At 51.7% G+C, this 70,207-nt stretch overlaps 3 protein-coding genes across 8 annotated transcripts in view; 2 read left to right on the forward strand and 1 right to left on the reverse strand.

Moving 5' to 3' along the window:
* Positions 1–9,624, reverse strand: part of kiaa2013 (KIAA2013 ortholog) — a 9,665-nt gene extending 41 nt beyond the window's left edge. Inside the window, exons 1-4 of one of the 2 annotated variants that reach the window (XM_085967147.1) lie at positions 9,546–9,624; positions 7,341–8,401; positions 4,724–5,577; positions 1–564 (exon numbers count right to left, since the gene is read on the reverse strand). The exon at positions 1–564 is cut by the window's left edge and continues 41 nt beyond it. In XM_085967147.1, coding sequence (XP_085823273.1) covers positions 547–564; positions 4,724–5,577; positions 7,341–8,310 — 1,842 coding nt within the window. In that variant the 5' untranslated portion in view covers positions 8,311–8,401; positions 9,546–9,624 and the 3' untranslated portion in view covers positions 1–546. The other variant, XM_085967146.1, reaches the window with a different exon arrangement.
* A 6,422-nt stretch (positions 9,625–16,046) lies between these two features.
* plod1a (procollagen-lysine, 2-oxoglutarate 5-dioxygenase 1a) lies at positions 16,047–59,414 on the forward strand. Of its 2 annotated transcripts, XM_085967148.1 has the most exons (20): positions 16,047–16,362; positions 28,994–29,085; positions 29,933–30,069; positions 31,226–31,389; positions 31,831–31,943; positions 32,090–32,153; positions 32,961–33,058; positions 34,742–34,843; positions 35,507–35,638; positions 35,965–36,086; positions 37,268–37,372; positions 39,568–39,693; positions 41,485–41,626; positions 41,891–42,004; positions 43,168–43,233; positions 43,933–44,037; positions 44,150–44,296; positions 51,394–51,519; positions 51,773–51,898; positions 56,722–59,414. In XM_085967148.1, the coding sequence occupies exons 2-20, from the start codon at positions 29,050–29,052 to the stop codon at positions 56,875–56,877; spliced, it is 2,181 nt and encodes a 726-aa protein (XP_085823274.1). In that variant the 5' UTR covers positions 16,047–16,362; positions 28,994–29,049; the 3' UTR covers positions 56,878–59,414. The 2 variants fall into 2 exon arrangements, with proteins under 2 accessions (XP_085823274.1, XP_085823275.1); XM_085967149.1 differs by lacking the exon at positions 51,773–51,898 and having other exon boundaries at positions 16,054–16,362.
* Positions 59,415–67,578: 8,164 nt separating this feature from the next.
* mfn2 (mitofusin 2) overlaps positions 67,579–70,207 on the forward strand; it is a 23,007-nt gene continuing 20,378 nt past the window's right edge. For 3 of the 4 annotated variants that reach the window (XR_015073532.1, XM_085967151.1, XM_085967153.1), the window contains exons 1-2: positions 67,920–68,029; positions 69,277–69,455. Coding sequence is in view for 3 of the 4 variants with exons in the window: in XM_085967151.1 (XP_085823277.1) it covers positions 67,923–68,029; positions 69,277–69,455 (286 nt within the window). In the remaining variant the exon portion in view is untranslated. Of the gene's footprint in view, positions 67,600–67,919; positions 68,030–69,276; positions 69,456–70,207 lie in introns of those variants that run through there. The other variant, XM_085967152.1, reaches the window with a different exon arrangement.

The following is a 70,207-nucleotide window of genomic DNA, read 5'->3' on the forward strand; positions in this document are numbered from 1 at the left end:
TTATTAGAAAAATCACCCAGAAATTTCACCCCAAACAACATTCGCATTGGATCAGAAACTATTTCCCACAGTTCGCTCCCTAAATGACAATTTTGAATCTAGCAATGAAAAACGTCAACACGGCCGATTTAGAAAAGGATTCTTTCACCCAGCGCAAGGAACTACACAGCCTGTATCATGCTGGAAAATGTGAGGTGACTTTCACTGGAGGTAACGATGAAGCCGTGGTCTTTCAGGTGGATTTCGGTCTGGAATCCCAGGTCAAGCTCTGCTGCAATGATCAGTTAAAGCCACACGACGGCTACAAGCGAGAGCTTCGCTGCAGTTCTCTAACATCCAGTGTCTATAATTCAATTTCACATTTTTTCAGCAAATAAATTAAAGCAGTGCTCTTCATTTATTAAAAAGGGAGAGGAAGGATTGCTTTGTAGACGCACTCTCGCCCGATGCCGATGGCCGCGTCACCGTCTAATCCTCTAAACCTACAGATGTCAACAGCCACATGGACACAGGAGGTGATGATGAAAGGGGACAAGAATCATTTCATCAAATTCTTACGATATCCTGTTTAATTGACAAAGAGAAAACTGTAACCAACAGACATGGAAACGTGTAAAACTATCAGACAGCAAAAAAGCAACGCAACCAAAATCAGAAGCCGGTGTCCAGCAGGAAAACAGATCAGACCAGACAGGGGAACGTCTAGCACCCTGACTGTAGCCCTCAGTAAAAGTGATAAGGGCAGTACTAAAACAGGGCAGTAACAACAGATGGTACTTGCAATTGGAACAGTAACAATGGATGGCATTATCAGGGTAGTAATAATGGATAGTACTAACACTTAGGGTAGTAACAGTGGATGGTACTAACATTCAGGGAAATTACAATGAAAGGTATTAATAATCAGGGGCGTAACACTGGGTGGTACTAATTATTTTCGGTCTGGTTTTAGTACACTAATTGGAAAAGATATTTTCCACCATACACCATTCCACAGCCAGGAGCTGTCTGAGCCAAGCTGGTCCCAGGCTCCGCGGATGCTGCTTTGTAAACTGGCACAAGTGAGCACAGCGAGGGAAGGCGAGTGAGAAACTGTCCACCCGATTGTCCCTCTAGATGGGGACATGCTTTATTTGCACTTGGCAGCTGCCTAAAGAGCAGGCCGAAGGACTGGAGAGAGCGGGCCCGAGACCGGAGAGAGCGGGCCCGAGACCGGAGAGAGCGGGCCCGAGACCGGAGAGAGCGGGCCGGGCTCTGGGAGTGGACAATGTCAGGGACCAAGGGTCACACACTGCTGGGCAGAATGAAGACCGTGCACCATCCGTGTCAGTAAACAATCCTCGGGCACTAAAGTGGAAGACAATAAAAGTGAATAACATCCCTCCTGTAAATGGAACTCAGGGCTGGATTTATGGTCAGTTTGTTTCCATCTACTCACCAACTGCTGCTAATGGACAGGTCAGTAACATGAAACATTCTGTTTAAACGAGTCTGATCTGAAGTGTGAGTATTAAGTCTCTATTTCACAGAGCTCAGGGTGTCTCTCCAATAACACAGGGCACTTCCCCACGTACCTGCTGGACAGAAACCATTGGCTGCTCTTGGGCAGACACACTGCCTTTCACTCCATGGTTAACAGAGGTTGTTTATGAAGCCACGTGGGCAGGGCGTGGCTCCATTTACATTCGAGAATAACAGCAACTTCCGAGCAGGGATTACTAGTGCAGTAATGGAGAGTTTCGGATATAGCGTTTCTCGGTCTGATCATTTACAGCTGATTGGGTTGTGTTTGTAGGACACTCAGGAAGCCTCTGTGAAATACAGTGAACACGACACACGGAACATTCACACACAAGCACAGTTCAATAAATAAAATCAGCAAAAGCTCACACACAGTCGACTACAGCAGGTATAAACCATTCACCTCCGCCCCACGAGCCCCCAATAAACCCTGACCCAAGGTTAGCGAAAGGGGCAGTGACTCCCCAATATGGGTGGAGCTGGGGAGGGGGGCGGGGTGTCACTGCGCTGAAAAAAGTCATCGTCACATCACAGTTACTACTGTCACCCCTCCCCCGCCAAACTACAGATAGGGCACAGGGACTCCACTCCACACCCTCAGACCCAGAGACTCCGCATCCTCAGACCCAGAGACTCCGCACCCTCAGACCCAGAGACTCCGCACCCTCAGACCCAGAGACTCCGCACCCTCAGACCCAGAGACTCCGCACCCTCAGACCCAGAGACTCCGCACCCTCAGACCCAGAGACTCCGCACCCTCAGACCCAGAGACTCCAGCTCCGCACCCTCAGACCCAGAGACTCCTCACCCTCAGACCGAGAGACTCCACACCCTCAGACCCAGAGACTCCGCTCCACACCCTCAGACCCAGAGACTCCTCACCCTCAGACCCAGAGACTCCTCACCCTCAGACCCAGAGACTCCACACCCTCAGACCCAGAGACTCCGCTCCACACCCTCAGACCCAGAGACTCCGCTCCACACCCTCAGACCCAGAGACTCCTCACCCTCAGACCCAGAGACTCCTCACCCTCAGACCCAGAGACTCCACACCCTCAGACCCAGAGACTCCTCACCCTCAGACCCAGAGACTCCTCACCCTCAGACCCAGAGACTCCTCACCCTCACCCTCAGACCCAGAGACTCCTCACCCTCAGACCCAGAGACTCCTCACCCTCAGACCCAGAGACTCCACACCCTCAGACCCAGAGACTCCACACCCTCAGACCCAGAGACTCCACACCCTCAGACCCAGAGACTCCACACCCTCAGACCCAGAGACTCCTCACCCTCAGACCCAGAGACTCCACACCCTCAGACCCAGAGACTCCACACCCTCAGACCCAGAGACTCCACACCCTCAGGCCCAGAGACTCCACACCCTCAGGCCCAGAGACTCCACACCCTCAGGCCCAGAGACTCCTCACCCTCAGACCCAGAGACTCCACACCCTCAGGCCCAGAGACTCCACACCCTCAGACCCAGAGACTCCACACCCTCAGACTCAGAGACTCCTCACCCTCAGACCCAGAGACTCCACACCCTCAGACCCAGAGACTCCACACCCTCAGACCCAGAGACTCCACACCCTCAGGCCCAGAGACTCCTCACCCTCAGACCCAGAGACTCCACACCCTCAGGCCCAGAGACTCCACACCCTCAGACCCAGAGACTCCACACCCTCAGACCCAGAGACTCCACACCCTCAGGCCCAGAGACTCCACACCCTCAGGCCCAGAGACTCCACACCCTCAGGCCCAGAGACTCCACACCCTCAGACCCAGAGACTCCACACCCTCAGACCCAGAGACTCCACACCCTCAGACCCAGAGACTCCACACCCTCAGGCCCAGAGACTCCACACCCTCAGGCCCAGAGACTCCACACCCTCAGGCCCAGAGACTCCACACCCTCAGGCCCAGAGACTCCACACCCTCAGACCCAGAGACTCCACACCCTCAGACCCAGAGACTCCACACCTTCAGGCCCAGAGACTCCACACCCTCAGGCCCAGAGACTCCACACCCTCAGGCCCAGAGACTCTGCCCCACACCCTCAGACCCAGAGACTCCTCACCCTCAGACCCAGAGACTTCACACCCTCAGGCCCAGAGACTCTGCCCCACACCCTCAGACCCAGAGACTCCACACCCTCAGACCCAGAGACTCCACACCCTCAGGCCCAGAGACTCCACACCCTCAGGCCCAGAGACTCCACACCTTCAGGCCCAGAGACTCCACACCCTCAGGCCCAGAGACTCCACACCCTCAGGCCCAGAGACTCCACACCCTCAGACCCAGAGACTCCACACCCTCAGACCCAGAGACTCCACACCTTCAGGCCCAGAGACTCCACACCCTCAGGCCCAGAGACTCCACACCCTCAGGCCCAGAGACTCCACACCCTCAGGCCCAGAGACTCCACACCCTCAGACCCAGAGACTCCACACCCTCAGACCCAGAGACTCCACACCCTCAGACCCAGAGACTCCACACCTTCAGGCCCAGAGACTCCACACCCTCAGGCCCAGAGACTCCACACCCTCAGACCCAGAGACTCCACACCTTCAGGCCCAGAGACTCCACACCCTCAGGCCCAGAGACTCTGCCCCACACCCTCAGGCCCAGAGACTCCACACCCTCAGGCCCAGAGACTCTGCCCCACACCCTCAGGCCCAGTGAGCCAGGCTGGTGTCACAGGGCAGCTCTTCAATTTGGGCACGGCTTCAAATCAGTCGGAAATGATATATCTCGCTCTGCCTCCCCGTTACATTACATCAATCCCCAAAGTGTAATCTCCATGAAGTAGAAAGTGTCCCCATCACCTGCACTCTGTGCATACACCACAAACACCGAGAATGAGCTGGAATAAAGCTACTGTTGGTTCATTTTCCAGTGGGTTTTACTTGAACCAGGCACACTCACTCACACAAACACAAGCTCCGATTTTACTTAAATCTAAAGTTTGTAGTGCAAACTAGAAAATTGATCTACGTCACTCAGGAAGAGCGCTGTTCAACTTTGAATCAGGGAATCTGTGCTGGTGAAAGGGTTTTAAGGTCTCACCAGAAAAGAAAACCAAATCCCTCTTAGCACCACAAACTCAAAGTGTCCCCATCTCAGCGAAAGATTGCAAGAGTCAGAATGTAGCATCGTTCCCAGCTAGCAAGCAGAGACGGGGGGGTCCCGCGGAAGATTTATACCTTACTCCGGAATATGGGCTTGGCACCTGGGCCGCAGTATTCGTTGTAGATGAGCTTGAAAAGGAAGAGGTGGAACAGGGTGATGAGCGACGCCACGCTGAACCAGAAGAGGAAGGGGAGGCCGGGATACTGTTCCGCCATGTGATCCTCGTGAGCGAGGATAGCCTTCAGGTGGAGCGTGTGCCTCAGTGCCTGCAGGTGAGTCAGGTCGGTCGAGATGTACAGCAAGGGGGTGATGGGCCGCGTTACCATGACGGGAAATATGTGACCTTTAAGTTCGGAGGTCAGCTCCACCGGGTCGTTCATGCAGCCCGCCTCGCAGCCGTAGAGCCTGACCGGCTTGTCCTGAGGTTTGACAGAGACGTGGAGGAAAGGCTTGCCCTCTCCGTCCAGCAAGACAGCCAGGTTGATCAGGTCCTTGTTGTAATGAATCCCTCGCAGCAAGTAGCTGTTGTGCAGAACGGAGGGATCGGCCTGGAACTGGAGGTGGTTCTCGGTGAACTGGAGGCCCCCGAAGCTCATCACCATGCCCTGGATCATGCCGTGCGAGCCGGCAGCCACCAGGCTTTTGCAGCCCCGCTTCTGCAGCGTGAGTCTCCACAAGTTGGAGAGCTGCAGCAGGTGAGCAACGTCGGAGATCTGCTTGGGCCACAGGTTCTCCGCGTGCATGGTGGCGTGCCCGCTGAAACAGTGGTCCGCATAATTCAGGCTGGCCTCCAGCTTCTCCCGCTCTTCCGCCCCGCTCCGCAGGTCCAGGAGAGGAGCCGCTGATGTGGAAAGAACGTAGAAGAGCGTCCTGTTCACCGTCACGCTGGAAGGGGTGTGCGCATCGGTGATCTTCTTCATCTCCACACCTGGAACAGAAAGAGGCAGCTCACAGCGGGCACCGAGGGTAAACTTCACCCACATCCCACCAGCCCCGGGTCACATGAAGAACTGACACACTGACACCCACCCGAGAAGCTAGTGCCCCCGGCCAGCATGACCCAGACTGGGGGGGGGGGGGGGGGGGGGGGGAGGTGCCCCGATCCCGAGTTCTACCACCGCATGGCATCGAGCAGCTCTTCGGGTTTCGTGTCAGTTCCCGTTTTGTTCCCCCCCCTCCCCCTCCGTGCTCGAGTGCCGAGGGCTATTTAACTACAGAAGGCGTCACAGTGATACTGACTGCATACTCAGAGGAGGGGAACTAGCCCAACACCCTATATGGCAGTCAGGAGCCTGGAGACACCGAGCCCAAACGTCAACCCAGCTGAAAGCAGCCGGCATCAGCCCAGAGCAGGAGGTGAATCTCCGAGCAGCCCCGGCCGGTGAACCTGTCACACCGCGAGTGAGATTTACTCCCCGGGGAAAGACTGAGCCCCTCACCAAATGTCCATGGGTCAAAGAGGGGCACAATTATAAACAACACGTCTGCACCTCAGGGAAGGGACAGGCTGGGAGATGGGTGGGCTGGGGGGAGGGGTGGACATGGGCTGGGGGGAGGGGTGGGCGGATACGGGCTGGGGGAGGGGCGGACACAGGCTGGGGGGAGGGGTGGGCGGACACGGGCTGGGGGGAGGGGGGGTGGGGACACAGGCTGGGGGGAGGGGTGGGGCCTAACTCCTGTTTGCAGAGTCCTAGAAGCAAGTTCACTGACCAGCCCGAGCACCAGGCAGTGGGCACCGAGCACTGGGTCTCTGCACCAACCGTGCCCTCGGCTGATTTAACAGTTCCCAGCTCAGGCCCCGTGTGTCGGTTACACCATGAAATGTCACAGCACTGAATTTTGCATCATTGCTTCCCACGTGACGAAGAGCTGATCGCACCATCGAGAGTTTGCCTCTCTGGATCAGCGTCATTAGATCACGCCAAGCTGTGGCTGAAGGACAGGGTCAACATTCAGCAGAACCGAGCAAAACCCAACTTGCCTTTACCAGAAACAAACAAGCAGGGCTGAAACCGATCAATAGCTAAATGAACCCTGTTATTGCAGAAAAGAAATATAAATCAGATTATGGGAGGGGGGAGAGCTGGCGTCACACATTGGCGTATGGGGTCGCGGTCTCGCTGTGCAGGTTAATACAGAGGCTCCTGGCCCTTTTCTCACGTGCATTGTCCCTCTTCTCCAGGGGCACAATGGCTGTTCTACACAAAACTGTCTTCTTCGACAACACCTCCAAAAACCCATGACCTTTACTATCTAGAAGGGCAAGAGCAGCAGGCGCATGGGAACACCATCACCTCCAAGTCACACACATAGAATCATACAAATTTACGACACAATCATACAAATTTACGACACAGAGAGAGGCCATTCGGCCCAGCGTGTCTGTGCCTGTTCCTGACTTGGATATATATCGCCGATCCTTCATTGTTGCCGAGTCAAAATCCTGGAACTCCCTCCCTAACAGCACTGTGGGAGTACCTTCACCACACGGACTGCACCGGTTCAAGATGGCGGCTCACCACCACCTTCTCAAGGGCAACTAGGGATGGGCAATAAATGCTGGCCTTGCCAGCGATGCCCACATCCCGTGAACGAATATTTAAAAAAAACTAGACAGCGCATGTCAGCTGGTTATTGAACGATTGGAGGTGTCACAGTGGAGCCCGATCCCAGCCACACGTTGTAGCTTACCTGAGATTATTAAATCGCCCCACGCCTTCTGATGCTCATGGTACAGTTCTTCTGCTCCCATCCTCAGCAGCTCAGACATTTCCGTTTTTGCCGCCTCTCTCAGTTTACTGAACGATTCTTCCACCTTTGTTAATTCCATTAACTCGAGTGTGTGAACCACCGACACCACGTGCTCAGTGAATTCGGACTTTGCTGCCACCTGCAGCCTGATGGCCATTTTCTCTGTGGCCACCACCACCAGAATGGTCTCCCTTTTTTCCGTCAGCGCTCTCCCCGATAAGAGGACAAACTCTTGGTCGTTGTGCTTCTCCAGGCTGGAGGAGAATTTGTTTCCAATGACGGGCGTCTTGCTGTTGACTTCAAAGACTGCCGCCCTATCACTGGGGTTGGAGATGTGAATCCTCTGCAGTAGGAGGTGGGGCCTGCTCCGATGCACAATCACATCTTCACGGAGGGTGACACACTCCCGGGACTTGTGGGATAATCCGATCTGGATACATTGGAACAACCGAACCAGACCCTCCTGGAAGTGGATGAGCGCAGCTCTGGACACCGAACGGGCGCTGAGCGGTTTCAGAGCTACCAGTGGCACATAGTCCGTCAGGTGGATGGCAGCAAGGCCCAAGGCAGGAGACGATGCCACCCAAAGCTGATTGGAGAGAGCGTCCACGACCAGGTGACCATTGCCAACCACAATTGGGCCAGATAACTGTCCCAGGTCTTCTCCATCAATCTGACTCATCAGGCCATTGCTGTGGTCTACTGCTGACTTCCATCGTTGGGTCTCTACCTGAAGGCAATTGTCTGTCACTGTCCTGGGATCCGCAGAGTCAGGGAACAGCCTGAACCCACCTTCTGAAGCTAGGTACCAGTAAAAGATCAGCAGGATGCCCAGGCCTGCCAGCATTCTCCTGGCCCAGCTGCTGGAGAGCAGCATCGGTAACCCCTTCAAACGCTGCTGCAGCCACATCCTCTTGCCGCTGGCTCCTTCCCTTCGTCCTTTCTCTTCCAGCCTCTAATCGAAACTGTCGACTGGTCTTACAGTGCCTCTCCGTCCCTTTCTGTCAGTTCTCAGGAGAGCACAGGAGAAAAACACATCAACACAGCTATCTTTTCTCTTCCTATCTTAAATTTTAATCCTACCCCCTCTCCTCGATATGGCGATTGTGTTGCTTGTACTTACAAGGACACCCCAGTAATATCACCTTCAGTGTTACCACCCCTTTATTCTTCTCTTTTAAACTGGTTAAATCAAAGTACTCCTTTCTCTGGACTAGTAGTTACAAGACACCAAGCTCTCGGTCGCCCACACTTAGTGATCTATCTCCCTCTTTCCAATACGTTACAGTCTCCATCTCTAAATCTGTCTATCGCTCTCACTCTCTCTTTGTCTCTCTCTCTAGCTCAACAGCAACTTGTATTTATATAGCGCCTTTTAACGTAGTAAAACATCCCAAGGCGCTTCACAGGAGTATTATAAGACAAAAAAATGACACCGAGCCACATAAGGAGAAATTAGGGCAGAGGACCAAAAGCTTGGTCTCTCCCTCTCTGTCGCTTGCTGTCTCCCTCTCCCTAGCTCTCTGTCTCTCCCTCTCTCGCTGTCTACCTCTCCCTATCTTCCTCCCTGTCTCCCTCCCTGTCTCACTCTCTCTCCCTGTCTCACTCTCTCTCTCCCTGTCTGTCTCTCTCTCTCTCTCTCTCTCTCCCTCGCTCTCTCTCCCTGTCTCTCTCTCTCTCTCTCTCTCCCTGTCTCACTCACTCTCTCTCCCTGTCTCACACTCTCTCTCTCTCCCTGTCTCACACTCTCTCTCTCTCCCTGTCTCACTCACTCTCTCTCCCTGTCTCACTCTCTCTCTCTCTCTCTCTCTCTCCCTGTCTCACTCTCTCTCTCTCTCCCTGTCCCTGTCTCACTCTCTCTCTCTCCGTCTCACACTCTCTCTCTCCCTGTCTCACTCTCTCTCTCTCTCACTCTGTTGCCCTCAGTGTTTCACTCTCTGTTTCTATCTGCTTCTCCACCATTTCTCTCTTATCTCTCAGTATCTCCACTGCCCGGATTCTCTTTCGCTCCTCTGTTTCTCGGTATTACTATGACCCCGTCCTACTTCAGTCTCTAGATTTATTTATTTTTATTTCTCTCTCTGCCCCTGTCACTCTCACAGAACACTGCCGTCTAACGGATTTGCTGCCGTCGGTGAGATTTACCCGGAAGTGTCGCGATGTGTTGCGACAGCACGGTTCGGCCTCGGAGCGAATGGGAGCCGGAAACAGCCGAGCTTGGCGGCCCCGCCCTCATACCGGCACTAACCCCGCCCCCGCACAGGCCCCGCCCCCGCACTAGCCCCGCCCCCGCACAGGCCCCGCCCGTCACTAGCCCCGCCCCCACACTGGCCCCGCCCCGGATCCCGATGGGTGGGAGAGAATCCGAACCGGACCGGGACCGGGTTCAGGTTTGCAGTGAGATGGCGGTACAGTGAAGCTCGGTCCCTGCACACCAGTAGAATAGGATCACAGCCAAACTGATCCTGGCTCCTCTGACAGTTTTCTCACCTGGGCAGTGAGCAGGAACCCTGGCTGATTTCCCCTCTCTATCCCAGGGGTCACTGTGCTGCGATTAGGAGCAGGAACCCTGGCTGATTTCCCCTCTCTATCCCAGGGGTCACTGTGCTGCGATTAGGAGCAGGAACCCTGGCTGATTTCCCCTCTCCATCCCAGGGGTCATTGTGCTGCGATTAGGAGCAGGATGGCTGATTTCCCCTCTCTCCAACCCAGTGGTCACTGTGCTGCGATTAGGAGCAGGAACCCTGGCTGATTTCCCCTCTCTATCCCAGGGGTCATTGTGCTGCGATTAGGAGCAGGAACCCTGGCTGATTTCCCCTCTCTATCCCAGGGGTCACTGTGCTGCGATTAGGAGCAGGAACCCTGGCTGATTTCCCCTCTCTATCCCAGGGGTCACTGTGCTGCGATTAGGAGCAGGAACCCTGGCTGATTTCCCCTCTCTCTAACCCAGTGGTCACTGTGCTGCGATTAGGAGCAGGAACCCTGGCTGATTTCCCCTCTCTATCCCAGGGGTCATTGTGCTGCGATTAGGAGCAGGAACCCTGGCTGATTTCCCCTCTCTAACCCAGGGGTCATTGTGCTGCGATTAGGAGCAGGAACCCTGGCTGATTTCCCCTCTCTCTCCCAGGGGTCATTGTGCTGCGATTAGGAGCAGGAACCCTGGCTGATTTCCCCTCTCTAACCCAGGGGTCACTGTGCTGCGATTAGGAGCAGGAACCCTGGCTGATTTCCCCTCTCTATCCCAGGGGTCACTGTGCTGCGATTAGGAGCAGGAACCCTGGCTGATTTCCCCTCTCTAACCCAGGGGTCACTGTGCTGCGATTAGGAGCAGGAACCCTGGCTGATTTCCCCTCTCTAACCCAGGGGTCATTGTGCTGCGATTAGGAGCAGGAACCCTGGCTGATTTCCCCTCTCTAACCCAGGGGTCATTGTGCTGCGATTAGGAGCAGGAACCCTGGCTGATTTCCCCTCTCTAACCCAGGGGTCATTGTGCTGCGATTAGGAGCAGGAACCCTGGCTGATTTCCCCTCTCTAACCCAGGGGTCACTGTGCTGCGATTAGGAGCAGGAACCCTGGCTGATTTCCCCTCTCTAACCCAGGAGTCACTGTGCTGCGATTAGGAGCAGGAACCCTGGCTGATTTCCCCTCTCTATCCCAGGGGTCATTGTGCTGCGATTAGGAGCAGGAACCCTGGCTGATTTCCCCTCTCTAACCCAGGGGTCATTGTGCTGCGATTAGGAGCAGGAACCCTGGCTGATTTCCCCTCTCTAACCCAGGGGTCACTGTGCTGCGATTAGGAGCAGGAACCCTGGCTGATTTCCCCTCTCTAACCCAGGGGTCACTGTGCTGCCATTAGGAGCAGGAACCCTGGCTGATTTCCCCTCTCTAACCCAGGGGTCACTGTGCTGCGATTAGGAGCAGGAACCCTGGCTGATTTCCCCTCTCTCTAACCCAGTGGTCACTGGGCAGCGATCATAGGATATACGGCACAGAAACAGGCCATTCGGCCCAACCAGTCCATGCCGGCGTTTATGCTCCACTCGAGTCTCCTCCCGTCTTTCCTCGTCTAAATCTATCAGCATAACCTTCTATTCCTTTTTCCCTCATATATTTGTCCAGCCTCCCCTTAAATGCGTCGATACTATTCGCTTCAACCACACCCTGTGGTAGCGAGTTCCACATTCTCACCACTCTTTGGGTAAAGAAGTTTCTTCTGAATTCCCTGTTGGATTTCTTGGTGACTATCTTATATTGATGGCCTCTAGTTATGCTCTTCCCCACAAGTGGAAACATTTTCTCTGTATCCACTCTATCAAAATTTTTCATAATTTTAGAGACCTTTATTAGATCACCCCTCAGCCTTTTTTCAAGAGAAAAGAGACCCAGCCTGTTCATCCTTTCCTGATATGTATACCCTCGCATTCCTGATATCATCCTTGTAAATCTTCTCTGCACCCTCTCCAGTGCCTCTATATCCTTTTTATAATATGACGACCAGAACTGTACGCAGTAACTCCAAGTGTGGTCTAACCAAGGTTCGATACAGGTTTAGCATAACTTCCCGACTTTTCAATTCTATACCTCTAGAAATCAATCCTAGTGCTTGGTTTGCTTTTTTTTATGGCCTTGCTACCCTGTGTCACAACTTTTAGTGATTTGTGTAAATGTACACCGCGATCCCTTTGTTCTTCTACCCCACCTAGACTCGCATCCTCCAAGTAATAAGTGACCTCCCTATTCTTCCTACCAAAATGTAATACCTCACATTTATCTGTGTTGAACTTCATTTGCCAATTATATGCCCATTCTGCAAGTTTATTAATGTCCTCCTGTGATTTGTTGCAGTTCTCCTCAGTATTGACTATCGCCCCCAATTTGGTGTCGTCCGCATATTTAGAAATTGTGTTTTTGATTCCAAAGTCTAAATCGTTAATGTAAATTGTGAACAGCAGTGGTCCCAGCACTGATCCTTGTGGAACATCACTACCCACCTTTTGCCACTGTGAATAGCTACCTTTTACCCCTATTCTCTGCTTTCTGTCTTGAAGCCAGCTAGCTATCCATTCTGCTACTTGTCCCCTGACTCCGCATTCTCTGACCTTGTTCATCAGCCTATTATGGGGTACCTTATCGAAGGCCTTTTGAAAATCTAGATAAATTACATCTACTGCATTACCCTTGTCTACTCTCTCTGTTACCTCTTCAAAAAATTCAATGAGGTTGGTCAAGCAAGACTTTCCCTTTTGAAATCCATGCTGACTATTCATTGATTTCTAGATGTTCTTCTATTTTCTCCTTTAGTAGGGATTCCATTATTTTTCCTACCACCAATGTTCTGTGTGTAGTGTGTGCAGTCTCTGTGTATAGTGTGTGCAGTCTCTGTGTTCAGTTTGTGCAGTCTGTGTATAGTGTGTGCAGTCTCTGTGTTTAGTGTGTGCAGTCTGTGTATAGTGTGTGCAGGCTGTGTATAGTGTGTGCAGTCTCTGTGTTTAGTTTGTGCAGTCTGTGTATAGTGTGTGCAGTCTGTGTATAGTGTGTGCAGTCTGTGTTTAGTTTGTGCAGTCTCTGTGTATAGTGTGTGCAGTCTGTGTTTAGTGTGTGCAGTCTGTGTATAGTGTGTGCAGTCTCTGTGTTTAGTTTGTGCAGTCTGTGTATAGTGTGTGCAGTCTGTGTATAGTGTGTGCAGTCTCTGTGTTCAGTTTGTGCAGTCTGTGTATAGTGTGTGCAGTCTCTGTGTTTAGTTTGTGCAGTCTGTGTATAGTGTGTGCAGTCTGTGTATAGTGTGTGCAGTCTCTGTGTTCAGTTTGTGCAGTCTGTGTATAGTGTGTGCAGTCTCTGTGTTTAGTTTGTGCAGTCTGTGTATAGTGTGTGCAGTCTCTGTGTTTAGTTTGTGCAGTTTGTGTATAGTGTGTGCAGTCTGTGTATAGTGTGTGTAGTCTGTGTTTAGTTTGTGCAGTCTGTGTATAGTGTGTGCAGTCTGTGTATAGTGTGTGCAGTCTGTGTTTAGTTTGTGCAGTCTCTGTGTATAGTGTGTGCAGTCTGTGTTTAGTGTGTGCAGTCTGTGTATAGTGTGTGCAGTCTCTGTGTTTAGTTTGTGCAGTCTGTGTATAGTGTGTGCAGTCTGTGTATAGTGTGTGCAGTCTGTGTGTTTAGTTTGTGCAGTCTGTGTATAGTGTGTGCAGTCTGTGTATAGTGTGTGCAGAGTGTGTTTAGTTTGTGCAGTCTGTGTATAGTGTGTGCAGTCTGTGTTTAGTTTGTGCAGTCTGTGTATAGTGTGTGCAGTCTCTGTGTATAGTGTGTGCAGTCTGTGTATAGTGTGTGCAGTCTGTGTATAGTGTGTGCAGTCTGTGTTTAGTTTGTGCAGTCTGTGTATAGTGTGTGCAGTCTGTGTATAGTGTGTGCAGTCTGTGTATAGTGTGTGCAGTCTGTGTTTAGTTTGTGCAGTCTGTGTATAGTGTGTGCAGTCTGTGTGTATAGTGTGTGCAGTCTGTGTACAGTGTGTGCAGTCTCTGTGTTTAGTTTGTGCAGTCTGTGCGTAGTGTGTGCAGTCTGTGTGTTTAGTTTGTGCAGTCTGTGTATACAGTCTGTGTATAGTGTGTGCAGTCTGTGTATAGTGTGTGCAGTCTGTGTATAGTGTGTGCAGTCTCTGTGTTTAGTTTGTGCAGTCTGTGTATAGTGTGTGCAGTCTGTGTATAGTGTGTGCAGAGTGTGTATAGTGTGTGCAGTCTGTGTATAGTGTGTGCAGTCTCTGTGTTTAGTTTGTGCAGTCTGTGTGTAGTTTGTGCAGTCTGTGTATAATGTGCAGTCTGTGTGTAGTTTGTGCAGTCTGTATGTAGTTTGTGCAGTCTGTGTGTAGTGTGTGCAGTCTGTGTGTATAATGTGTGCAGTCTGTATAGTGTATGCACTCTCTTTGTATAGTGGAAGTGCAGGCTGTGTATATATAGTGTGTGCAGTCTGTGTATAGTGTGTGCAGTGTCTGTGTTTAGTTTGTGCAGTCTGTGTATAGTGTGTGCAGTCTGTGTATAGTGTGTGCAGTCTGTGTATAGTGTGTGCAGTCTGTGTATAGTGTGTGCAGTGTCTGTGTTTAGTTTGTGCAGTCTGTGTATAGTGTGTGCAGTCTGTGTATAGTGTGTGCAGTCTGTGTATAGTGTGTGCAGTCTGTGTATAGTGTGTGCAGTCTCTGTGTTTAGTGTGTGCAGTCTGTGCATAGTGTGTGCAGTCTCTGTTTAGTGTGTGCAGTCTGTGTATAGTGTGTGCAGTCTGTGTATAGTGTGTGCAGTCTGTGTGTTTAGTTTGTGCAGTCTGTGTATAGTGTGTGCAGTCTGTGTATAGTGTGTGCGGTCTGTGTATAGTGTGTGCAGTCTGTGTATAGTGTGTGCGGTCTGTGTATAGTGTGTGCAGTCTGTGTATAGTGTGTGCAGTCTGTGTGTTTAGTTTGTGCAGTCTGTGTGTTTAGTTTGTGCACTCTCTGTGTATAGTGTGTGCAGTCTCTGTGTATAGTGTGTGCGGTCTGTGTATAGTGTGTGCAGTCTGTGTATAGTGTGTGCAGTCTGTGTGTTTAGTTTGTGCAGTCTGTGTGTTTAGTTTGTGCACTCTCTGTGTATTGTGTGTGCAGTCTGTGTATTGTGTGCAGTCTGTGTGTATAGTGTGTGCAGTCTGTGTGTTTAGTTTGTGCAGTCTGTGTGTTTAGTTTGTGCAGTCTGTGTATAGTGTGTGCACTCTCTGTGTATAGTGTGCAGTCTCTGTGTATTGTGTGCACTCTTTGTATTGTGTGCAGTCTGTGTGTTTAGTTTGTGCAGTCTGTGTGTTTAGTTTGTGCACTCTCTGTGTATAGTGTGTGCAGTCTCTGTGTATTGTGTGCAGTCTGTGTGTATAGTGTGTGCAGTCTGTGTGTATAGTGTGTGCACTCTCTGTGTATTGTGTGCAGTCTGTGTGTATTGTGTGCAGTCTCTGTGTATAGTGTGTGCACTCTCTGTGTATTGTGTGCACTCTCTGTGTATTGTGTGCAGTCTGTGTGTATTGTGTGCAGTCTGTGTGTATATTGTGTGCACTCTCTGTGTATAGTGTGTGCACTCTCTGTGTATTGTGTGCACTCTCTGTGTATTGTGTGCAGTCTGTGTGTATATTGTGTGCACTCTCTGTGTATAGTGTGTGCACTCTCTGTGTATTGTGTGCAGTCTGTGTGTATTGTGTGCAGTCTGTGTGTATAGTGTGTGCAGTCTGTGTATTGTGTGCAGTCTCTGTGTATTGTGTGCAGTCTCTGTGTATAGTGTGCACTCTCTGTGTATTGTGTGCACTCTCTGTGTATATTGTGTGCAGTCTGTGTGTATAGTGTGTGCAGTCTCTGTGTATTGTGTGTGCAGTCTCTGTGTATTGTGTGTGCAGTCTGTGTGTATTGTGTGCAGTCTCTGTGTATAGTGTGTGCAGTCTCTGTGTATTGTGTGCACTCTCTGTGTATTGTGTGCACTCTCTGTGTATATTGTGTGCAGTCTCTGTGTATTGTGTGCAGTCTGTGTGTATTGTGTGTGCAGTCTCTGTGTATAGTGTGTGCAGTCTCTGTGTATTGTGTGCACTCTCTGTGTATAGTGTGTGCACTCTCTGTGTATAGTGTGTGCACTCTCTGTGTATTGTGTGTGTACGTGGGCTAGGGGCTGTCGCGCGGTTACCCCAGGAAGAGGGGCCGGTCTGTTGAAAGTGACGTTCAGCCCTGTAAAACGCGATGATGTGAGGGGGAAGGGGAGGTGTTGCTGCATCTCTGGCCCCAGCTTCAGCTCTGACAAGGAAAGTGGAGCGGAAAGAAGAAGAAGGAGTGAGTGAGTGAGTGAGTGCAGAGACGGAGGCTGCGATGGATTGCACTCGGAGAGTTTGTTCGCTGTTCCTGACACTGCCGATCCTAACTCTGATTTTATTCACCCAATTATCCTGTCTAAAAGTGAAACTCGGCGACATCCGATCCCAAAAGGTAACTGCGGGGGGGGAGTCGGGGGGGACAAGGGAGAGACTCGGGGGCCCACATGGATCAGATACCATGGGGAGGGGGTAAAAATGAGCTGTGAAATGGAGGGAAAAGTGACCCGGCGTTCGTCAGTAAAATAAACTGAAGAATGGGCTTTGTAGCAAAGGGGAGAAAGAGGTGAGCTGGGAGGGGGGTCAGTGTGAGCTGGGGAGGGAGGGGAGGAGGGGGTCAGTGTGAGCTGGGGAGGGAGGGGGGGGGTCAGTGTGAGCTGGGAGGGGAGGGGGGGTCAGTGTGAGCTGGGAGGGAGGGGGGTCAGTGTGAGCTGGGAGGGAGGGGGTCAGTGTGAGCTGGGGAGGGAGGGGGGTCAGTGTGAGCTGGGAGGAGAGGGGGGTCAGTGTGAGCTGGGAGGGAGGGGGGTCAGTGTGAGCTGGGAGGGAGGGGGGTCAGTGTGAGCTGGGAGGAGGGAGGGAGGGGGGTCAGTGTGAGCTGGGAAGGAGGGAGGGGGGTCAGTGTGAGTTGGGAGGGAGGGAGGGGGGGTCAGTGTGAGCTGGGAGGGGGGAGGGGGGGGTCAGTGTGAGCTGGGATGGGGGGATGGGGGGGGGTCAGTGTGAGCTGGGAGGGAGGGAGGGAGGGGGGGTCAGTGTGAGCTGGGAGGGAGGGAGGGTCAGTGTGAGCTGGGAGGGAGGGGGGGCCAGTGTGAGCTGGGAGGGAGGGAGGGGGGGTCAGTGTGAGCTGGGGTACTGGGAGGGAGGGGGGGTTCAGTGTGAGCTGGGGGGGAGGGAGGGGGGGTCAGTGTGAGCTGGGGGGGAGGGAGGGGGGTCAGTGTGAGCTGGGAGGGAGGGGGGGTCAGTGTGAGCTGGGAGGGAGGGGGGGTCAGTGTGAGCTGGGAGGGAGGGGGGGTCAGTGTGAGCTGGGAGGGAGGGGGGGTCAGTGTGAGCTGGGAGGGAGGGGGGTCAGTGTGAGCTGGGAGGGAGGGGGGGTCAGTGTGAGCTGGGAGGGAGGGGGGGTCAGTGTGAGCTGGGAGGGAGGGGGTGTCAGTGTGGGTTAAATTCCTCCTCTATGCAGACGACCTGGTTCTGCTGTCACCAACTAAAGAGGGTCTACAGCAGAACCTGGACCTGCTGGAGTCGTACTGCCAGACTTGGGCCCTGACAATAAATCCCAAAAAAACCCAAAGTCCTTGTGTTCCAGCAAAGATCCAAACATCAGGGACCCAAAATAAATTTCACAGTAGGAACAACCAAAATTGAACAAACCACTAACTACACATACTTGGGCTTAAAAATCAGTTCTACGGGAAACTTCAAACTGGCTGTGAATGAACTGAAAGAGAAAGCAAGAAGGGCTTTCTATGCCATCAAAAAATCAATCCAAATAGAAATCCCAATTAGCATTTGGCTCAAAATTTTCAAATCAGTAATTGAACCAATTGCACTCTATGGCAGTGAGGTATGGGGACCGCTAACTCAACAAGAATTCGCAAAATGGGACAAACACCCAATTGAGATCCTACATGCAGAATTCTGTAAAAGTATCCTCCGGACTCAAAGGAAAACAGTAAACAATGCATGCAGGGCGGAACTAGGCCAATATCCATTAATAATCACTATCCAAAAAAGAGCCACCAAATTTTGGAATCACCTACAAATGAGCAACCCCCAATGCTATCACTACGACGCCCAGAAATGCCAAGAGCTGACCATAAAGAAGAATACCCTCAGTCAACTAGTCCTGGGACTCAGTGAAGTAACTACTAACAATACCCAGCCCCAGGACAGTGACAGGGTAACACAAAGAATTCGACCCAACACAATCGTCGCTAAGCAAAAGGAAAAATATCTGACATATTGGGCAGAAACAACAAAAACCCAAAGCAAACTCAATTGCTACTTGGCCCTAAACAGACAATACAACATAGTTGATTACCTGACCATGGTAAAGGATAACAAACTGAGAAGAACCTTGACAAGGTACAGACTTAGCGAACATAGCCTAGCGATCGAAAAAGGCAGACACAGGCAGACCAGGCTGCCAAGAGAAGACAGGATATGCTGTCACTGCAGTCAGGGAGTAGTGGAGACAGAGATGCACTTCCTCACAGCCTGTGGAAAATATCAGGACATCAGGGAGAATTTCTACCAAAAATTCTCACAAATATGCCCTGAATTCAGAAATCTGAATGACAACCAAAAACTCCCATTCCTACTGGGAGAGGAGAGAAGCTGTGTAACACTGGCGGCACACTATGTTACAGCTTGCCATGAACAGAGGGACAACCAGTAAACTAAGAAAAGAATATATATAAACAATGCGAATGTATATTTATACACTCAGGGATATACCTGTTTATACACTGTATGAATAGAACTGCGTTTATGTGCTCAACCATAAATGTATTTTGATGCTTTGGCAACATAAGATGTAACTTATCATGCCAATAAAGCGATTTGAATTGTGAATTGTGAGCTGGGAGGGGGGGTCAGTGTGAGCTGGGAGGGGGGGTCAGTGTGAGTTGGGAGGGAGGGAGGGGGGTCAGTGTGAGTTGGGAGGGAGGGAGGGGGGTCAGTGTGAGTTGGGAGGGAGGGGGGGTCAGTGTGAGTTGGGAGGGAGGGGGGGGTCAGTGTGAGCTGGGAGGGAGGGAGAGGGGGGTCAGTGTAAGCTGGGAGGGAGGGGGGGTCAGTGTGAGCTGGGAGGGAGGGAGAGGGGGGTCAGTGTGAGCTGGGAGGGAGGGAGAGGGGGGGTCAGTGTGAGCTGGGAGGGAGGGAGGGGGGTCAGTGTGAGCTGGGAGGGAGGGAGAGGGGGGGTCAGTGTGAGCTGGGAGGGAGGGAGAGGGGGGTCAGTGTGAGCTGGGAGGGAGGGGGGGTCAGTGTGAGCTGGGAGGGAGGGAGAGGGGGGTTCAGTGTGAGCTGGGAGGGAGGGAGAGGGGGGTTCAGTGTGAGCTGGGAGGGGGAGGGTCAGTGTGAGCTGGGAGGGAGGGAGAGGGGGGGTCAGTGTGAGCTGGGAGGGAGGGAGAGGGGGGGTCAGTGTGAGCTGGGAGGGAGGGAGAGGGGGGTTCAGTGTGAGCTGGGTGAGAGGGAGAGGGGGGGTCAGTGTGAGCTGGGTGGGAGGGAGAGGGGGGGTCAGTGTGAGGAAGGAGGGAGGGGGTCAGTGTGAGCTGGGAGGGAGGGAGAGGGGGGGTCAGTGTGAGCTGGGAGGGAGGGAGAGGGGGCTCAGTGTGAGCTGGGAGGGGTCAGTGTGAGCTGGGAGGGAGGATCAGTGAGCTGGGAGGGGGGGTTAGTGTGAGCTGGGAGGGGGTCAGGTTTTAGGTTTCAGCGCAGGAATGTCTCTAGCCTGAGCTGGAATCCTATTACATCCTCCGATTGATGGACGGTAGAGTTCGGAGTACAGAATCTGCCTTGGTAGAACCAGTTTGGAAGTACCCAGCTGCAGCAACAGTGTAAACTTTATACCTCGACTTTCAAACAAGCTTTCAAAACAAAACCCAGACATGAGCAACATTTCCTTCACTTGGGGAGAGGCCAGCCTGGGGAGTTGTAAAATTGTTTGGGTTTACAGATGTTCCTTTGGGAGGACAGATGTGCTGACGTGGAGCGGGTGTGGTGGGGGAGGGAGTTACCCAAAAGGCTGAGTGAGTGAGTGGCTGGAGCCGAGCCTGGAGCCGACAGCCATCGCACCAAGAGCCGGGCTCCGGCTGCAGTGAGCGCGGTGCGATTCCCGAGCAGTCATTTTGTGAAGGATCACAAATTCTCGGATTGCCTTCCAACTTCAATTCACTCACCGGGACTCGGATTCCTTAAGGTCCTGCAGCTGGTGGATGTCTCCCAGTCTGTGATGGGATTTGATATATTGGCCGAGCATTTATTAATTAACTCTGTTTCTGTATAAAATTACATTTTTCCTCTACCAGCTGATTAGCCCGAGGTTTGTGGTTCACCTCCACCCCCCCAAACATCCACTTCCCCCCTCGCCGAACCCCGAACTCCCACCCCCGCGCGCCCCCCGGCCACACCTCTCCCCAAATCCCACAAATCACTCTCCCCAAATCTGCCCCGCCAAACTCTCCCAGTGAGCCAGACTTGTTTAGATGGTTTCAGAAACAATTGGAATTAACAAATTGATCATTTTAAAAGAGGTGAGGGACGGATATGAAGCGTGTCGAGCTCAGAGAGATGTTGGGGCTGTGTAAATGGATTCCTGGTGTGCAAGCTCAGACTACACTGGGCTGGACTCTGAGGAGAGATGGGCCTGACTGAGAGAAAGCCTTCTGTCACTAGGGAAAGTCACCTGATGTGGGCCCTGACCTCTCCTCGTCTATGTGTGCGGGGGCCTTCACCGCTCTCACTATTTCTACACAAGTCAGCTTCAGAGGTGACTGAAACTGCCATAACTATAAATGTTAAGTCTAATGTACATAGAAAATGTAAATACAAAAGATGGCTGCTGTTTGTCAGACTTGGTCTGAACAAATACAAACTCCTTCCTCATCACAGGCCTACTCACCAATCTCCAGCACAGTGACAGACCCTGCTCACCAATCTCCAGCACGGTGACAGGCCCTGCTCACCAATCTCCAGCACGGTGACAGGCCCTGCTCACCAATCTCCAGCATGGTGACAGGCCCTGCTCACCAATCTCCAGCACAGTGACAGGCCCTGCTCACCAATCTCCAGCATGGTGACAGGCCTGCTCACCAATCTCCAGCACTGTGACAGGTCTGCTCACCAATCTCCAGCACAGTGACAGGCCCTGCTCACCAATCTCCAGCACAGTGACAGGTCTGCTCACCAATCTCCAGCACAGTGACAGGCCCTGCTCACCAATCTCCAGCACGGTGACAGGCCTGCTCACCAATCTTCAGCACAGTGACAGGTCTGCTCACCAATCTCCAGCACAGTGACAGGCCCTGCTCACCAATCTCCAGCACGGTGACAAGCCCTGCTCACCAATCTCCAGCATGGTGACAGACCCTGCTCACCAATCTCCAGCACAGTGACAGGTTCTGCTCACCAATCTCCAGCATGGTGACAGACCCTGCTCACCAATCTCCAGCACAGTGACAGGCCTGCTCACCAATCTCCAGCACAGTGACAGGCCCTGCTCACCAATCTCCAGCATGGTGACAGACCTGCTCACCAATCTCCAGCACAGTGACAGGCCTGCTCACCAATCTCCAGCACGGTGACAGGCCCTGCTCACCAATCTCCAGCTCGGTGACATGTCTGCTCACCAATGTCCAGCACAGTGACAGGCCCTGCTCACCAATCTCCAGCACGGTGACAGGCCCTGCTCACCAATCTCCAGCACAGTGACAGACCCTGCTCACCAATCTCCAGCATGATGACAGGCCCTGCTCACCAATCTCCAGCACGGTGACAGACCTGCTCACCAATCTCCAGCACAGTGACAGGCCTGCTCACCAATGTCCAGCATGGTGACAGACCCTGCTCACCAATCTCCAGCACAGTGACAGGTCCTGCTCACCAACTCCAGCATGGTGACAGACCCTGCTCACCAATCTCCAGCACAGTGACAGGACTGTTCACCAATCTCCAGCACAGTGACAGGCCCTGCTCACCAATCTCCAGCATGGTGACAGACCTGCTCACCAATCTCCAGCACAGTGACAGGCCTGCTCACCAATCTCCAGCACGGTGACAGGCCCTGCTCACCAATCTCCAGCATGGTGACAGACCCTGCTCACCAATCTCCAGCACAGTGACAGGTCCTGCTCACCAATCTCCAGCATGGTGACAGACCCTGCTCACCAATCTCCAGCACAGTGACAGGCCTGCTCACCAATCTCCAGCACGGTGACAGGCCTGCTCACCAATCTCCAACACGGTGACAGACCTGCTCACCAATCTCTAGCATGGTGACAGACCCTGCTCACCAATCTCCAGCACGGTGACAGACCTGCTCACCAATCTCTAGCATGGTGACAGACCCTGCTCACCAATCTCCAGCACGGTGACAGACCCTGCTCACCAATCTCCAGCACAGTGACAGGCCCTGCTCACCAATCTCCAGCACGGTGACAGGTCCTGCTCACCAATCTCCAGCACGGTGACAGGCCCTGCTCACCAATCTCCAGCACAGTGACAGGTCCTGCTCACCAATCGCCAGCATGGTGACAGGTCTGCTCATCAATCTCCAGCACAGTGACAGGCCTGCTCACCAATCTCCAGCACAGTGACAGGTCTGCTCACCAATCTCCAGCACAGTGACAGGCCCTGCTCACCAATCTCCAGCACGGTGACAAGCCCTGCTCACCAATCTCCAGCATGGTGACAGACCCTGCTCACCAATCTCCAGCACAGTGACAGGTTCTGCTCACCAATCTCCAGCATGGTGACAGACCCTGCTCACCAATCTCCAGCACAGTGACAGGCCTGCTCACCAATCTCCAGCACGGTGACAGGCCCTGCTCACCAATCTCCAGCACGGTGACAGACCGGCTCACCAATCTCCAGCACAGTGACAGGCCTGCTCACCAATCTCCAGCACGGTGACAGGCCCTGCTCACCAATCTCCAGCTCGGTGACACGTCTGCTCACCAATGTCCAGCACAGTGACAGACCCTGCTCACCAATCTCCAGCACGGTGTCAGACCCTGCTCACCAATCTCCAGCACGGTGACAGACCCTGCTCACCAATCTCCAGCACAGTGACAGGTCTGCTCACCAATCTGCAGTATGGTGACAGACCCTGCTCACCAATCTCCAGCACAGTGACAGGCCTGCTCACCAATCTCCAGCACAGTGACAGGCCCTGCTCAACAAACTCCAGCACGGTGACAGGCCTGCTCACCAATCTCCAGCACGGTGACAGACCCTGCTCACCAATCTCCAGCACGGTGACAGGCCTGCTCACCAATCTCCAGCACGGTGACAGACCCTGCTCACCAATCTCCAGCACGGTCACAGGCCCTGCTCACCAATGTCCAGCACAGTGACAGGGCTGCTCACCAGTCTCCAGCATGGTGACAGACCTGCTCACCAATCTCCAGCATGGTGCCAGGCCTGCTCACCAATCTCCAGCATAGTGACAGTTCCTGCTCACCAATCTCCAGCACAGTGACAGGCCTGCTCACCAATCTCCAGCATGGTGACAGACCCTGCTCACCAATCTCCAGCACAGTGACAATCTGCTCACCAATCTCCAGCACGGTGACAGACTTGCTCACCAATCTCCAGCACGGTGACAGACCTGCTCATCAATCTCCAGCACAGTGACAGACCCTGCTCACCAATCTCCAGCACAGTGACAGGCCCTGCTCACCAATCTCTAGCACAGTGACAGGCCCTGCTCACCAATCTCCAGCACGGTGACAGGTCTGCTCACCAATCTCCAGCACAGTGACAGACCCTGCTCACCAATCTGCAGCACAGTGACAGGCCCCGCTCACCAATCTCCAGCACAGTGACAGGCCCTGCTCACCAATCTGCAGCACGGTGACAGGTCTGCTCACCAATCTCCAGCACGGTGATAGGCCCTGCTCACCAATCTCCAGCACAGTGACAGGCCTGCTCACCAATCTCCAGCATGGTGACAGGCCCTGCTCACCAATCTCCAGCATGGTGACAGAACTGCTCACCAATCTCCAGCACAGTGACAGGCCTGCTCACCAATCTCCAGTAGAGTGACATGCCCTGCTCACCAATCTCCAGCACGGTGACAGACCTGCTCACCAATCTCCAGCACGGTGACAGACCTGCTCAGCAATCTCCAGCACAGTGACAGGCCTGCTCACCAATCTCCAGCACGGTGACAGGCCCTGCTCACCAATCTCCAGCATGGTGACAGACCCTGCTCACCAATCTCCAGCACAGTGACAGGTCCTGCTCACCAATCTCCAGCATGGTGACAGACCCTGCTCACCAATCTCCACCACAGTGACAGGCCTGCTCACCAATCTCCAGCACGGTGACAGACCTGCTCACCAATCTCCAGCACGGTGACAGGCCCTGCTCACCAATCTCCAGCACGGTGACAGACCCTGCTCACCAATCTCCAGCACAGTGACAGATCCTGCTCACCAATCTCCAGCACGGTGACAGACCTGCTCACCAATCTCCAGCACGGTGACAGGCCCTGCTCACCAATCTCCAGCACGGTGACAGACCTGCTTACCAATCTCCAGCACAGTGACAGGCCTGCTCACCAATCTCCAGCATGGTGACAGACCATGCTCACCAATCTCCAGCACAGTGACAGGTCCTGCTCACCAATCTCCAGCATGGTGACAGACGCTGCTCACCAATCTCCAGCACAGTCACAGGTCCTGCTCACCAATCTCCAGCATGGTGACAGACCCTGCTCACCAATCTCCAGCATGGTGACAGGCCTGCTCACCAATCTCCAACACGGTGACAGACCTGCTCACCAATCTCTAACATGGTGACAGACCCTGCTCACCAATCTCCAGCATGGTGACAGACCTGCTCACCAATGTCTAGCATGGTGACAGACCCTGCTCACCAATCTCCAGCACAGTGACAGACCCTGCTCACCAATCTCCAGCACGGTGTCAGACCCTGCTCACCAATGTCTAGCATGGTGACAGACCCTGCTCACCAATCTCCAGCACAGTGACAGACCCTGCTCACCAATCTCCAGCACAGTGACAGGTCTGCTAACCAATCTGCAGTACGGTGACAGACCCTGCTCACCAATCTCCAGCACAGTGACAGGCCTGCTCACCAATCTCCAGCACAGTGACAGGCCCTGCTCACCAATCTCCAGCACGGTGACAGGCCTGCTCACCAATCTCCAGCACGGTGACAGACCCTGCTCACCAATCTCCAGCACGGTGACAGGCCTGCTCACCAATCTCCAGCACGGTGACAGACCCTGCTCACCAATCTCCAGCACGGTCACAGGCCCTGCTCACCAATCTCCAGCACAGTGACAGGGCTGCTCACCAGTCTCCAGCACGGTGACAGACCTGCTCACCAATCTCCAGCATGGTGCCAGGCCTGCTCACCAATCTCCAGCACAGTGACAGTTCCTGCTCACCAATCTCCAGCACAGTGACAGGCCTGCTCACCAATCTCCAGCATGGTGACAGACCCTGCTCACCAATCTCCAGCACAGTGACAATCTGCTCACCAATCTCCAGCACGGTGACAGACTTGCTCACCAATCTCCAGCACGGTGACAGACCTGCTCATCAATCTCCAGCACAGTGACAGACCCTGCTCACCAATCTCCAGCACAGTGACAGGCCCTGCTCACCAATCTCTAGCACAGTGACAGGTCTGCTCACCAATCTCCAGCACGGTGATAGGCCCTGCTCACCAATCTCCAGCACAGTGACAGGCCTGCTCACCAATCTCCAGCATGGTGACAGGCCCTGCTCACCAATCTCCAGCATGGTGACAGGCCTGCTCACCAATCTCCAGCAGAGTGACAGGCCCTGCTCACCAATCTCCAGCACGGTGACAGACCTGCTCACCAATCTCCAGCACGGTGACAGACCTGCTCACCAATCTCCAGCACAGTGACAGGCCTGCTCACCAATCTCCAGCACGGTGACAGGCCCTGCTCACCAATCTCCAGCATGGTGACAGACCCTGCTCACCAATCTCCAGCACAGTGACAGGTCCTGCTCACCAATCTCCAGCATGGTGACAGACCCTGCTCACCAATCTCCACCACAGTGACAGGCCTGCTCACCAATCTCCAGCACGGTGACAGACCTGCTCACCAATCTCCAGCACGGTGACAGGCCCTGCTCACCAATCTCCAGCACGGTGACAGACCCTGCTCACCAATCTCCAGCACAGTGACAGACCCTGCTCACCAATCTCCAGCACGGTGACAGACCTGCTCACCAATCTCCAGCACGGTGACAGGCCCTGCTCACCAATCTCCAGCACGGTGACAGACCCTGCTCACCAATCTCCAGCACGGTGACAGGCCCTGCTCACCAATCTCCAGCACAGTGACAGGCCTGCTCACCAATCTCCAGCACGGAGACAGGCCCTGCTCACCAATCTCCAGCACAGTGACAGGTCCTGCTCACCAATCTCCAGCACGGTGACAGACCTGCTCACCAATCTCCAGCACAGTGACAGGTCCTGCTCACCAATCTCCAGCACAGTGACAGGTCTGCTCACCAATCTCCAGCACGGTGACAGGTCTGCTCACCAATCTCCAGCACGGTGACAGGTCTGCTCACCAATCTCCAGCACGGTGACAGACCCTGCTCACCAATCTCCAGCACGGTGACAGACCCTGCTCACCAATCTCCAGCACGGTGACAGGCCCTGCTCACCAATCTCCAGCACGGTGACAGACCCTGCTCACCAATCTCCAGCATGGTGACAGGCCCTGCTCACCAATCTCCAGCACAGTGACAGGCCTGCTCACCAATCTCCAGCACAGTGACAGGCCTGCTCACCAATCTCCAGCACAGTGACAGGCCTGCTCACCAATCTCCAGCACGGTGACAGGTCTGCTCACTAGGTACCATTCACCCCTGCAACCTCACCGAATTCAGCGTCCCTCCCTATAATGCTTGTCAGCAGTAGCTCAGTGTGTAGCACTCTGTCGCCTCTCAGTAGGACGGTTGTGGGTTCAAATCCCATTCCAGCAACTTGAGCACATAATCCAGGCTGACAGTTCCAGTGCAGTGTTGAGGGAGTGCTGCACTGTCAGAGGTGCCGCCTTTCATGAGACGCTAAACCGAGGCTCCGCCTGCCCTCTGAGGTGGATGTAAAAGATCCCAAGACACTATTTGAAAAAGAGCAGGGGAGTTCTCCCTGGCGTACTGGCCAATATTAATCCATCAACCAACATCACTAAAACAGATTATCTGGTCATTATCACATTGCTGTTTGTGGGAGCTTGCTGTGCGCAAATTGGCTGCCGCGATTCTCGACATTACAACAGTGACTACACTTCATAAAATACTTCATTGACTGTGAAGCGCCTTGGGACGTCCTGAGGTCATGAAAGATGCAATATAAATGCAAGTCTTTCTTAAATTCCACTGTGGGGTACTGTGTGGAGGGGGTGGGCTGTCTGGGGTACAGTGCAGAGGGTGTGGGCTGTGACTGGGGTACAGTGCGGAGGGTGTGGGCTGTCTGGGGTACACTGCAGAGGGTGTGGGCTGTCTGGGGTACAGTGCGGAGGGTGTGGGCTGTCTGGGGTACAGTGCGGAGGGTGTGGGCTGTGATTGGGGTACAGTGCGGAGGGTGTGGGCTGTCTGGGGTACTGTGTGGAGGGTGTGGGCTGTCTGGGGTACAGTGCAGAGGGTGTGGGCTGTCTGGGGTACAGTGCAGAGGGTGTGGGCTGTCTGGGGTACAGTGCGGAGGGTGTGGGCTGTCTGGGGTACAGTGCGGAGGGTGTGGGCTGTCTGGGGTACAGTGCGGAGGGTGTGGGCTGTCTGGGGTACAGTGCAGAGGGTGTGGGCTGTGACTGGGGTACAGTGCGGAGGGTGTGGGCTGTCGGGTACAGTGCGGAGGGTGTGGGCTGTGACTGGGGTACAGTGCGGAGGGTGTGGGCTGTCTGGGGTACACTGCGGAGGGTGTGGGCTGTCTGGGGTACAGTGCGGAGGGTGTGGGCTGTGACGGGGTACAGTGCGGAGGGTGTGGGCTGTGACTGGGGTACAGTGCGGAGGGTGTGGGCTGTCTGGGGTACAGTGCGGAGGGTGTGGGCTGTCTGGGGTACAGTGCGGAGGGTGTGGGCTGTCTGGGGTACAGTGCGGAGAGTGTGGGCTGTCTGGGGTACAGTGCGGAGGGTGTGGGCTGTCTGGGGTACAGTGCGGAGGGTGTGGGCTGTCTGGGGTACAGTGCGGAGGGTGTGGGCTGTCTGGGGTACAGTGCGGAGGGTGTGGGCTGTGAGTCGGTGTCTGGGGTACAGTGCGGAGGGAGTGGGCTGTCTGGGGTACAGTGCGGAGGGAGTGGGCTGTGAGTCGGTGTCTGGGGTACAGTGCGGAGAGTGTGGGCTGTCTGGGGTACAGTGCGGAGAGTGTGGGCTGTCTGGGGTACAGTGCGGAGGGAGTGGGCTGTCTGGGGTACAGTGCGGAGGGAGTGTGCTGTCTGGGGTACAGTGCTGAGGGTGTGGGCTGTGAGTCGGTGTCTGGGGTACAGTACGGAGAGTGTGGTCTGTGAGTCGGTGTCTGGGGTACAGTGCGGAGAGTGTGGGCTGTCTGGGGTACAGTGCGGAGAGTGTGGGCTGTGAGTCGGTGTCTGGGGTACAGTGCGGAGAGTGTGGGCTGTCTGGGGTACAGTGCGGAGGGAGTGGGCTCTGAGTCGGTGTCTGGGGTACTGTGCGGAGGGTGTGGGCTGTCTAGGGTACAGTGCGGAGAGTGTGGGCTCTGAGTCGGTGTCTGGGGTACAGTGCGGAGGGTGTGGGCTGTCTGGGGTACAGTGCGGAGGGAGTGGGCTCTGAGTCGGTGTCTGGGGTACAGTGCGGAGAGTGTGGGCAGTCTGGGGTACAGTGCGGAGAGTGTGGGCTGTCTGGGGTACAGTGCGGAGGGAGTGGGCTGTCTGGGGTACAGTGCAGAGGGAGTGGGCTGTCTGGGGCACAGTGCGGAGGGTGTGGGCTGTGAGTCAGTGTCTGGGGTACAGTGCAGAGAGTGTGGGCTGTGTGTGTCTCTGGTACAAACTCTCCTTTTTATTGTTTGCTGCAGAAAATCTCTTGGTTTTCACTGTTGCCACGAAAGAGACGGATGGATTCAAGCGTTTCATGAGATCTGCAAACTTCTTCAATTACACGGTTAAGGTGAAACGATTTGTAACCGATTACTCATCAACTAACACTAACAACCAATGAGACTAGATCAGCAACTGGTGTCAGTGGTCAGCCGGGCTTGGCTCACTAATGCACGATGGTTCTCTGTCAGACTAACACCCGCTCGGCTAACTGAGGCTGTTATTCTTTCAGCAGTGTTACTTGTATAATGTTTCTGATCTGAAAGTTAATGTTCTGATGGTGTCCAAACTATAGACTGTCGCCAAGCCAGCCGCTCGCTCGGTGTTTATGGTTCTGATTGGCTATGTTTGAATGTTCTGGGATTGGAGGATGGGAAAGGGCTGTTCTCAGTGCTTTCACATCATTGGTGGATGAATCCTGACTCTGAACACTGGGATCTGTTAGTTTCCGCGAGTCGAGGTGTGTGCAAATTGCTGGAAGGAAGGATTTAGTTTTATAAGGACAATGAGGAAATCTCGGCCAGTGGTCAGGCTATCGACAAATCACGGGCACACTGTGGGGAATTGCCAGTTGATTTATCATCTTATGTGTTGGGCGCGGGTCCATTGGAACCGAGTACAATACTCCGAAAATCAGCCCTTGCATCCTCCCTCCTCCTGACCGAAGGTCATGAATACAAAAGCTCAGACACCCCTCCACTCAAGGGACAATATATAACAGGTCCACACAAAGGCTGTGCCGGAATGCTTCACTAACCTCTGCTCAGCAACCAATCCCTGCTCAGTCACAACATTTTGTTCCTAATAAGCAGGATAGTTCATTCCTGGCCCCTCATTCGGGAGCAGTTTAGCCGTTGCCTTGTTCCTGCTCTGGGTGTTTATTTAGCTGTTGAAGTTGTTCCTCTTTGCATTTCTAGGTGTTGGGTCTGGGCGAGGAGTGGACAGGTGGAGATGTGTCTCAAACTTCAGGAGGAGGGCAGAAAGTTCGGATTCTCAAGGAAGCCCTGAAACCGTACGCCACCGCAAAGGAGCTGGTCATTCTGTTTGTGGACAGGTAGAGTCTGATCGTGTGGTGTTCTCCCAGCACAGGGTGGGGTTTCTCCCAGCACAGGGTGGGGTCTCTCCCAGCACAGGGTGGGGGGGTCTCTCCCAGCACAGGATGAGGAGGTCTCTCCCAGCACAGGGTGGGCCCCGTCTGCTCTCTCAGGTGGGTGTAAAAGATCCCACGGCACTATTTTGAAGAAGAGCAGGGGCATTCTCCCTGGTATCCTGGCCAATAATTATCCCTCAATCACCATCACTAAAACAGATTGGCCTAGAAATTCAGTGCCCTTAGCGCCGATTTTGCGGCGCTAGAGGGCCTAGCGCTGCAATTGGCGCCGGTTCCTAAATTGCCTGGGGCCCTTCCGCGGCGGTAGACCGGTAGCGCTGCGCCGGCACCGATGACGTCATCGGTGTGCGCAGCGTCCCGGTTGCCGTGGTAACCCGGCCCCAAGCTGAAATTCAGTTGCGCCCGCCTCGCCCGTGGCAGGCGCAACTAAGACTCTGGCAACAGAGTCTTCCCCCAGTGTGCGCCGGCGCATAAAGGTGGAGCGGCGGCCGGCCGCGTTCCCGGCGGCCGCCTGCCCGCACCTCCCTTCCCGGACTCCTGCATTCCCCCCCCGCGGCCCTGATCAGTGTCTCATGCGAGCCCGGCACTTCCCCGAGGTGCCGGGCTCAGATGTCGGGTCAATCCGCCGGACAGTTGTCGGCTGCAGGCAGCTCCTCCTTAACAGGAGGAGGAGGCCTGCAGTTCCCCCGCCTGCCGCACCGCATCGGGTGCCGCAGCGGGGGATTAGCGCCGGGAAATCCAAGTTCACGCCCGTTTTGAGGCGCTAAAGGAGGGTTTTAGCGCCCGCCGCCGTCTGGGCCCGGCGCACCCGAATTTTCGTCGGGCGCTGCCGCATTACCGCTGGCGCAAACTTTCTGGCGCTACAGCCCTGGCAAGACCAGAACCCAATTTCTAGGCCATTATCTGGTCATTATTGCAGTGCTGTTTGCGGGATCTTGCTGTGTGCAAATTGGCTGCCGCGTTTCCTACATTACAACAGTGACTGCACTTCAACAGTACTTCATTGATTGTAAAGCACTTTGGAACATCCTGAGGTTGTGAAAGGTGCTATCGAAATGCAAGTCTTTCTTTCATGACTGATTTTGTGATGTTTTTGCAGCTATGATGTGATATTTGCATCAGGGCCTGAAGAATTATTGAAGAAGTTTCATCAGACAAAACACAAAGTGGTCTTCGCTGCCGAGGTCTTTATTTGGCCCAATCGCCACCTTGAGGTCAAGTACCCCCATGTACGGGATGGCAAACGATTCCTCAATTCCGGAGGTTGGTTTCAGTGTTTGTTGTACAGAGTTCAGCCTCTGGGTGTAATAGGCACAGTGTACGTGTGTGTGTGTGTGTGTGTGTGTGTGTGTGTGTATAAAGCAGCTTGTGTGTGGATGTCTGTGTCTATGTGTGGTGTCTTGTGTTTCCATAAAACAACTTGTTTGTATGGAAATGTGTGTGCACATGTGTGTCTATGTGTAAATGAGCATATGTGCATTTGTGTGTATCTATGTGCAGGTGTCTGTATTCATGTGTATCCGTCTTCACGTGTGTGTTTGTGTCTGTGGGCAAGCGTGTGTGTCAGTGTCTGTGCGCACATGTAAAGCATCTGTGCTGTGCTGCTTTGTTCCAATCTCTCTGTAATATTCACAGGAGGCAGGGTCAGGATTACAGTGCGAGGGTGTGATACAACATCATAAACTACTTTTCTGGGAATTTCAGGATTTATTGGCTTTGCTCCGGATCTTTACCAACTCGTGGTACCCTGGGATCTACAGGACAAAGATGATGATCAACTCTTCTATACAAAAACATACCTGGATCCGGAGAAGAGGGTAAGGAACTGAAGGGAATGTTGAAAGAATATAGAATTCAATGGATATCTAGTGGAAAATTGTACGGTTACAGTCAGTAACTCTCTGTTCATTCACACAGTAAGATCTTTCTGTTCTTATTTACCTTCTTTCCACTTTTTCTCCAGGCGAGTTTGAACATTACCCTGGACCACAGGAGTCGGATGTTTCAGAATTTGAATGGAGCACTGGGTAGGTGAGGGTTGGGATCCAGTCCCAGCTCACTATGTTCACAAGGTTTGTTGAACCACGGTCAGGAATCGCACAATAAGGCATCCATTCACTGAGCCCAAACAAACAAACAGTGTGTCCCAGCTCTGGAAAAATAGTCCGTGGGTTCGTACAACTATCATCTCACCTAATATTTGAGGCCGATTCCGTAGGGCAGTGACCCTCTGATCAGTAAATGTCACGAGGAGTGTGTTCAGGGAGTGACCTCTCGCTGGTAAATAGCATTGTGGCTGCTTGAGATGGTGGAGTGAAGGTTCGCCGTGCTGGTGTAGTTAACTACTCCGGGCAGAGCTGTCGCAGTGCCGGTTACCGTCTGACGGTCAGGTTCCAGTAGACAATGGAATTTGGTAACTGCCCCGAGTGCTGGCTGCCGGTGAAGGCTGGGATCGCAGCAGTCACTGAGCATTGGACATTCCTTGTTCTCTCCCATCAGTGTGCAGAGAGGTAACAACAGAAAACGCTGGAGACATTTAGCGGGAGAGAGTGGAGAGGTTAATGCTTGAGCTTCTCTCTCCACAGACACCAATCTGCTGAGTGTTTTCAGAACATTGTGTTTTCTTTTAGATTTTTCTCATCTGCACTTTTGTGCCTTTTGTTTTAATCTCCGAGATGGTGACTTTAATAATGTAACTTCAAGATAAGTAAAAAGAATTTATTGCTTAAGAGTGAAAGTTCCTACTGCAGCAAGTGTTAATCTTGGGATCTAGCTGTGCACAAACAGTCTCTCAACCGCTGGTCTCTCTCTCTCTCTCTCTCTCTGATTGGCAGACGAAGTGGTTCTGAAATTCGAGGATGGACAAGTGAGAGCACGAAATGTGGCATATGATTCGCTACCCGTCATCATCCATGGCAACGGCCCCACAAAGGTAGGCGTGTAACTGCGGTCACGATCACAAGTTCATTACGGATCAGGAAGGCCATTCGGCCCATCTACTGAGATTCCAACATCCCCCATTGTGGCATCCAATTGCTTCTTAAATGGTTCACTCCATTTCTGTTGATGATTTATACCCCATGATTCACACCATTTAAGATGGGGACAGGGCCACTAAAGGCTGAATGCGATAAAATCACAGGAGATGATACTGAAATGAGAAGGATCGTTTGCCTCAGTTTTCTACCAGAGATGAAATGACAAAAGTCAAGAAGGATATTACAACAGTTAGGATAGAAAGACAGGCAAAACCAAACAGACTTCAGGAGGACAAGGACCCAAGTCCAGATGGATTGCACCGGTGAAGGCTGAAACTCAAAGAAGCTAAGGAGGAGAAAATAGCGGCACCAGTGTCCATATATAAACATTCAACAGAAATGGAATAGTGCTAGAGGACTGATGAACAGCAAATAATATTTCTACCTTCAAAAAAGGAGATGGAATTAATCCAGGGAACTATAGACCAGTTAGCTTAATGTCAGTGGTAGGAAAGATACTGGAATCTTTTCCAAAAGATGAAATAACAAAATATCTAGGCCTAGATTTTCAGTATAGACAGTTTTGGGGCGCTACCCTTAGCGCCCGCCCGAAGTTAGCGCCCGCCCCAAAGTAGCGCCCCGTTGCCGGAAATTCAGTGGCTTCGCCCTAAGAGGTTGGTGGAGCGCTAAAAGAGGCGTTCCACTACAGTCTTTAGGCGCTAAGCCGGTGGTGCAGAGCGCAACACCCGAGCTCGGGCGCAGCGCACGGCAGACACTCTGGTGCCAGTGAGCTCTTAAAGGGGAAGGGTGCATGTGTTTTTTTCAAAGGCAGAGTCTGGGGGCGAAAAGACGAGGAGGAGGAGGAGGAGGAGGAGGAGGAGGAGGAGGAGGCGGCACAATGGGGCGATCCAACTGAAGTTTGGATTCGGGGCGGCCAAAGGGCGTTGCACGAGGATGTGACGTCATTTTCTGCGCGCGCATCCGGGCGGCCGCTAAACTTTGCGCCGGCGCTAACGGGCAACTTAATTTGGGGCGGGGCGCAAACTGCGCTGCGCCCGGCCGCTACACGCATAGCGCCCGAAAATCACTTCTCTTAAGGCGCTAACTGCTGGCGCAAGCAACTGAAAATCTAGCCCCTAGACTTGGAGAATACAATAAATAATAGTTGCCATAGATTTCTAAATGGAAGGTCATGTTTAACCAACCTTATTGGAGTCTTTGAAGGAGTAATAGCGTAGACGAGAGCAATGCAGTGGATGTGGTACACATGGACATTCAGAAGGCCACGTAAGGTGCCACATAAGAGACTCATGACAGGTCAGGGTGTGTGGAGACAGGGGCCTGGTAACAGAATGGATTAAAGGATGGCTACAAACCAGAAAACACAGGCTAGGTAGGAGTTAAAGGAAGTTTCTCAGACTGGCAGAGAGTGGGAAGTAGTGTCCCACAGGGTTCTGTGCTGGGACCACAGTTGTTCATCATATGCATAAATAATTTGGACTTGAGAGTTAGAGGTATAGTGTCAAGATTTGCAGATGATACCAAATTGGGTAGGGGGGGATATAACTCATCATTAGGAGGACGCTCTGTCTGTTTCTCTCAGACTATTTTAACTGTTTGAATTCTTTACTTTTAAGATACAGCTGAACTATTTGGGGAACTACATTCCGAAGGTTTGGACCTTTGAAACCGGCTGCACAGTGTGTGAAAAAGACACAATAAGTTTGGCAGAAAAGAAGGTGAGAGACTCGGGCCCCTTCTTTTTGTTTGTTGCACAGGTGCAGCTGAGTGAGCTGAGGCAGGGAGTGTTTCCTCCTCCCTACAGTGACTACCAGCCACTGCTGGGCCTGGGCCTGATAGTATCGACACTCCTAGGCCCAGTGTGACCTTAGCCTGATGGTATCGACACTCCTAGGCCTGGTAGCCTGGGCCTGATGGTATCGACACTCCTAGGCTCAGTGTGACCTGGGCCTGATAGTATCGACACTCCTAGGCCCAGTGTGACCTTAGCCTGATGGTATTGACACTCCTAGGCCTGGTAGCCTGGGCCTGATGGTATCGACACTCCTAGGCTCAGTGTGACCTGGGCCTGATAGTACCGACACTCCTAGGCCCAGTGTGACCTGGGCCTGATAGTATCGACACTCCAGGGCCTGGTGGCCTAGGCCCAATGGTACCGACACTTCTAGGCCCAGTGTGACCTGGGTCTGATAGCACCGACACTCCTGGGCCTGGTGGCCTGGGGCAGATAAATTGCTGAGATCTCTCCACATACCTCAGTTCTGAGATATATCTGGCAATGAATTGCACTATCTCAGGATCTGCAATCTAATTTGTTGATAATTGTGCTAGCTAGTGGGTCGTTTTATTATTTATTTATTTGTTGTGTTTCTCATGTTTAGGACAGCGAGTTTCCCACCGTCCTCATTGGGATCTTCATCGAGCAGCTAACACCCTTTGTAGAGGATTTCTTTGAGCGTTTAGTGAATTTGAATTTCCCAAAGGAGCAACTCCGAATCTTCATCCACAACACGGTGAGTGCGGGGGATGGGTGGAGGAGAGCCGGCCCTGCTGACTCATATTCTGATTATTTACTCTGCTGTTGGGTCCGTACCTTGCTGCAGAATGTGGAGAAAATTCTAAATACCTCCTTTGTTTGCGCGATTAGTTCAGCAACATTTTGTAATGGTTCCCAATAAGTTTGATTGAGATTCTGATCGATACTGTCTCAGACAGTGGAGGTGTTGAAGGAGGTTCAGCATGGGGGCTGGAGTGGGACTGTCTGATTTGGATTTGATGCATTATACTGAGGCATTCCCTCTCTCTCTCTCTCTCTCTCTCTCTCTCTCTGTGTTAACAGCAAACCCACCATGAGCAGCATGTGCGACAGTTCATAGAGCAACACGGGGACAAGTACCACAATGTGAGAGTGGTTGGACCAGAGGAGGAGATTGTCAATGCAGACGCTCGCAACATGGGGCTGTGAGTAACAAACAGGGTGGGAAATAGACCGGAGTCTCCTGTCATCCAGTGACAACGACACCGTGTCCGCTATGGCTCAGTGGGTACCACTCTTGCCTCTGAGTCAGAAGGTCATGGGTTCAAATGCCACTCCAGAGATTTGCCCCCATAATCCAGGCTGACACGCCCAGTGTAGTACTGAGAGAGCGCTGCACTGTCGGAACGTCTGTACTGGGGGAGTGCTGCACTGTCTGAGGTGTTGTCTTTTGGATGAGACGTTAAACCAAGCCCCCGTCTACCCTCTCGGGTGGATGTAAAAGATCCTATAGCACTATTTCCAAGAGCAAGGTTGTTCGCCCAGGTGACCTGGCCAATATTTGTCCCTTAACCAACATCACTAAAACAGATTATCTGCTCATTATCTCATTGCTGTTTGTGGGACCTTGCTGTGCGCAAATTGCCTGCCACGTTTCCTACATTACAACAGTGACTACACTTCAAAAAGTACTTCATTGGCTGTAAAGCACTTTGGGATGTCTTGAGGTCATGAAAGGCGCTATATAAATGAAAGTCTGTCTTTCTTTATGGGGCAAGTATTGGCCTGACTGTACACAGGGAAGTGAGAGTGTGTATATTTAGTTGGTGTCTTTGATAGTTTCTTTTACTGATTTCCTCCCATCTGTGTGTGTTAGTGGTTTGTGTGCATGCAAGTGTGTGTACTTGTATGGTGGCATTATTGTATGTGTGTATATATGTGTTTGTATCTTTTATGTGTGTATGCATGCAGAAATACGCATCGATGTTCTGTGTGTGTCTGTGTGTATACACGTGTGTCCAATTCTGGCCTCTTGTGCATCCCCCACTCCCTTCGCCCCACCATTGGTGGCCGTGCCGTCAGCTGTCTAAGCCCTAAGCTCTCGAATTCCCTTCCTAAACCTCTCTAACTCTCTCTCTCCTCCTTTTAAGATGCTCCTTAAAACCTACCTCTTTGACCAAGCCTTTGGTCACCTGTCCTAATATCGCCTCTTTTGGTTCGTTGTCAAATTTTGTTTGATAACGCTCCTGTGAAGCGCCTTGGGACATTTTACTACGTTCGTGGCGCTATATAAATGCAAGTTGTTGTTGTCGATGGTGTGAATTGGAATTGCTGTTTGTCAAGCCTGTAATATAATTTTCTGTTATTATCGAACTGTCTCCCTCAGTGACCTGTGCCGACAGGATGTGACATGTGATCACTACTTCAGTGTTGATATTGAAGTCGTACTGCAGAATCGTGACATCCTGAAACTCCTCATTGAACAGAACAGGTCAGAACGAATGCTTCACACCCAGTCCTTTGTCGGTTGCTCTCCGGTTGATTTCAGTTTGGGTAGGACAGGTGAACTAAAACTAAATAAAGCAAGAACATCAAGTGGACACTGAGCGGCCTGGTTCCAGCTCCTCTCTCAGGTGTAATTGAAAACCGCACCTTTGTAGGAAATCATCAGGAATCCCGTTTATCGTGTTCAAAATCTGTGTCGATGCAAACTGTCAGCTGCTGGCATGGTCTGTGGTCCCTTGTACACAAACACATCAACAGCACCTGATTCGTCAACTAGACCGGGTGTCACTGAGTGAAGGGGCGTTTCCCTTATCTCACTGTTGAAATGTTCTTATTCATTTACATAGAATTTACAGCACAGAAACAGGCCATTTGGTCCAACTGGTCTATGCCGGTGTTTATGCTCCACTCTACTTCATCTCACCCTGTCAGCATATCCTTCTATTCCTTTCTCCCTCGTGTACTTATCTATCCTCCTCTTAAATGTATCTGTGCTATTCGGGAGTGTTCCCCTCTGGATTGCCAGGCTACATCCAAGAAATCTGATCTGTTCCCAGATTTCCCCCTCCATGCCACCGCTGAATGGAAATGCATTAAACAGCTCAGTAATAACTCTCCGGATACCAACCGAAGCCTATAAATCCCACGCATGGAATGAATGGTTGGTGTGCCACACAACAACAATGACCCTTTCCTCAAGTTACAGACGAGAAAGATGCTTCCTCTATTTTCCTGATCATTCCTATAAGCAGAATAGCTCCAAACTGGCAACCATGTACTGTATTTCAGGCTAAAATATAAATTAAATTTATTGTTTAACAGTAACATACAGAAGCAAAATAAATCTGCAGCGTAAGAATAATACTATAATGTTTAACAATACTTTAAACCGTTTTCTGGAACCAAACTAACAAAATGGTTTAAATTCTCAGAGCCATTTTCAGATTCTTGAAACTGAGGTTTTTGATACAAACCTTTGCCTCCCCCGCATTCTGTCTCAGCAACGTTTTATGGAAATATGGTCAGAACATGTGAACTAAAAATAAGGTGAAAAGCTTCAGTAAATTCAGGTACAAAAATATAATCAAAAAGGTTACTGGAATGTTAGGCCTTCTAACTAGAAGGCTGTAATATAAAGGAGAGGAAGTTTTGCTACAATTATACAAATCCCTGGTTGGACTACACCTGGAGCACTGTGTACAGTTCGGGGCACCACACCTTAGAAAGGATATATTGGTCTTGGAAGGAGAGCAGCGCAGGTTCGCCAGAATGTTACCAGGGCTCCAAGGGTTAAATTATGAGGCGAGATTATATAAACTGGTCTTGTATTCCGTGGAATATAGAAGGTGAAGGGGGGATTGAATGAGGTTTTTAGGATTTTGAAAGGAATTGACAGGGTAGAGAGAGAGAAACTTTTTCCACCGGTGGGGGAGTCTGGGACAAGGAGACGTGCCGTAAGTTAGGAAACACATCTTCACACAGAGGGTGGTGGAAGTGTTGAACTCTCTCCCACAAAAAGCAGCAGATGCGAGCTCAATTAATCATTTTCAATCTGAAATTGATAGATTTTTGCTATTAAGGGATATGGAGCCAAGGCGGGTAGATGGAGTTAGGATACAGATCAGCCATGACCTCACTGAATGGCGTAATAGACTCGAGGGACTGAATGGCCTCCTCCGATTCCTATGTTCCTAAATATACCTGGTCCAGGCAGCTTCTCACACCTCAGAATAGGCTGATTTGAAGAAACCCAAACTCTCTTGTGAACAACCTTGGCGATTGATAATTATTTCTATTGTCCAGGTGGATGGGAGATGGTGAGAAACGTCCTTATAGAGGGCTATAATATTAATGGGTTAATGGGAAGCATCCTTATAGAGGCCTCTAAGATACTCAGTGGAACAGAAGTGGATAACCTTGACACTGTGTCAAGTTGAACCAGGACTGAAGGACTAGGATTGGTGTTTGCTGCTATAACATGGGCTACAGCTAAACCAGATAAAAAGGGTAAGAATAGATGTAAAACCACAGCACATTCGGTTTAAAAGTAGAATTGGAATTGGGACCCACATTCCTTCAGATGCAGGACTTTATTTGTAGTAATCACTGAGGAATTGTAAAGGTTGTTCTGATTGCGGGAAGTGTATAATTGATTGTCATTAACGATCTCGGTCTTTGCAGATCGATACTGGCGCCTCTGACCAGTCGCCACAAGAAGCTGTGGTCTAACTTCTGGGGGGCACTGAGTGCTGATGGATATTATGCCCGGTCAGAGGATTATGTGGATATTGTTCAGGGACAGAGAATGTGAGTATCAACTTTTCAACCCTCTTGTGCTCAGAAATTTCCCATTCTCACATATTGTGCCTTTTGTCAATCAACCCTCGAATAGTCCAAAGTACCTCAATACACTGAAAAGCCCTGTGTCTCCTCTCCCTACATGTCTTTATGGTAGCAGCACTATTTACTTTCTGTGATTGTATTTTTGGGCAACATTTTGTTCTCGTGAGATGAAAGATGCTGATGACTAGAACCTATTGCACATCGTGCCCTCCTGGGTCATACAGACCCTGACTCAGGGTAACTCTCTCTACTCTGTCCGACCCACGTGCCTTTATCAAACCGACTACACGAGTGGAATGTTTGCAGCATGAGTCTCCTTTGGGGCTTATTGTGAACAAGATTGTCAGTTTGCTGCCAATTACTCCCAAACCTGTGGGCAGCTCGTGCTGTGGATCCATCCCACTTACAGCCGGATTGGATCCACTCCAAACTCACTCTTCATTGGACCCTTACAGCTGGATTGAATCCATTCGAAACTCGCTCCTCATTGGACTATTACAGCTGGATTGGATCCATTCCAAACTTGCTCCTCATTGGACCATTACAGCGGGATTGGATCCACTCCAAACTCGCTCCTCGTTGGACCATTATAGCTGGTGAAGGAAGATTCTCTTCCCATGATTCTGGGCTGGATTTTAACCCAAGTCCCAGAGGTGGACGGAGATGTTTGGACTGTTCCTGCGGAAGCATGGCAGATGCAATATAATGTGGATAAATGTGAGGTTATCCACTTTGGTGTCAAAAACAGGAAGGCAGATTATTATCTGAATGGCAGTAGATTGGGAGAAGGGGAAGTGCAACGAGACCTGGGTGTCCTTGTACACCAGTCGCTGAAGGTAAGCATGCAGGTGCAGCAGGCGGTTAAGAAGGCAAATGGTATGTTGGCCTTCATAGCGAGAGGGTTTGAGTAGAGGAACAAGGATGTCTTGCTCCAGTTGTACAGGGCCTTGGTGAGACCACACCTTGAGTATTGTGTGCAGTTTTGGTCACCTTATCTGAGGAAGGATGTTCTTGCCATGGAAGGAGTTCAGCGAAGATTCACCAGGCTGATACCTGGGATGGCAGGAATGACATATGAGGAGAGATTGGGTCGATTGGGCTTGTACTCGCTGGAGTTTAGAAGAATGAGAGGGGATCTCATTGAAACTTATAAAATTCTGACAGGACTGGATAGACTAGATGCAGGAAGGATGTTCCCGATGGTGGGGGAGTCCAGAACCAGGGGTCACAGTCTAAGGATAAGGGGTAAGCCATTTAGGACAGAAATGAGGAGGAATTTCTTCACCCAGAGAGTGGTGAACCTGTGGAATTCTCTACCACAGAAGGCAGTTGAGGCCAAGTCATTAAATATATTCAAGAAGGAGTTGGATATATTTCTTAAGGCTGAAGGGATCAAGGGGTATGGGGAGAAAGCAGGGACAGGGCACTGAATTTGGATGATCAGCCATGATCGCATTGAATGGCGGAGCAGCCTCGAGGGGCCGAATGGCCTGCTCCTATCTTCTATGTTCCTATGGTGGTTTCACTGGTCCTCTGGGGTGAGGAAATAGGGCAGTTTTCCCAGTGGGACAATGCTGATCCCATTTGCAGCACAACCATTGTTTATAGAAGCTCCGGGCAGGTCGGAGGGCACCAGACAGGAGCTGATGTTGAGACTCGTGTACTACTTCTCAGTAAGGACAGTGAGCTGGGAAATGTGCCGAGGTTTTAAATTGTTGCCGTTTTCTGAGATTAATGTGCTCTGTTTCTGTGCAGTGGTCTCTGGAATGTTCCGTACATCTCCACCGTGTACCTGATCCAAGGCACTCTGCTGCGGTCAGTCCTGATCGAGAAAGATCTCTACCACTTCAGCAAGCTGGACGCAGACATGGCTTTCTGTCACAACATCAGGGATCAGGTGAGAGTGTAGCTTCCCCCAGGATCGAGAATTTCCCCAGGATCAAGCGATTCGCCAGAGAGTTTCCTTGGGGGATTCGCCGGGGGATGGAGAATCTCCCCAGGTTCTAGCGATTCGCCAGAGAGTTTCCCCCGGATTAAGAATTTCCTCAAGGATGGAGAGTCTGTGTGTGGGAAATGCTGATGGATCCTCTCTTTGCTTGGCAGGGATTAGATGTCTTGGTGTCCCCGAGTGTCAGGATTAATCCGCTCTTTGTCTCTGCAGGGAATCTTCATGTACATCACCAACAGGCATGAGTTTGGACGCATTCTCTCTGTGGCGAACTGCCATACCGATCACCTCCACAATGACCTGTGGCAGGTCTCTGAAAACCCACAGGTACATTAACGGGGGAGCCGGTGGGAGACGGACCGTGGACCCTGAGGCAGGGCGATGGGATGGGCTAATTAACGTAGTGGGTGATGCAGCATGAAGCGTGGGACTGAGCCCTACAGGCCTGGGACTCTCGGCCTGAGTCTCGGGACTCTCGGCCTGGGTCTCAGGGCTCCAGTCGGGTCGAGCATTGAGTGAAGCGGGGCACTGAAGTATGGAGCAGCCCCCGGCGTGACTCACGGCCTCTGGGAGAGCAGGGGCAAAGAGGGAGAAGCAATATATTTCAGTGCATTGTTTATATATTTGTGCTATGATTGTGTAATTTCCTTTTAAAAAAATACCAATTAAAATCTAATTTAATCAAAAATAATATTGACCTAAAAATCAGGATCAGCTCCCTCCCTCAGTTTATTTTATTGATACGTGGCTGATAGTTCAGGGCAGATGTGCTGAGGGACCAGCTGCTCACCTCTGACAGACAGACTAAGGGCGGTGAAACGTCGGGAGAAGGAGCAAGGAGCAGGGTCACGGGAAGGCACAGTGTCCCATTCAGCAGGGTCACGGGAAGGCACGGCGTCCCATTCAGCAGGGTCACGGGAAGGCACGGCGTCCCATTCAGCAGGGTCACGGGAAGGCACGGCGTCCCATTCAGCAGGGTCACGGGAAGGCACGGCGTCCCATTCAGCAGGGTCACGGGAAGGCACGGCGTCCCATTCAGCAGGGTCACGGGAAGGCACGGCGTCCCATTCAGCAGGGTCACGGGAAGGCACGGCGCCCCATTCAGCAGGGTCACAGGAAGGCACGGCGTCCCATTCAGCAGGGTCACGGGAAGGCACGGCATCCCATTCAGCAGGGTCACGGGAAGGCACGGCGTCCCATTCAGCAGGGTCACGGGAAGGCACGGCGCCCCATTCAGCAGGGTCACAGGAAGGCACGGCGTCCCATTCAGCAGGGTCACGGGAAGGCACGGCGTCCCATTCAGCAGGGTCACGGGAAGGCACAGCGTCCCATTCAGCAGGGTCACGGGAAGGCACGGCGTCCCATTCAGCAGGGTCACGGGAAGGCATAGTGTCCCATTCAGCAGGGTCACGGGAAGGCACGGCGTCCCATTCAGCAGGGTCACAGGAAGGCTCGGCATCCCATTCATTCTCCTTTATGCTACATTGCAGGATTGGCAGGAGAAGTACATTCATCAGAACTGGAGCTCAATCATGGAAAACAAGATCCTCCTACAGGTAAGCGAGTGAGGGTCTGGACCAGTGAGGGACCGGGCCAGTGAGGGACCAGCACCCTGGACTGTGGGCTCTTTCTGATCCAGCCTGCCACAGAAGCTGATCAGTGAAGCTGCTGTAAATTGGGGGTGTCCTTGGGGGGGAGGGGGGGACGGGAAACTGGTGCAACGAGAACCACTTTCAGCCCCAGCTCTCTGCTGAATGCTGCCCTCTGCTATCAGCACTGAGATCAGCAATTGGATCCGGCAGCCCACAGCTAACCCTTGGTGTTGCAGCACACTTAGAGGCCTTGTAGTTTTAAAAATTGAGTGTGATGGTCGTGTGTGATGGTAGCGTGTAATGCTCATGTGTCACAGTAGTGTCTAATGGCAGTGTGTGACGGTAAAAGCTGTGCACCGCTGGGTGTGCACTCCAGCAGTGAAGTGTTGGTCTGGTGAGGGTAGTTGTGTAGCTCTGCACATGACAGCTATAAGTGCTGCTGAGCTGCAAAATTCCATATTGTTCTGGATTGTTACAAATGACAGATTTGGGATAATCCAGCTGCATGGACACTGATCGACACAGTCCAGCTGTGCACTGCGCGCGATGGTGCAGGACAGGACTGATTGACAAGCGAGCGGGCTGCTCGACAGGTGACCAGCCGCACGGTACAGATCCCAAGCAGTCCAAACACATTTGCCTCATGTTGGTATTGTTTTACAGCCTTGTCCGGATGTTTACTGGTTCCCTATTTTCACTGAACGAGCCTGTGACGACATTGTTGAGGAGATGGAACATTTTGGACAATGGTCAACTGGAGACAATCGGGTGAGAGCGCCAGGGATCCAGGGTCAGGTGGCGCTGTGGAATCGCGATTCACTGCCGCGCATCTGAGCACAGCTCCTAAATGTTCGAAACATTTTCTCCATCTCTGTCCCAGGACAAACGTATTCAGGGCGGATATGAAAGTGTGCCAACAATCGACATTCACATGAATCAGATCGGGTATGAGAAAGAATGGCAGAGGTTTTTAAGAGAATACATTGCACCTTTAACAGAGAAGATCTACCCAGGCTACTACACCAAGGTCAGTCCTGCTGTCCAGTTCTGCGTGCTCTAGTCCACGCTGTGATTCCTCCCGCGGCGCTGGGGTAACACGACCGCCAGCATTAACATCCACTCACATCCAGTGGCAGCGGGACATTTGGTCCCCTTTAATCACACCCAGAGATTCGCAGTGTTACAGGAACATCAGTCGCCAGGTCGAGATGGAGTCTGGTTTCTCTGCCATTAAAATCAGGGAGGAGCGCCGAGGTCTGGGAGGGTTGTAGGGCTGGTGGAGATTACAGAGATAGGGAGAGGCCATGGAGGAATTTGAAAACAAGGATGAGAATTTTAAAATCAAGGGATTGCTTAACCAGGAGCCAATGTAGGTCAGCGAGCACAGGAGTGATCCGGACTTGGTGGGATTTAAGACACAGGCAGCAGAGTTTTGGATGAGTTGAAGTTTATGAAGGGAGGAGGATGGGAGGCCGGCCAGGACAGAATTGGAATAGTCAAGTTTAGAGGTAACAAAGGCATGGATGGAGGTTTCAGCAGCGGATGAACTGAGGCAGGGGCGGAGACAGACGATGTTAGGGAGGTGGAAGTAAGCGATCTTGGTGATGGAGCAGATCTGGGGTCAGAAGCTCAGTTCAGGGTCAAATAGGAAGCCATGGTTGCAAATGGTCTTGTTCAGCCTCAGATAGTGGCCAGGGAGAGAGATGGAGTTGGTGGCTAGGGAGCAGAGTTTGTGGTGGGGACCGAAGACAATGACTTCAGTCTTCCCAATATTTAGTTGGAGGAAATTTCTGCTCATCCAGTACATGATGTCGGACAAGCAGAGTGACAAATCAGAGACAGTGGAGGGGTTGAGAGAGGTGGTGGTGAAATAGAGCTGGGTCTCGTCAGCGTACGTGTGGAATCTGATGTTGTGTTTTCGGATGATGTCACCAAGAGGCAGCATATAGATGAGAAATAAGAGGGTGTGGGAGACTACAGTCTCCCGCGTAAAGAAATAGGCAACATAGCGAGCTACAAGAAATAGGTCTTTACTCCAACTCTCACAATACAGTACTCAATTCGTAAAGCCCGCGAGCCTGTGATGACTCACGGATTGGTCACCTGCTGGAACCTGATTGGTTTTCCTTCTCTCAGCAGCAGGCAAGTCTGAACATGCCTTATTCCTCTCAGCTTGCAACTGTCTTGCGGGGGGAGGGGAATACAGCAGTTAAAAGGGGATTATACAGGTTTATCTACATACACACAGTGTTTCCCCAATGTGGCAACGCCACATACGCCCCCCCAGAATCCTCGTTAACTGTAAAAGTCAGTCTCTGCGGAGGTTTGACCAAACGGCCGTAGCGACTGTAATAGCCATCTGGCGTGTGAGGAGGGCTGTCTGGGAGGTCGGCCGGTTGGTTCATCGGCTGGTCTGGCGGCTGGTCTGCCGGCGAAGGTGGGGCGGCGGCCGGGAAGTAAGGTTCTGGCGTGTCTTGGTCCTCTTGTGGGGCCGCCGCCAACGCGGGAAGTCTGCCCCGCCGTGGGGGAAGAGCCGGACGAAACGGGAAGCTGAGGTCCAGGTGCGCCAGTTTGCGGCGGTCTACTGAAACAAGGTCCGGCTTCCCGCCGACGTCGATAAGAAAAGCTTTGTCCCCCGTCTCCAATACTGAGAAGGGGCCGGTGTATGGTGCCTGCAGCGGGCCTCTGTGCGCGTCCCGGCGCACGAAGACGAACTCCGCATGTCGTAAGTCCCGAGGCACGTAGGACGGCTGCGGGCCGTGTTGCGAAGTGGGCACTGGACGGAATTGCTGGGCCGCGTCCTGGTGCAGGGAAAGCTGTCTGGCGGCTGACCACGGCTCCATTGTCAGGGGGAGGAAGTCGCCTGGTACTCTGAGCGGTTGGCCGTAGACCATCTCGGCCGCGGAGGCGCGGAGGTCCTCTTTGGGCGCGGTGCGCAATCCCAGGAGGACCCAGGGTAGTTTGTCGATCCAGCTGGTGTCGGCCAGGCTGGCGCGGAGGGAGGCTTTCAAGGAACGATGAAAGCGCTCGCAGAGCCCGTTGGCCTGCGGGTGGTAGGCTGTTGTCCTGTGCAACTTGGTGCCGAGGCCGGCGGTGATGGTATTCCACAAGTGGGAGGTGAACTGGGGGCCTCTGTCCGAGGATATGTCGGTCGGCACGCCGAACCAGGCCACCCATGTCGAGACGAATGCTCGCGCGACGTCGGTCGTGGTGGTGGAGGCGAGGGGAACCGCCTCGGGCCGTCTGGTGGTGCGGTCGACGATCGTGAGCAGGTGTGTGAAACCGTGCGACGGCGGCAAGGGGCCTACCAGATCGACGTGGACGTGGTCGAAACGCCTCTCGGGCACCGGGAAACACTCCAATGGCGCCTTGGTGTGCTGCTGGACCTTAGCGCGCTGACACGCCACGCATGTGTTGGTCCAGTCTCTCACATCCTTGTGGAGTCCAGGCCAGACGAACTTGGCGGACATGAGTTTCTGAGACGCACGCATCCCTGGATGTGAGAGGCCGTGGATGATGTCGAAAACTCGCTTGCGCCAGGCGGATGGGACGACCGGCCTAGGCGAGGGGACTGAGACGTCGCACAGGAGGGTTGTGCCAGCTGCGTGGAAGTGGATGTCGGCCAGAGTGAGGCTGGTGGTTGACGTCCTGAGGGCCTGGATCTCCGCGTCGGCGGCCTGGTCTCTCGCCATGCTGGCGTAGTCGACGCCCAGGTGCACTGCGTGGAGCGAGGGTCTTGAGAGGCAGTCGGCCACCAAATTGTCCTTGCCGGCGACATGGCGGATGTCCGTGGTGAACTCCGAGATGAAGTTGAGTTGGCGCTGTTGGCGCGCGGACCAGGGTTCGGTTACTTTGGCCATGGCGAAAGTGAGCGGCTTGTGGTCCGCGAATGCGGTGAACGGCCGGCCTTCCAGGAGGAAACGGAAGTGCCGGATTGCCAGGAACAGGGCCAGGAGCTCTCTGTCGAAAGTGCTGTAGGCCTGCTCGTTCTTGCGTAGCTGTCGGCTGAAAAATGCCAGTGGCTGCCACGCGCCTTCGACCCACTGTTGCTGGACAGCGCCGACGGCGTAATCTGAGGCGTCCGTGGTGAGGGCGGTCTTGGCGCCCGGGATGGGGTGGGCCAGTAGTGTGGCGTTGGCCAAGGCGCTTTTGGTCTGGTGGAAGGCTGTCGCCATCTCGCTGGACCAGGTGAGTTGCTCTTTGCCCGTTTTGCCCCTGGTGGCTTCATAGAGGGGGCGCATGAGTGAGGCGGCCTTGGGCACGAAACGGTGATAGAAATTGACCATCCCCAAAAATTCCTGCAGCGCCTTGACTGAGGTGGGCTGGGGAAAGTCCGCCACCGCCTGCACCTTGGAAGGTAGGGGAATGGCTCCCCTTGGCGAGATTCTGTGGCCGAGAAAGTCAATTTGGGCTGCTCCGAACTGGCATTTGGCCGGGTTGACGATTAGCCCGTGTTGGCTGAGGCGCTGGAAAAGAGAGCGCAAATGCGCGATGTACTCGGCCTTGCTGGTGCTGGCCACGAGGATATCGTCCAGATAGACGAACAGGAAGCTCAGGTCCCGTAGGACGGAATCCATGAGCCGTTGGAAGGCCTGTGCGGCGTTCTTGAGCCCGAAGGGCATGCGCAGGAACTCGAACAGTCCGAAGGGGGTGATGACCGCCGTCTTCTGGACGTCTGCGTGGTGGACGGGGACCTGATGGTAGCCGCGAATCAGGTCGACCTTGGAAAAGACGGACTTTCCTGCTAGGTGTGCCGAGAAGTCTTGGATGTGCGGAATGGGGTATCTATCGGGCGTGGTGGCGTCGTTGAGCCGTCTGTAGTCGCCGCAGGGGCGCCAGCCACCGCCCGGCTTGGGCACAATGTGGAGGGGGGACGACCAGGGGCTGTTCGAGCGGCGGATGATGCCCAGTTTCTCCATCGTGGCGAATTCTTCCTTGGCCACCGCCATCTTGGCTGGGTCCAGGCGTCTGGCTCGGGCGAACACTGGTGGTCCCGTAGTGGCGATGTGGTGCTCGACACCATGCTTGGCTGCCGCGGCTGAGAAGGTCGGTTGTGTGAGCCTCGGGAAATCTGCGAGTAGGCGGGCATAGTCGTCATCCGCCGGGGCAGAGCAGGACCCGACGAGGGCCGGGCAGTTGCTCTGCTGGCAGGCCAGTGAAGCGAAAGTTGCTGCGTCGATCAGGCGCCTGTCGCGGACGTCGACCAGGAGTCCGTGGGCGCAAAGAAAATCGGCGCCCAGCAAGGGATGTGCCACCGAGGCCGTCACGAAATCCCACGTAAATCGCTGGCCGTTGAAACAAACCTCGGCCCGTCGCGTTCCAAAAGTAGCGATGGCTGCGCCATTTGCCGCCACGAGGGGTGGGCTGCTGCAGCCTGCCTGGATGTCGAGCTGGGAGGCAGGAATTATGCTGCATTGGGCTCCGGTGTCGCAAAGGAATCTGCGCCCTGAAAGGGAGTCGGTTATGTACAGTTTACCTGCGGTGCCGATGGCCATCGTGGCGGTGGGGGTGCGGTCGAGCAGGCCTAGACAGCGGCGCGGGGCTGGCGCATTGGGCCGGGCGGCCATCTTGGTTTGATCGAAAGAGCAGGGTGCTCTGCAGCGTTGGGCCTTGTGGCCGAAACGCGCGTGGTAGTAGCATAGTTCTGCGGCCTGGCGTGGCGGCGCGCGCTCGGTGGTGTCGGGGAGCCTCGCGGCTGCACAGCCGAGTTGGGCGACAGCGAAGACTTTGTCCGCGGCGGCTGCCAGTTGTACGCAGTCCGTGATCGGGGACCCCGCGAGGGCAGTCTGTACATGCTGAGGAAGCAGGCTGAGGAAAAGGGCCCGAAACAAGAAGCACTGCGGTTCAGAGCCCAGGAGCGCAAGCATCCGGCTCATCAACTGGGTCGGGGTAGAGTCGCCGAGGCCTGGTAGTGAAAGAAGCCTACGGGCCCTCTCCTCCCCGGACAGGCCGTAAGCCTGCAGCAAGCGGCCCTTAATGGTTGAGTACTTGCCGGTCTGTGGTGGGTTCCCCAGCAGGTCGAGAACTTCGGCGGCGGTGGAGCTTGCTGGTGCTGAGACTACGTGGAGGTACCTTTCTTCATCGTCTTGAACCCTGCGAAGGGTGAATTGGGCCTCCGTGTGCGCGAACCAAGCTGGTGCTTGGTGTTCCCAGAAGGTGGGGAGCTTCAAGGACGCGGCGCCGGCCGACATCGGGCTGCTGCTGGTTGCCGTCGGGTCGATGCTGGCCTCTGTAGGGCTACGTGAGTCGGGGGCTTCGGCCGCCGACATTCGGGGTCACCAATGTGGGAGACTACAGTCTCCCGCGTAAAGAAATAGGCAACACAGCGAGCTACAAGAAATAGGTCTTTACTCCAACTCTCACAATACAGTACTCAATTCGTAAAGCCCGCGAGCCTGTGATGACTCACGGATTGGTCACCTGCTGGAACCTGATTGGTTTTCCTTCTCTCAGCAGCAGGCAAGTCTGAACATGCCTTATTCCTCTCAGCTTGCAACTGTCTTGCGGGGGGAGGGGAATACAGCAGTTAAAAGGGGATTATACAGGTTAATCTACATACACACAGTGTTTCCCCAATGTGGCGACGCCACAAGGGGGCCAAGGAGGGATAAAACAGTTTTTGTGAAGCTGATCGACAGGTAATGCTGACCGGTGACATGTGTTCATTGACTGTACTGAAGGGACTGCCCCCGTGTTTTAAACATGGTGACTGTAACTTTGAATAAATAATGCGTGACGGGCAGCTTGTTCCTGCAAAGACCAGAGAGACTTCCTGTTGATTATCCCTGGGGGTTTGGCAACCGAGAGAATGAGTTGGAGAATAAAGAGAATGAAATGTGTTGAATCTATTTAAAGCAGTTCCTAGTCTGTTCCTTAACAGCGCCAAACAGTGTTTGCTTGTAAAAATGTGACTAATGGAGTCACTGACACCCAGTGAAAATGTTTCGGTTTCAGAGTCTAATTCTCCACATCAGGCAGTGTGGACACAGACTTGGACCCCGAGGTCCGAGCTTGAAGTAAAACTTGTCGCAGCAAACCTTCCCCTGGGTCAGGGATACCAGCTCTGGTTGGTTGTGTTCCTGGAGGTTTGATCATATGACCTCTGGACACCAACAGCCCCACCTGGTCAAACAGCCTTTTCCCATCTCTGTAATTTTATAACTAATAAACAAAAGTTTTCAAGGAAAATGGGAAAAAAACATTTTTTAATGCCCCTGTGATTTTTCTCCCGGGTTTCTCATAGCAGATCAAGAGATTATACTCTTCAATCGCCAGGAGTACACGGTCAGCCAGAGAGTGTCTGGGAATCCCTTCCCCTCCACCCCCCCCCCCCCCCCAACACTCAGTGACCGGGAATCCCTTCCCCTCCCCCCCCCCCCACACTCAGTGACTGGGAATCCCTTCCCCTCCACCCCCCCCACACTCAGTGACCGGGAATCCCTTCCCCTCCCCCCCCCCCCCCACACTCAGTGACCGGGAATCCCTTCCCCTCCCCCACACACACAGTGTGTCTGGGAATCCCTTCCCCTCCCCCCACACACACTGTGACCGGGAATCCCTTCCCCTCCCCCACACACACACAGACTGTGACCGGGAATCCCTTCCCCTCCCCCCCACACACACACTGTGACCGGGAATCCCTTCCCCACAGTGAGTGACTGGGGCTCCTGCTCCTGCTCCTTGCCCCGTGTCCCCTGATGGCAGGTGTGTGTGAATCGGCTGAGGTCAGGATCGGACTCTGCTCTGATGCCGCCACAGTTGAATAGCCTGCCAACATTCTCTGCGCAGGGTCAGGTATGGAATATGGCCCTTTGCATGTGGTAGCAGAAGCGGCAGTATCTGGAACTGAGTGCAAGAGGCAGTGAGGAGAAAGAAACCGTGAAAATACTGTAATAGAGAAAAAACTCTGTCAGACCATTTTAGTTTAGTAATAAACAGAATTATTACATCAATAAACTAGTGATTAGGGCCACAAACCAATAGGAACAGGGACTAAAATGAACATCTAAAAGACTCTTTAAAGCCTGTTATAAAATGATTATAAACTGTAATAACCGATGACTGTTATCACCATGGTTACTAATACTGGTTTTGTTTCTTCCATGTTAAACTTCTGCCTCCCAGGCCCACTCGTTTCTGAACTTTGTAGTGAGATACAAACCTGAGGAGCAGCCCTCGCTCGAACCCCACCATGATGCCTCAACCTTCACTATTAACATAGCTCTAAACAGGGCAGGAATTGATTATGAGGTAAAACTGGTTCAGTCTCGCTGGAATACAGCAGGAGGATTTGCCTGGGATGAAGGAGAAACCAGAAGCCTAGGTGCTGCTGTAATGAAGGAGAGGCATAAAAAGGTTGTCATGACAATGGAGGTAGCTGAGGCCTAGGTGCAGTCACGGCCTAGGGACGCAGGGCTTTGTAAGGCGGGATTTGGTTCTCCCTACCTAATGTCTGTAATGGATGCTGCATGGTATTGCTTCACGCCCGTCTTCTTTCTTGCAGGCGCTCTTTGACCTGGCCTTTGTAGTTAGATATAAACCTGATGAACAGCCATCTTTAATGCCACACCACGATGCTTCCACTTTTACTTTAAACATTGCACTCAACAAGGTTGGAGTTGACTACCAGGTAAGTCTGGTGCTTGGGGACGGGCCGGTCCGGTCCGGTCTGGTTCACTCTCTACTTGAGTAAGGAGCGGGTTTCATGGGCTGTTCTACGGAATCCTGCACTGGGAATCGACGCATGGCTCTGATATTTACACCGACCTTTACTGAGTGGTTCTCCGCAAAGCCCTTAGAGTTTGGTAAATCAATTCTTCCTCTTTGTTCTGGTCTTGCATGTTTGACTTTCTGAAGATGTGTTTGAGCTGCGGAATGTTCCAGACTCAGCGGGTGCATGGTCCTTCTAATCATTAACGGTCAGATTGACGTTTGAATAGTCCAACTAATGACGGTCTTTAATGCTGTGGGGAAGGTAAGGATGTGTCAGGACTCTGGTTTAGCCCAGCTGAGGGATTTCTGCCGATAATCCGTTAGTTTCACCGTGCTGTTGCTAGCTGGATGTTGCTGGATTTTCACGGCTGGATTTATGTATTTATTTACAATAAGATTTGTGATACTCTCTGGCAGGACAGTCTGAGTCCCAACTCCTGATACCAGTTGTGATTTTTGGTGTTGTGTTGAGCTGATCCCGGGATGTCTCCTCACACTGGGTGCAGGCTCTGTCTGTGTTACTGACCCCAGTATCTGCGACTTGTTTATGTGCAACATTTGATTTAGTTGCGAGATTTCCCGGTTAGTCTAAAAACAAAACTCCTTGTCCATCCGACTCGGCCCTTTTCACTCACTCCTGTGGTTTCCTCAGTCACCGTTCACAGCAAGAGTCCAGACAGACTGAAGGCCCCTGAGGACTAAAACTAATAAAATATGTATTCCTGATTTTCACTCCAATATTAACTGTTGCTGTTTAACTCGATTGTTAAGGATTCAATTTGTGCCTTTCAGACAAGATCGCAAAACACCTCATCCTGTCTGTCAGTATGTCTCTATCTGTCTGTCAGTCTGTCTCTATCTGTCTGTCTGTCTCTCTGTCAGTCTGTCTCTCTGTCTGTCAGTCTGTCTCTATCTCTCTGTCGCTGTCTGTCAGTCTGTCTCTGTCTGTCAGTCTGTCTCTCTGTCTGTCTCTGTCAGTCTGTGTGCTTTAACCTGTCTGTCTCACTGTTTATCCTGCCACCTTTATTGAGGGGATTATTATGGACAGACATTAGGAGCCCCCACCCCCCACTTCGGGAAATGAAGATTGAGACTGAGGATTAAAAAAAATTGTAAAAGCAAAAACCCCTGAGGTTCACTTTTTACAATGAAGTCCCAGTTTGTGAACCAGAAACCAATTCTAAGTTGAAGGATAGCTGTCCCAGTTTAATGCCTGTACTCCATCTCACTCAGGAGATTGCCGATCTGCTTTATAATTTATCTGATATTTATTTATCAGTTTGCTCAGTGAAAGCGACCTCTCAAGGAGAATGTTAATTTATGGTTTTTAATAGTTGCCAATATCTCGGATGTGAAGAGGCAGGAACGGGTTGAGTTCACGCGATTGGGTGTTGCTGTGTTGGGGTGTTTATAGTGTGGGGCCCACATTCCGAGTCTGCTTGACCCCTCCACCACTTATCTTCACCACAGGTGGGTGGGAAATGGTGTCACTGGCCACTCATCAGACAGTCCTGGGACCAGACGGAACATCTCCTTTCTCTGACATCAGCTGATTCACCTTTAGTGGAAACTGTGAACCCTCGGAGTGGATCAAGTGCGCTGCCTCAGGTTTACAGCACTGTTACTGCAAACAACTTGGGCAGCACCCAGTGCCAAGCCCCCAGCGCCAAGCCCCCAGCGCCCCATTCCCAGCCCCCAGTACACAGTACTCCAAGCCCATTCCCCAGACCTCAGCACCCAGTGCCCCACGCCCAGTGCCAAACCCCAAGAGCCCAGCTGTCCTGTGTGTGTTGTGGAGAGGATGTAATATCAGAGCCATCTTTACAGTCAGGTCTCTGTTTGTGTTGAATGTTAAATGTTACTTTTTTATCCTTTTATTTTGTGATTAAATGTATTGAGATGCCCAAATATACATTTTCCCAGGCTGCCCTGATAGCTGAGACTTTATCCAGTCAGTAACAGAGACACAACAACCAGAAAGGGTCCAATTTTGTTTCAGGTCTGTGTGGAGTTAGCTGACAGCACTGAGTGTGTGTCTGTATAATAGGACTGAGTGTGTGTGTGTGTGTGACAGGATTGAGCGTCGCAACACTGGCTGTGTGTATAACAGGACTGTGTCCCAGCACTGAGTGTATGTATAACAGGACTGTGTCCCAGCACTGAGTGTATGTATAACAGGACTGTGTCCCAGCACTGAGTGTATGTATAACAAGACTGTGTCCCAGCACTGAGTGTATGTATAACAGGACTGTGTCCCAGCACTGAGTGTATGTATAACAGGACTGTGTCCCAGCACTGAGTGTATGTATAACAGGACTGTGTCCCAGCACTGAGTGTATGTATAACAGGACTGTGTCCCAGCACTGAGTGTATGTATAACAGCACTGTGTCCCAGCACTGAGTGTATGTATAACAGCACTGTGTCCCAGCACTGGCTGTGTGTATAACAGGACTGTGTCCCAGCACTGAGTGTATGTATAACAGCACTGTGTCTCAGCACTGAGTGTATGTATAACAGGACTGTATCCCAGCACTGGCTGTGTGTATAACAGGACTGTGTCCCAGCACTGGCTCTGTGTATAACAGGACTGTGTCCCAGCACTGGCTGTGTGTATAGCAGGACTGTGTCTCAGCACTGAGTGTATGTATAACAGGACTGTGTCCCAGCACTGGCTGTGTGTATAACAGGACTGTGTCCCAGCACTGAGTGTATGTATAACAGCACTGTGTCTCAGCACTGAGTGTATGTATAACAGGACTGTGTCCCAGCACTGGCTGTGTGTATAACAGGACTGTGTCCCAGCACTGGCTGTGTGTATAACAGGACTGTGTCCCAGCACTGGCTGTGTGTATAACAGGACTGTGTCTCAGCACTGAGTGTATGTATAACAGGACTGTGTCCCAGCACTGGCTGTGTGTATAACAGGACTGTGTCCCAGCACTGAGTGTATGTATAACAGGACTGTGTCCCAGCACTGGCTGTGTGTATAACAGGACTGTGTCCCAGCACTGAGTGTATATATAACAGCAGTGTGTCCCAGCACTGAGTGTATGTATAACAGGACTGTGTCCCAGCACTGAGTGTATATATAACAGCACTGTGTCCCAGCACTGAGTGTATATATAACAGCACTGTGTCCCAGCACTGAGTGTATGTATAACAGCACTGTGTCCCAGCACTGAGTGTATGTATAACAGGACTGTGTCCCAGCACTGAGTGTATGTATAACAGCACTGTGTCCCAGCACTGGCTGTGTGTATAACAGGACTGTGTCCCAGCACTGGCTGTGTGTATAACAGGACTGTGTCCCAGCACTGAGTTAACAGACAGAAAACAAAGAGTAGGAATAAACGGGTCTTTTTCAGGATGGCAGGCTGTGACTAGTGGGGTACCGCAAGGATTGGTGCTTGGGCCCCAGCTATTCACAATCTATATCAATGATTTGGATGAGGGGACTAAATGTAACATTTCCAAATTTGCTGATGATACAAAGCTAGGTGGCAGTGTCAGTTGCGAAGAGGATGTGAAGAGGCTTCAAGAGGATCTCGACAGGCTCAGTGAGTGGGCGAGAACATGGCAGATGGAATATAATGTGGATAAATGTGAAGTTATCCACTTTGGTAGAAAAAACAGAAAGGCAGAGTATTTCCTAAATGGTGAAAGATTGGGGAATGCAGATGCTCAAAGGGACCTGGGTGTCCTTGTACATGAGTCACTGAAAGTGAATGTGCAGCAAGCCATTAGGAAGGCAAATGGTATGCTGGCCTTCATTACAAGAGGATTTGAGTACAGGAGTAAAGAAGTCTTACTCCAATTATATAGGGCCTTGGTGAGACCACTAGAGTACTGTGTACAATTTTGGTCTCCTTACCTAAGGAAGGATATACTTGCCATAGAGGGAGTGCAACAAAGGTTCACGAGATAGATTCCTGGGATGGCAGGACTATCGTATGAGAAGAGATTCAGTAAACTAGGCCTTAAATTCAGAAGAATGAGAGGGGATCACATTAAAGCATACAAAATTATTACAGGGCTTGATAGGATGGATGCTAAGATAATATTTCCCTTGGTTGGGGAGTCTAGAACCAGGGGCCACAGCCTCAAGATAAAGGGTAGGCCATTCAGGACTGAGATGAGAAGAAATTTCTTCACACAGAGGGTGGTGAATCTTTGGAATTCTCTTCCCAAGAAGGCTGTGGAGGCTCAGTCATTAGGTATATTCAAAACAGAAGTTGATAGATTTCTGACTAGTAAGGGCATCAAGGGATATGGCGATAGGACCAGTGAATGGAGTTGAGGCAGAAGATCAGCCATGATCTCATTGAATGGCGGAGCAGGCTCGAAGGGCCGAATGGCCTACTCCAGCTCCTATTTCTTATGTATGTATATCCGAACTGAGTGTCCCAGGACTGACATGTATATATAACAGGACTGTGTGCCCCAGCACCGACTGTGTGTATAACAGAACTGAGTGTCCCAGCACTGAGTGTATGTATAAAAGAACTGAGTGTGTGTGTGTGTGTGACAGGACTGACTGCCCCAGCACTGACTGACTGTGTATATAACAGCAGTGAACACTGTTACATTTCTTGTTCTGTTTCAGTATCCTGTCTACACACAGTGTGCTTTAAATTATTAGACACCCAGTCTCCGCGAGATTGGGTCATTGTATGTTTAGCTTTTGCTCCGATGTAGCAGACCGTTGCTGTTTAAGCTGAAGGTTGTTCTGTCTCTTGCAGGGAGGTGGCTGCAGGTTCATCAGGTATAACTGTTCCATCAAGGCTCCTCGGAAGGGCTGGGCCCTCATGCATCCGGGGCGACTGACCCATTACCACGAGGGTCTTCCAACCACCAGCGGCACACGATACATTGCCGTCTCTTTTATTGACCCTTAATTAAAATGCTTAGCATTTGAGTGCAGCAGCGGAAGCTGTTACAGGCTGTCTGTCCTTCCCCAGAATATTGCAGCAGGGATGCCCCCAAGTTCCTGCTCTGTATATAATGGTTCATAGAATTCTCTTAAGTGCTTAGTACAAAGGGATAGTTACAGCAAGTGTTTTTGTCAGTTGTGAAAGTTAGTATGAGAGTAACCAAATCCCAACCAGACCGTATGTAACCCTCAAATTCTAGAGATACAGGACTGCCCTATCCCATAATAACCAGACCGTATGTAACCTGCAGATTCTAGGGTACAGGACTGCCCTATCCCATAATAACCAGACTGTATGTAACCTACAGATTCTAGGGTACAGGACTTCCCATCCCATAATAACCAGACTGTATGTAACCCACCGATTCTAGAGATACAAGATTGCCCCCATCCCATAATAACCAGACCATATGTAACCCACAGATTCTAGAGATACAGGACTGCCCCATCCCATAATAACCAGACTGTATGTAACCCGGGGACCCTGGAGGTACACGGCTACCCCATCCCATTTTGGTTTGAGTTGGCCGGATGCAGTAGTTTCGGGAGTAAATCTGGCTCTGTTCAAGCCCCGGGTTTCGATCCCCAGTCTGTGCTGCCGGCCCATTGCAGCCAGGGTGACGGGGGCTCCGTGTCCTGTGCCAGGGCTAATCCCACTGGACGTGTGCATGTGTGGACTGTGGCTCAGGACAGGTTGGGCTCAGCTGTGATGGTTCAATTACCTGCCAACACTCTCACTCGCACACCTGTGGAGCAGAACCCCTCGAAATGACAGTCCCTCGGGAGAGGAGGTGAGGAAAAGATGGGAAAAGCAAACAAAAAGTTTCAGTCATCGAGGTTTGCAGGAAGGGATAGGGAGGGGATCTGGCTGCGAATCACTCTCCCTGCAATTAACTGGTTGTGAGGATTTTAGAATTTGAGCCAAGCTGTTAACCAGGGAATCGGGAAAAACCTCTTCACACAAAGGAGAATGTGTGAGAATGCAGAAACACTGCCCCATGGGGCCACTGATGCAAAGGGTTTAAAAGGGAGCGAGTTACTTGGCAAATGAAGGTTAGGAACATATGAACAGGAGGAGGCCATTCAGCCCCTCGAGCCTAGTCCACCATTCAGTGAGATCATGGCTGACCTGCAACCTAACTCCATATATCCCGCCTTTGACCCATATCCCTTTATACCTTTGGTTAACAAAAAGTTATCAATCTCTGATTTAAAATTAACAATTGATCAAGCATCAATTGCCGTTTGCGGAAGAGAGTTCCAAACTTCTACCACCCTGTGTGTGTAGAAGTGTTTCCTAATTTCACTCCTGAAAGGTCTGGCTCTAATTTTTAGACATGCCCCCTAATCCTAGAATCCCCAACCAGTGGAAATAGTTTCTCTCTCTCTACCCTATCTGTTCTAACATCTTGAAAACTTTGATCAGATCACCCCTTAACTTTCTAGAAGGGATGTGAAGAAAGGGCATGGAATTGGCAGAGGTGGCTCCTCCTGTCTCTATGAATTGTCAAACACCCTGCTAACTATCCCTCACTAGAAGCTGGTGGTATTCACTGCCTGTGGATCAAACCTGTGAACTGTCGCTCAGCATTAATACAGTTTGAGAATACATCGAGCATTTCACACATTTGCACCTCCTTGTTTTTGCCAGTTGATCTCCAGCCTTTGTGCCGTTTATTGCAGTCAGAGACTCACTAACAGTCATCGCTCTTTTTGGAGTTTTATTCCCAACATCTCCCATCATAAAAGCCAAAGTTACTTTCTCTCAGAGCAGGGGGCGAGTGTTGAAAACAGCGTTACAGACTCCTCATGTCTCACAGAAATGTCAAAAGCATCACTCTGCTGCGCTTACAGCTCCAGTGTTCATACAATAAACACACAGTCTGACTGTAGTATTAGCAGTGCTGGGAATGCGATAAATGGGGGTTGGACGAGCAGGGAGAATCGTGGCCCCATCAGAAAACCGACAAGTTTAGAGGAGTAGGAGTGGATTGGGTGGGGGAACGGTGACAGACCAGGGTTACTCTTGGGATTCATAAGAACAACGTCAAGTCTCTGAGGGTCAGTAGGGTTAAAGACCCCATCCCTATCCCTGCCCCGTCCCAACTCCTGTGGCCAGTTTTCAGCACTTTGTTTTTAAGGTTATTTTTCAGTCCCTACTGTTTTCTAGTTTGCATTCGCAAAGCAGCGTCCCAGCCCAGATCTGGGGTAAGGTTGACAAACATAGGCAACGTATTTTGATGAGCCATGCATCTCGCTGCCAGCTCTGGTGGAGGATAGGGTCATGTGGCCTCAGCAGATAGCTCAAACTGGCCGTGTGCTGAAACTCGCACACTGGATGGTCAGGAGTTACAGAAATCCCATAAAGTCCGGTCGGAGATGGAAGGTCCTCTACGGGAAGATGTACAGAGGGAAAACAGATGGAAAGGAAGATTCGAGAGCATGTGGAGTTCCTGATCCTCTTATTCATATTGTGTCAAAATAAAATCTTTTAGGATTAAACATTTTCTGTGGTTTTTGCTGGTACAGTACTTGTGTCCTTTAGATTGGAAAATTGCACATATCAAATCAAATCAAATCAACTTTTATTGTCATTGTAGTGCACAAGTGCAGTACAACGAAATGTAGGCTTGCGGCTCCCGAGAGTGTACATTTGGATTAAGACATTTAAACATTCAACATACATTTGGCTTGTAGTATATTAACATAAATATAACCATAATAAAGTGCATTGGCAGATGTGCAGGCTTTAGAGTTTATTTGTGGAGTTCAGTAGGATGACAGCCCTGGGAAAGAAGCTGTTCATAAATCTGGTCGTACGGGTGCGAATGCATCTGTAGCATCTCCCAGATGGCAGGAGGGCGAACAGACTGTGGCTGGGGTGGGTAGGGTCTTTGATGATGGACCGTGACCTCCGTAGACAGCGTTTCTGGTATATGTGCTCTATGGTCGGTAGCCGGGTGCCGGTAATGCGTTGGGCAGTTTTGACTACCCGCTGCAGGGCTTTCCGGTCATAGTAGCTACAGCTGCCATACCATACTGTGATACAGTTTGTCAGGATGCTCTCTATAGTGCAGCGGTAAAAGTTAGAGAGGATCAGGGGTGACAGATTACATCCCTTCAGCCTCCTTAGGAAATATAGGCGCTGCTGGGCCTTCTTCACCAGAGAGGAGGTGTTGAGGGACCAGGAGAGGTCTTCCGTGATGTGGACTCCGAGGAACTTAAAGCTGTCCACCCTTTCCACCACAGCCCCATTGATGTGGATGGGGGTGTGACTTCCGCCTTTGGACTTCCTGAAGTCCACAATGATTTCTTTTGTTTTCTTGGTGTTAAGGGCCAGGTTGTTATCGGCGCACCACTTCACGAGATGCTGGACCTCCTCCCTGTAGGCTGACTCATCATTGTTGGTGATCTGGCCTACTACCGTGGTGTCATCCGCAAACTTGATGATGGTGTTGGAACCATTAACAGCCACACAGTCGTGGGTGAAGAGGGAGTAGAGGAGGGGGCTCAGCACACATCCTTGTGGGGCCCCCGTGTTCAGGGTCGGGGGGGGGGGAGGTGTGGTTACCTAATTTGACAGACTGGGGTCTGTTTGTTAGGAAGTCCAGGGTCCAGTTGCAGAGGGAAGTGTTCAGGCCAAGAGTTTGGAGTTTGGTGGCCAGCTTGTTGGGGACGATAGTGTTGAATGCTGAGCTGTAGTCTATGAACAGCATTCTGATGTAGGTCTCCTTACCATCTAGGTGATTCAGTGCCGAGTGTAGAGCAGTTGTGATTGCATCCTCCGTTGATCTGTTTGCACGATAGGCAAACTGGTGTTGGTCAAGAGAGGCGGGAACACTGGCTTTGATGTGGGCTAAGACCAGTCTCTCGAAACACTTCATTATGATGGGTGTGAGTGCGACAGGTCGATAGTCGTTCAGGCACGTCACAGCCGTTTGTTTTGGCACAGGAATAATGGTAGCGGTCTTGAAGCATGTAGGGACTACTGCCTGGGCCAATGACAGATTGAAGATGGCGGTGAAGACATCAGCCAGCTGATCAGCACATTCCTTGAGTACCCGTCCAGGGATGCTATCCGGTCCAGCAGCCTTTCGTGTGTTCACTCCGCGTAGAACACCCCTTACGTCGGAGGTCGACAGAGTGAGCGCCTGGTCTTCCGGGGGTGGCAAGGCTTTGGTAGCCGGCTCCCTGTTGTCCCTGTCGAAGCGAGCGTAGAATCGTATGGTATGGGGAGGGGGGTGGAAACCAGGGAATTATAGACCAGTGAGCCTAACATCTGTTGTCGGGAAACTGCTAGAGTCATAATTAAGGATAGGGTGACTGAACACCTTGAAAATTTTCAGCTGATCAGAGAGAGCCAGCATGGATTGTCAGCGCACCACTTCACATCTCGTGAAGTGGTGCGCCGACAACAACCTGGCCCTTAACACCAAGAAAACAAAGGAAATAATCGTGGACTTCAGGAAGTCCAAAGGCGGAAGTCACACCCCCATCCACATCAATGGGGCGGAGGTGGAAAGGGTGGCCAGCTTTAAGTTCCTCGGAGTCCACATCACGGAAGACCTCTCCTGGTCCCTCAACACCTCCTCTCTGGTGAAGAAGGCCCAGCAGCGCCTATATTTCTTGAGGAAGCTGAAGGGATGTAATCTGTCACCCCCGATCCTCTCTAACTTCTACCGCTGCACTATAGAGAGCATCCTGACAAACTGTATCACGGTATGGTACGGCAGCTGTAGCTCCCATGACCGGAAAGCCCTGCAGCGGGTAGTCAAAACTGCCCAACGCATTACCGGCACCCGGCTACCGACCATAGAACATATATATCAGAAACGCTGCCTACGGAGGGCACGGTCCATCATCAAAGACCCTACCCACCCCAGCCACAGTCTGTTCGCCCTCCTACCATCTGGAAGACGCTACAGATGCATTCGCACCCGTACGACCAGATTTAGGAACAGCTTCTTTCCCAGGGCTGTCATCCTACTGAACTCCACAAATAAACACTAAAGCCTGCACATCTGCCGATGCACTTTATTATGGTCATATTTATGCTAATATATATGTACAAATGTATGTTGAAATGTTTAAGTGTCCTAATCCAAATTGTACACTCTCGGGAGCCGCAAGCCTACATTTCGTTGTACTGCACTTGTGCACTAACAATGACAATAAAAGTTGATTTGATTTGAAAGGTAGGTCATGCCTGACAAACCTGATTGAATTTTTTGAGGAGGTGACTAAAGTAGTGGACAGGGGAATGTCTATGGATGTTATTTATATGGACTTCCAGAAGGCATTTGATAAAGTCCCACGTAAGAGACTGTTAACTAAGATAGAAGCCCACAGAATTGAGGGAAAATTATTAACCTGGTTAGGAAATTGGCTGAGTGACAGGAGACAGGCAGTAGGGATAATGGGTAGGTACTCAAATTGGCAGAGGTAACTAGTGGTGTCCCGCAGGGATCTGTGTTGGGGCCTCAACTATTCACAGTATTTATTAACGACTTAGATGACGGCCTAGAAAGTCATATATCCAAATTTGCCGATGACACAAAGATAAGTGGCATTGTAGGCAGTGTCGATGAAAGCATAAAATTACAAAGGGATATCGACAGATTAAGTGACTGGGCAAAACTGTGGCAAATGGATTTCAATGTAGGCAAATGTGAGGTCATCCACTTAGGAACTAAAAAGGATAGAACAGGGTACTTTCTAAATGGTGAAAGGCTAAAAACTGGAGGTCCAAAGAGACTTGGGGTCCAGGTACTAAGATCATTAAAATGTCATGAACAGTACAGAAAATAATCAAAAAGGCTAATGGAATGCTGGCCTTTATATCTAGAGGTATAGGTTACGAGAGGGTAGAAGTTATGCTGCAGCTGTACAAAACCCTGGTTAGTCCACACCTGGAGTACTGTGAGCAGTTCTGGGCACCACACCTTAGGAAAGATATACTGGCCTTGGAGGGAGTGCAGCGTAGGTTTACCGGAATGCTACCCAGACTTTAAGGGTTAAGTTACGAGGAGAGATTACACAAATTAGGGTTGCATTCCCTAGAATTTAGAAGGTTAAGGGGTGATCTGATCGAAGTTTTCAAGATATTAAGGGTAACAGATAGGGTAAATAGAGAGAAACTATTTCAACTGGTTGGGGATTCTAGGACTAGGGGGCATAGTCTAAAAATTAGAGCCAGACCTTTCAGGAGTGAAATTAGGAAATACTTCTACACACAAAGGGTGGTAGAAGTTTGGAAGTCTTCTGCAAATGGTAATTGATGCTACATCAATTGTTAATTTTAAATTGGAAATTGATAGCTTTCTGTTAACCAAAGATATAAAGGGATATGGGCCAAAGGCAGGATATATGGAGTTAGCTCGCAGATCAGCCGTGATCTCATTGAATCGTGGACTAGGCGCGAGGGGCTGAATGGCCTACTCCTGTTCGTATGTTCCTATTGGTTGCTCTCGATCACAGTGATCAGCAGCAGTGAGGAGTAACTCAGCTTCAGTGAGTGTGTTAGTGTCATCGATGGACCGTGCAGTCCTGGACTAGCATTTATTGCCCATCCCTAATTGCCCTTGGGTGGCTTGCTAGGCCATTTCAGAGGGCAGTTAAGAGTCAACCACATTGCTGTGGGTCTGGAGTCACATATAGGCCAGACCGGGAAAGGACGGTAGATTTCCTTCCCTAAAGGACCTCAGTGAATCAGATGGATTTTTATGACAAACCGGTAGTTACATGGTCACTATTACTGATAATACCTTAGTCCAGATTTATTTAACTGAATTCAAATTCCTCAGCTGCCATGGTAGGATTTAAACTCTTGTCCTCGAATTATTAGTCCAGGCCTCTGGATTACTAGTCCAGTAACATTACCACTGTGCTACCGTTCCCTTGCTTCGATCACTGGCTGAAGCTTGCAAAGGCATTTTTGAAAGTGGGCAACTTGAGTTATTTAATGGCAATTTCTGTTTATTCCACATTCAACATAGGAAGATCCCAGCAATGGTTTGCCTCTGCTTTTCTGTTGTTTCAACTTTGAGCGCATCTAAACCCTCCCTTCTAACTGGGCAGATCAGATTTTTGACATCTTCCTTGGTCACATCCTCCCTCTATTCCCATATTCCCTCCTCTATTCCCATATTCCCCCCTCTATTCCCATATTTCCCCTCTATTCCCATATTCCCCCATTTTCCCACTCTATTCCCATATTTCCCCCTCTATTCCCATATCTCCCTGCTATTCTCGCATCCTCCTGCTATTCCCAGATCCTCTATTCCCAGATCCTCCCTCTATTCCCAGATCCCCCTCATGTCCCATATTGCCCCCTCTATTCTAATATGCCCCCCATTATTCCCACATTCCCCCTCTATTCCCAGATACCCCTCTATTCCAATATTCCCCCTTTATTCCCATAACCCTCTTCTATTCCCATATTCTCCCTCTATTCCCATATCCTCTCTCTATTCCCACATTCCCCCTCGATTCCCATATTCCCCCTCTATTCCCATATCCCCAGATCCCCCTCTATTCCCACCCCCCCATTCCCACATCCCATCGCAATTCCCACATTCCCCCTCTATTCCTACATCCCCCCTCTATTCCCACTCTATCCCCACATTCCCCTCTATTTTCATATCCTCCTATTCCCCAGATCCCCCCATTCCCATATTCTCCTTCTATTCACATATCCCCGCTATTCACATATCCATAGTGGATGCATTGGTTGTCATTTTCCAAAATTCCATGGGGGCAAAATTGGGTTGTGCCCCATTTGGGGTAATAATAATCATGGGGGATTTCAACTACCCTGATATTAATTGGACAGAAGAGGTAGGTAAAGGGAATAATGGAATGGAGTTCCTACAATGTGTACAGGACTCCTTTCTAACCCAATATGTAAAAAGCCCAACAAGGGAGGATTCACTATTGGATCTAGTAATGGGGAATGAACCAGAGCAGGTAAGTGAAGTAAAAGTAGGGGAACAACTAGGCAATAGTGACCATAATATAATACACTTTAAGATGATAATTGAGAAGGGCATAAGTATGACAAAAACCAGGGTAATAGATTGGAGAAATGCTGATTTTGAGGGGCTGAGAATAGAACTTGGGAAAATAAAATGGGCAACAATATTGGCAACCGATGTAGAACAGTAATGGGAAACATTTCAAACGGTGTTCAACAGAGTGCACGAACAATATAGTCCACTAAAAGGAAAGAACAAACTAAACACTAATGAGACTCCATGGATGAATAAAGCCACGAGGGAACAATTGAGGGTAAGGAAAGAGGCATACATTAAGTACAAAGACAGCAGGGGAGTGCATGATAAGGGAGAATACGAAGAGATTAGGAGAGAAGTCAAAAAAAAGTTAGGAAGGCAAGGAGGGACTATGAAATTAAATTATCAAGGAACATAAAACAAAATAGTAAAATATTTTACAGGCACATCAATAAAAGAAGGAAGGTTGGGATGGGAATAGGGCCATTAAGGGATAGATAGGATAATACCATAGGTAACAATAGAGAGGTGAATAGAGAAATATTAAATAATTATTTTGCTTCAGTATTTACCAGGGAGATAGAACAGATGGACGTCATTGGATGATGAGATTAGTAATGAGATAAGTGCATTTAAAATAAAAAGGGGATATATTAAATAAACTAATCAAACTTAAAGAAGATAAAACCCCTGGTCCGGATAGATTGCATCCACGCATTTTAAAAGAATCTAGGGAAGAGATAGCAGAGGCATTACTACACATATTTAATAATTCATTAGAAAAAGGTGTAGTGCCAGAGGACTGGTGGATAGCTAACGTAATACCTATATTTAAGAAGGGGGATAGAACATGTCCAGGGAATTATAGACCAGTCAGCTTAACATCGGTGGTAGGAATAATAATGGAATCCCTACTAAAGGAGAAAATGGAAGAACATCTAGAAACCAAAAACATAGTAATGAATAGTCAGCATGGATTTCAAAAGGGAAAGTCTTGCTTGACCAACCAAATTGAATTTTTTGAAGAGGTAACAGAGAGTAGACAAGGGTAATGTAGTAGATGTAATTTTTCTAGATTTTCAAAAGGCCTTCGATAAGGTACCCCATAATAGACTGATGAACAAGGTCAGAGAATGCGGAGTCAGGTGACAAGTAGCAGAATGAATAGCTAGCTGGCTTCAAGACAGAAAGCAGAGAGATGGGGTAAAGGGTAACTATTCACAGTGGCAGAAGGTGGTAGTGATGTTTCATAAGGATCAGTGCTGGGACCACTGTTGTTCATAATTTATATTAACGACTTAGACTTTGGAATCAACAACCCAATTTCTAAATTTGCAGATGACACCAAAATTGGGGGGGATAGTCAATGCTGAGGAGGACTGTAACAAATTACAGGAGGACATTAATTAACTTGCAGAACGGGCATATAATTGGCAAATGAAGTTTCTGGGACTAGGGACAGGGTCACTGGCAAGGCTTGAGAAGCTAAGCTAGAGCCAGGCCTGGTTAGTACCTGGAAGGGGTGACCATCAGGGAAGACCAGGTGCAGAAGGTCACGGAAGGAGCCCCGAGGAGGGGCGGTTGGTGAGAAGGTCACGGAAGGAGCCCCCCCGGGAGGGGCGGCTGGTGAGCAGGCCCAGGCGTTGGGCTGAAGATTGTCAGACAGGAGGAATGGTGGAAATGGAATGGCGGCGCGCACAGACGCAGCGGCTTTGCTTCTCCCAGGACGGTGCTATTTACGTTTAATGTTAATGTTATTTGTACTGGACTCATGGGAGCTTGCAAGATCACATTTTGTTGTTCATGTACTTGTGCATTGTACAATGACAATAAAGTTGAATTATTATAAATGTGAGGTATTACATTTTGGTAGGAAGAATAGGGAGGTCACTTATTACTTGGAGGGTGTGAGTCTAGGTGGGGTAGAGGAACAAATGATCTCAGAGTACAAATACGCAAATCACTAAAAGTTGCGACACAGGTTAGCAAGGCCATAAAAAAGCAAACCAAGCACTAGGGTTTATTTCTAGAGGGATAGAATTGAAAAGTCGGGAAGTTATGCTAAACCTGTATCGAACCTTGGTTAGACCACAATTAGAGTACTGCGTACCCTTCTGGTCGCCATATTATAAAAAGGATATAGAGACACTGGAGAGGGTGCAGAGAAGATTTACAAGGATGATACCAGAAATGCGAGGGTATACATATCAGGAAAGGATGAACAGGCTGGGTCTCTTTTCTCTTGAAAAAAGGCTGAGGGGTGACCTAATACAGTAGAGGTCTTTAAAATTATGAAAGGTTTCGATCGAGTGGATAATGTTTCCACATGTGGGGAAGAGCATAACTAGAGGCCATCAATATAAGATAGTCACCAAGAAATCCAATAGGGAATTCAGAAGAAACTTCTTTACCCAAAGAGTGGTGAGAATGTGGAACTCGCTACCACAGGGAGTGGTTGAAGCAAAAAGTATAGATGCATTTAAGGGGAGGCTAGACAAGCATATGAGGGAATAACAGAAAACGCTGGAAAAACTCAACAGGCCAGGCAACATCCGTGGAAAGAGAAATAGAGTCAACGTTTCTGGTCGAAACCCTTTTACAGAACTGAGAGAAAAGGCAGTTTGCGGGCTGGGAAATGGGGGAAGGAATGAAAGAAGCGACATTAAGAGATATTCAAGGTGAGACGAGATAGTAATAGGACAGGTAAAGAAACAGACAATGGCTCTAGATGAAGTGTGAAATGCGCTGGCAGAATGAAAGACAGCTGCCATGTGGGAGAGAGGGGAAAAAAGGGAAAAGTCACAAAGCATATGAGGGAGATGGGAATAAAGGATTATGCGGATAGATTCAGATGAGGAAAGACGGGCGGAGGCTGGAGTGGAGCATAAACGCCTGGATGGACTGGTTAGGCCGAAGGGCCTGCTTCTGTGCAGTTTATCCAGTGTAAATCTCCAACTGTTGTCCTCTCCTCCCTGTGACGCAGCACTCCAGTCCCCAGTTGATGACGGTGTTGTGTCGCAGTATTGATGACGCGGGGTGCAGGCGGCGAGCCCGCGAGTCTGGCGAAGCCTCTTCGGCCGCAGGGAGAGCGCAGCGGCCGCGGATCAGGCAAGACCGCGGCTAGTGATCCCAAGTGTAGGCCCGACCTCGGGGACAACGGCTCAAGTTTTAGGCTCGACCCCAGCCACAGCGGCTGAAGTGCGGGGCCAGGCCGTGGCGGGGTCAGTGCCGCGGTGCAAGGTCACTGGCCTCGGCCGCCCAGGGTCGCGCCTCAGTGCAACCCAGAACGGCTACTGAGCCCGGGCCCTCTTGTCAGCGGGGCCCAGTCGCGGCGGCAGTTGTGCCGGAGGGCCCTGGCTCAGCTGAAAGCGCCGCGAGGGCCAGTCACCCCCCCCCCCCCCCCGGTACCGTCCCCATCACCCCCCCGGGTACCGTCCCCATCACCCCCCCCCCCGGGTACCGTCCCCATCACCCCCCCCCCACCCCCGGGTACCGTCCCCATCCCCCCCCCCCGGGTACCGTCCCCATCACCCCCCCTCCCCCCCACCGGTACCGTCCCCATCACCCCCCCCCCCCCCGGTACCGTCCCCATCACCCCCCCCCCCCCCCGGTACCGTCCCCATCACCCCCCCCGGTACCGTCCCCATCACCCCCCCCGGTACCGTCCCCATCACCCCCCCGGTACCGTCCCCATCACCCCCCATCACCCCCCCCCCCCCCCCCCCCCCCGGTACCGTCCCCATCACCCCCCCCCCGGTACCGTCCCCATCACCCCCCCCCCCCCCGGTACCGTACCCATCACCCCCCCCCCCCCCCCCCGGGTACCGTCCCCATCACCACCCCCCTCCGGGTACCGTCCCCATCACCCCCCCCCCGGGTACTTTCACCCCACTCCCTCCAGTACTGTCCCCCTCTTTCCCCCCCAGGTACTGTCTCTCCCCGCCCCAGGCCCGGTACTGTACTGTCCCTCCCCGGGTATTGCATCTCTTTTTCCCCCCCCCAGGTGCTGCCCGCCCCCCGGGTACCGTCCCCATCACCCTCCCCCCGGGTACCGGCCCCATCCTCTCCGGTACTTTCACCCCCCTCCCTCCGGTACTCTCTCTCTTTCTCTTTTCCCCCCCCCCCAAAAAGATGCTGCCCGCCCCCCGGGTACTGCTTTTCATGTCCTCTCCAGTCCAACATGACAGATACCTTTGTTATCTACCTGAACCGCTGAAGGTTCTCGCTGTTGAGATGATGCAGTTGGCGAGGCTCCCGGTAGCTGCGGGAGTGTAAATGGGGAGCCGGGTGTCGCGTGATTGGGGAGCCGGATGTTTCTCCCCTCGCTATGCCTCACATGTTTCTCTTTATTTCAGTGCCATGTCCCTGATGTTCTCCCGCTCACACCCGGTTGTAGTTGGTAAGAAAGACAAGCGCCTGATGGCCGAGGTCAACGCATCCCCACTCAAGCACTTCGTCACGGCTAAAAGGAAGATCAATGGAATCTTTGAGCAGCTTGCAGCCTACATCAAGGAGAGCGCCGCATTCCTCAAAGGTGGGTCGTGGTCTTTGCCGGGGTGGGGTGCAGAGCGTGGTGTGGGCAGCACGTACACGAATAGCTGGTCAATCCCGGGTATGAGTGGGCGTAGAATCCATTCTCCTGGGGAGGTGGTGGTTACTCTCTGGGCTTTACTTCACCTGCTGCATCCTCCCACACCTCAGGGAGGTAACACTCCAGGGCCCCGCTGTGTGCAGGCTAACCAACCGGATCAGAAAACAGGCAGTGGGTTATGAGCATCGTGCAATAATCAAACTTACACAATATAGAAACCAGGCAGATTGCTGAACTGGAGATACAGACCGACTCCCAAAGACACGCAGCTTTGTCCACCAATCCTGTGGTCTCCGGCGGTCCCAGGCCTTGTGCTGACACTGGTCTCCGGCGGTCCCAGGCCTTGTGCCGACGCTGGTCTCCGGCGGTCCCAGGCCTTGTGCCGACGCTGGTCTCCGGCGGTCCCAGGCCTGTGCCAGCGCTGGTCTCCGGCGGTCCCAGGCCTTGTGCCGACGCTGGTCTCCGGCGGTCCCAGGCCTTGTGCCGACGCTGGTCTCCGGCGGTCCCAAGCCTTGTGCCGGCGCTGGTCTCCGGCGGTCCCAGGCCTTGTGCCGACGCTGGTCTCCGGCGGTCCCAGGCCTTGTGCCGGCGCTGGTCTCCGGCGGTCCCAGGCCTTGTGCCGACGCTGGTCTCCGGCGGTCCCAGGCCTTGTGCCGACGCTGGCCTCCGGCGGTCCCAGGCCTTGTGCCGACGCT

The sequence above is a fragment of the Somniosus microcephalus genome, chromosome 25 (assembly GCF_052327205.1).
Source record: "Somniosus microcephalus isolate GS21.2 chromosome 25, FLI_Smic_1.0, whole genome shotgun sequence".
Lineage (NCBI taxonomy): Eukaryota > Metazoa > Chordata > Chondrichthyes > Squaliformes > Somniosidae > Somniosus > Somniosus microcephalus.

Coding starts and splice junctions, on each gene's coding strand:
- plod1a (XM_085967148.1), top strand. CDS start 29,050: ATGAGATCTGCAAACTTCTTCAATTACACGGTTAAG. Junction 31,944..32,089: donor ACCTGGATCCGGAGAAGAGG/GTAAGGAACTGA, acceptor CTTTTTCTCCAG/GCGAGTTTGAACATTACCCT. Junction 34,844..35,506: donor TAAGTTTGGCAGAAAAGAAG/GTGAGAGACTCG, acceptor TCTCATGTTTAG/GACAGCGAGTTTCCCACCGT.